Source organism: Thalassophryne amazonica, chromosome 9 (assembly GCF_902500255.1).
Source record: "Thalassophryne amazonica chromosome 9, fThaAma1.1, whole genome shotgun sequence".
In the NCBI taxonomy this organism is placed as follows: domain Eukaryota; kingdom Metazoa; phylum Chordata; class Actinopteri; order Batrachoidiformes; family Batrachoididae; genus Thalassophryne; species Thalassophryne amazonica.
In genome coordinates, this window is record NC_047111.1 from 96,187,962 (window position 1) to 96,260,050 (window position 72,089).

At 41.9% G+C, this 72,089-nt stretch overlaps 1 long non-coding RNA gene across 1 annotated transcript; it reads left to right on the forward strand.

Moving 5' to 3' along the window:
• The first annotated feature begins 10,658 nt into the window (after window positions 1–10,658).
• LOC117516609 lies at window positions 10,659–35,243 on the forward strand. Its single transcript, XR_004562484.1, has 4 exons — window positions 10,659–10,669; window positions 12,873–12,878; window positions 33,705–33,711; window positions 35,098–35,243. It is a non-coding gene; the product is annotated as an uncharacterized LOC117516609 (long non-coding RNA).
• The last annotated feature ends 36,846 nt before the right edge of the window (window positions 35,244–72,089 follow it).

Here is a 72,089-nt window from a genome sequence, read left to right on the forward strand (position 1 = left end):
CCAAAAGTTGATCTAATCCATTCTGGTATGCGGTGATGTTCGGTGATGTTCAGTGATGTTCAGTGAGGCCAGTGATTATTCTCCAGTGTTCTGCTACTCCGTGACTGGACGGCCTGAGTGGGAGTTGAAAACTCTCTCAAACGATCTTTATGGCTCCAATCCTCTCACTCCATGATTCCAATTGCTGCTCACAAGATGGTCAAGTCTTGTGATTTCCTCGTTGCAGGGGAGAAGTGGCAACAGCACCTCTCCCTGGAAGAATAACCCCATTTCCTGGTGTTTCACAGTTTATATATGTGCTTGACTCTTGTTGTCTTCAGATGATCTTGGTTACCATGGGGACGCTGTTGACTCAAAACCTCCTCCCTTCTCCTTCCCTTACTGGAAATCTTCTGCAGCTCCTTACCAGTAACTTATTGCTCAAGTTCCTCTTTTCTGTTAACACTTCAGCTTTTCTGAGAATTCATTCTTTTAAATCATTTCTTTAGAATCACATCAATCATATTCAATCATTTCATTACAACTCTCTTTTACATAAAAACAATTCATATGATCATATACAACCATTTTCATTCCTTATTATTCATTTCATATTTTACCAACATCTTAATCATTTGATCAGTTGTTTATCATCAGCTTTTCTTGCCCTGCTTGCAACACATCTTCACCTCCTCTTTCTCTCTGACTCTGCACTCTTTAGGAAAACACTCATATAATCATTCATTTCACTTATTTGTAACATACTTTTTATAATACTTTTTCTAATCAACTCTTAATTTTAACACATTAATACTTCATTTAATCATACTTGTCATGTTAGAATCATTCTTAGACATATTCCATCGTCTTCACCACTGAGTTCATTCCGTGGGCCTCCCCATTTGTAATGGAAAAGTCCGGTATGACCTCACTTACTCCAGGAAGGTACCAAACACTGTGCAGTTTAATCCAACAGCATGTATATTAATCCCATGACACGTATTATATTCCAAGATGAAAACAAGCTGAAAGCAAGCTTAAAGTCATCTTTCCAGACAGACAACCAGCTGTTGGCCAACCAATCAGACATAATGGTTGTTGACAAGGCAAAGAAGACCGCAGTTTAGATCGATCTGGCAATCCCTGCTGACGGCAACATCAGAAAGAAGGAGCATCAAAAAAATCGAGAAGTTCCAAATCTATCCCATAGATGAGCAAATGGGGCAGATTTGGAAAATAATGCCCAATGTGGTCACAGTGGTTATAGGAGCACTAGGAGCTGTAACCTTCAAATTGAAAGAATAGCTCCAGCAAATTCCAGGCACAACATTAGAGGTCTCTGTCCAGAAGAGTGCAGTCCTATGAACAGCTAAGATACTGTGACGAACCCTCAAACTCCCAGTCCTCTGGTGGAGGACCCGAGCATGAGGAACACACACACCACCCACCCCAGGGGGGTGACAGGGAGATTTATATACCGTATATCCTTAATTAAAAGCCAAGATGTTATTTTTTTCAAACTGCGGTCAGATCCGGTACCAAAATGAGACCGGCGATTATTAACAAAATGCTATTTGCTGCCTGCACTGTAATATGGTGTGAAGTTTCACACATATTCCTGGGTGTGATGAACCAAAGACAACCGCTTTAGTTCAGATCCGTCTGCGTGGCTGCAAATCCTCCCTGTAGTCTGTTGTGCATCTAAATGACAGAGACGGCAAGGGCTACGATTGGTCACTGTTTTGCTTTCACTCCTTCCCCTCCCAGTCAGACTTAAAAGTTGCAGTACGCACGCCGATTACAGTTCGATCATGGATCAAATAGAGGAATGTTTGGCAGAAACTGACCATCTATACAACACAGAAATTGCACGTACCATAACGTTGATTTGGAGGTTGGTGATTGTATAACAAAGTGGAGCTCTCATGTCACGCCCCCACTATTCTGACAGTACGACACCCACCAACGTGACGGAGAGCTTTTAAAGGGCCTTGCCCACTTCAATGTCATTGCGTGGCCCAGGAGTTACAGAGATGTAGAAGCATAAATCAGGCTTGGGATTTTACAGTACCACACCACAGCGGACTTGGAAAAAAGAGTGACTCGACTAAATGTAATCCTTTTAATGCACATAACGCCCGCCACTTATTTAAGGCAGGCGTTTACTTTTTTCAGACGAAGTTTTGACTCAGCCATTAAATGAGGCAGGCCTCTATTCAAGGTCAGACATTTAATCAAGGAAATACGGTATATGAATTAATCATGAAATGATATTCTGCACAAAAGCTGAACATTGGGATGTTTATAACTGCCTATACTCTTTTTGACTGCTTTTCCACAAGCTGATATTTATAACAGACTGGCAGAACTCACTTGGGATGGACTGCATCCATCTTTTAGGATCTGAATATGAACCTGTGTGGTGAGGGCATAAATAAATTAAACTGTGTTGTGATGCTGGCACAATTATGACAGCTGACAAAACCAATAAAATCTTTTGGGCATGACACCTACCGCAACCTTTCAACCGGAAAGTGAACTAAAGCTGACCTAAAGTTGAAACCAGTGCCAAAATCATCAGTGAAAACTTTATCTGCAAGATTCAAATTTTGTCTTCAGTTCATAATTAGCTAATGGGGCTATTCCACATTTAATCCCAAATACCAAATTGGGGCACATTTTGAAGCATCACAGAAACTTCTTGATCTATCTTTGTCAATCTTGAACAAACTTGGTATACGTTGTAGTTATGACCATCAAAAAAAAAAAATCTAAAAGTCGTCATAAATTCTTGAAATCATTGATAGTACTTGGTAACGTCTGGGTAGTCATAGTCTTAACAGCTTCACTCACATTGAAACTTCAATCAATCAATCAATTTTTTTTATATAGCGCCAAATCACAACAAACAGTTGCCCCAAGGCGCTTTATATTGTAAGGCAAGGCCATACAATAATTATGTAAAACCCCAACGGTCAAAACGACCCCCTGTGAGCAAGCACTTGGCTACAGTGGGAAGGAAAAAACTCCCTTTTAACAGGAAGAAACCTCCAGCAGAACCAGGCTCAGGGAGGGGCAGTCTTCTGCTGGGACTGGTTGGGGCTGAGGGAGAGAACCAGGAAAAAGACATGCTGTGGAGGGGAGCAGAGATCGATCACTAATGATTAAATGCAGAGTGGTGCATACAGAGCAAAAAGAGAAAGAAACAGTGCATCATGGGAACCCCCCAGCAGTCTACGTCTATAGCAGCATAACTAAGGGATGGTTCAGGGTCACCTGATCCAGCCCTAACTATAAGCTTTAGCAAAAAGGAAAGTTTTAAGCCTAATCTTAAAAGTAGAGAGGGTGTCTGTCTCCCTGATCTGAATTGGGAGCTGGTTCCACAGGAGAGGAGCCTGAAAGCTGAAGGCTCTGCCTCCCATTCTACTCTTACAAACCCTAGGAGCTACAAGTAAGCCTGCAGTCTGAGAGCGAAGCGCTCTATTGGGGTGATATGGTACTACGAGGTCCCTAAGATAAGATGGGACCTGATTATTCAAAACCTTATAAGTAAGAAGAAGAATTTTAAATTCTATTCTAGAATTAACAGGAAGCCAATGAAGAGAGGCCAATATGGGTGAGATATGCTCTCTCCTTCTAGTCCCCGTCAGTACTCTAGCTGCAGCATTTTGAATTAACTGAAGGCTTTTTAGGGAACTTTTAGGACAACCTGATAATAATGAATTACAATAGTCCAGCCTAGAGGAAATAAATGCATGAATTAGTTTTTCAGCATCACTCTGAGACAAGACCTTTCTGATTTTAGAGATATTGCGTAAATGCAAAAAAGCAGTCCTACATATTTGTTTAATATGCGCTTTGAATGACATATCCTGATAAAAAATGACTCCAAGATTTCTCACAGTATTACTAGAGGTCAGGGTAATGCCATCCAGAGTAAGGATCTGGTTAGACACCATGTTTCTAAGATTTGTGGGGCCAAGTACAATAACTTCAGTTTTATCTGAGTTTAAAAGCAGGAAATTAGAGGTCATCCATGTCTTTATGTCTGTAAGACAATCCTGCAGTTTAGCTAATTGGTGTGTGTCCTCTGGCTTCATGGATAGATAAAGCTGGGTATCATCTGCGTAACAATGAAAATTTAAGCAATACCGTCTAATAATACTGCCTAAGGGAAGCATGTATAAAGTGAATAAAATTGGTCCTAGCACAGAACCTTGTGGAACTCCATAATTAACTTTAGTCTGTGAAGAAGATTCCCCATTTACATGAACAAATTGTAATCTATTAGACAAATATGATTCAAACCACCACAGCGCAGTGCCTTTAATACCTATGGCATAACTTCTACTCACATTGAAACTTCTTTAAAAAGTGTAGCTGTAGTGACCACAGCTTGAATTTTGTTTGATTGTGGTCCATCAGGGTAAAAATTTGAAGCTGAAGCAGTATTTGTTGCAGCTTTGATTCTAAGTTGAACAGCTCGATCATGTCTGATGTAACTATAGGAACTACTGTTTGGTTCCATGTTGACACACGGACTTGTTTTTGTGTGACACCGCCAGAGTTGTCAGACCGAGTTGAGTGTACCATGGAAATAGAGACTGGAATGGACGTCACGTGACTAGCGGCGTGCCACATGGTGGCCATTACTAAGGGTGGAGAGAGACCTTGATCCTGTTAAGGCACCTGTTAAACAGAAACGAAATGAGGGAAAAAAGGCAGCCAGTGTTTCACCATCAACTGCACCTACTACAAAAACAAATTCTCGAATACTAAAATGAACTGTACAATAGCCTTAATGTAATTATGTAAAACAAATGTCTATTTTAAAGTTATGTCGCAATTTAATATTGATATACTGAGACTATAGTTCAACGCCATAAGTTATTTTCATTAAGCTGCATTCACATGCATACAAATATGGAAACAAAAATGTTTAAATATATTTATGTCTATATATATACTTGCAGTTGTTGTTTAATATATGTACATGGTGGTCACAGGCGGCATTTAAATTTTAACAGTGTGGTTGGAGAGGATGGAGGAGGTACTTTTGACCCTGACTGAGGGTCAAAAGTCATAAATTCTGAATGGCTTTATATCTACTTGGAATAAAATGTTAGTAAAAATCATATATATGTTGTTGTCATTAAAAGACTAGCAATAATATTACAGTGAAAAAGCAGCAAAGTAAATGACCACAATGGCAAGGCACACTTCAGATTTATATTTTAATATATAAGGATTTTTTATCCAGGCATGTATGGGTTCAATAGAGCTTTTAATCAGCTTGAATACAACTTACAAGGCTTCATTTATAAAAATACATCGAGAATTATGATGACAGGAGAAAAAAAACATCACAGTAAATGAACAGAATGGCATATTTTCCCCAAATTTCCACACTTTACATAAAACATTTTTTTTCTACCCAGACATGTATGGGTTCATTAGAAAGAGCAATTAAAGGGCTTTAAAACAAGCAAACTTTTATTAAAATCTGTTAACAAATAGCGACAATAGAGAGAGAAAAGCAGCACAGTTTGTCATAATTTCCCCAAATTTCTGCATTTTACATAAAAGTTTTTTTTTTCACCCACACATGCATAGGTTCATTGGAAAGAGCTTTCAAATGGCTTTAAAACAAGCCTACATTTATTAAAATCTGTTAAGAAATAGCGACGCTAGTGCAAAAAAAGCGGTCAATGACAATGACAATGATTTATTGTCTAGAAAGGCACCCCTGGTGGGGTATGAGAGAACAAATAGAAGCATGCAATCACAGACAATACAGGCAATTCAGACATACACAATAATAAAATAAAATGGAAAAGAGAGAAAAAAATAAGTAAAAGGAATGAGAGAAAAAAAAAAAAAAAAAAAAAATATATATATATATATATATATATATATATATATATATATATATATATATATATATACACACACACACACATGTATATACACACTATATCTCCTGCTGATAAATAGTCAAAATCATTCAGATAAATAGCAAACAATAATGGTGATAAGTTCTCACCCTGTCTTACTCCAATGTTACATGAAAAGAATTCAGACTTGACATGGTTATTTAGTACACATGCTTTGCATTTTCATAAAGATTATATATCACCGAGATAAGCTTCCCATTTGATGATCAGGACATCTCCACCCTTAGTAATGGTGCCTTCCTGTCCTGAGCGACACTCATAGATTGAGGCGCGCACGTCCATTCCAGGTCTATATTTCCATGGAGTGTACAACACACACCGAAGTTTAGTAAAGCCTGGAACCTGTTTGGTTTACCCAGTGTATCTGCTTCTTGTGAGTACTGACAAGAATATAACATCTGCTAGAGCGCTGAGTTCCTTTCTTTTGTTTTCAGACAGGTTGCCAGGTCTGCACTTTATAATCCAGCTAGTTGCCAGGTTTTCACTTTATAAAACAGCCTGTTAGGAGGCAAGCCAGATTAAGCTGTTCCATCCTATTTTTGCACTTTTTGGATCATGGGCAATCGTAGTAGAATGGCGTTCTGTGGAATAGCCCTGCAGTTAATCACAGATTGGTAGCTTTGTCATCATTCAGTCATCATCTTACAATGAGTACTTAAAATGCCACACAATCTAATGCCATTTTGTGAAGACATCACAAAACGTAAATTAATCTGGTAGTTTGTAATAGCATCATGAAATGTGCCACATCTTTGTGACAGTATCACAAATGCATTTCCGGACAACAACACAAAAGGTAGGGGAGGTCTTTGGGGGTTATGGTTAGGGGTAGGGTTAGAAATACAAAGTAAAAAAAAAAACACTGTGTCACAAAAATGTGACTCCTTTAGTGACGGGAGCATGAAATAGGGGTGAGACAGGGATGTTAAAATGCTGCGTCTAACTCGTGTCTCTGCTTTTCACAGAACACCAACCAAGACATCACCCCCTCCACCTCACCACCACTAGTTGGTCCCCATATTGATTTTAGGGAGTATGTTCCTCACCCTTGCCTTCTGACAGCAGGCTCTAAGATATGTGTCTCCCCACAGCCTGCTAGTGGATATGGACCAATATCAAAGACTGTTTCCTACTTTTAAGAAGGCATATTACCTTGCTCCTTATTGCGATGGTTGTCCATCCTTTTCAGGATCAAAACTCTTAATTCCAATCATGGCCTCCTGAGACTTCTTATAGAATTAAAGATTTTGAACATGGGTGGAATGAACTCATGGCTATATACATTGATATGTTTAGTCTGCAATGGAATGTTTAAATGTGGGAATTAATTTTGTTGGAAGATGGGGCACTTAGGGAAAGGGTTGGATGTAGATTATATTTGGGTAGGAGTTACCTGTAAGAGACTGCATTGACTCATTTGGCATCATTGCCTTGCTCATGCAGTTCATTGATGGCACAGTGGATAAGTGATTAGCACTGGTACCTCGTGGCAAGATGTTCATGGGATCGATTCTCACCCTTTCTGTCTGGAGCATGTTCTCCACGTGTCTGCATGGGTTTCCTCTGGGCACTTTAGTTTCCTCCCACAATCAAAACATGGTTATTTAGGGTCTGCTCCTTTCTCTGCCCCTGACCAAGGCAGCGTCTCCACAGCTGGAGTTGGTCCCCGGGTGCCGGAGTGTGGCTTCCCACTGCTCCTGGTGGTTGGATTGTGTTTAACTGTAATTAGGATGGGTTAAATACAGACAAATTTAATTATGTGTATGTATATATGTGCATGACAAAACAAAAAAATGCTCTTTAACTGGGACTCTCATATACAGTGCCCTCCAAAAGTATTGGAACACTTGGTATTTCACAAATTTTAATTTGTTCATGTCATTTCAAATGCAAAAAAAATATACAAAACGTATTTAGAAAAAACAACTCCATGAAGCAGGAAGCAAGTCTCTCAGGTGCTTCCTGCTTCTTACATTGTCACCCAACTACTCCAGACAGATTGACCATACTGTGCCATCCTGTTTGTTTCTTGATGACTGATATAAGTGAAATCCAAAACATATTCAGTGACTTGTCTAAAGAAAATTTGCTGTGAAAGTGATGATGAAAAGGGTGTCATTACTAACACAAGCCTCTTTTTTTGGCTTTGGTATTTTTAATTGAATTTATATCATGTTGTAGATACAGTATTTGTTTTATTTGCTGAATCAGAGTCAAATACAAACCCAAAAGCATGCAGCCAGGGCTCAGAGGTGAAGGATGCAAAAACTACAGTGCTTTAGTAATCCACAGTGACAAACTACCCAACACATTGTGACAGGGCGAGCATACAAAAAAGGGTCTGAACCAGGAGACAGGGCGGAGACCAAGGGAAGTGCAGGGGACTAACAAATGCAAAAACACAGCAGGGAATAATAACACGAAATACTCACAAAAAGGGTGACCAGAGATGAGACTGACAAAACGTGTAATTGAGGTAGTCGACAGGCAACACAGAAAAAAAGTGCGGTTTGTAAATAAACTGAAATAATTAACATGAGGTGTGATGATCAAAAGGAAACGGAACTATGAAGACACATGAAAACACAAGGGGAGAAAAACATCTGAAAATATGTGGAAATAAAACCTAACAGTGAACATGACCAAAGACAAACAGCCAGAATACACATCAAGTAATAAAGTGCACAACAACCTTGGAACTAAAAGACAACACAAAAAGTAATAAACAACTCAAATATCGATCAAATAACAAACTGTGCAAAAACCAAAAACTAAATCATAGAAAAATAAACATGGACCTCAAAACAGAATGACGTGTAAACACGAAGAACTACATAAAGAGCTGATGAGCAAAAACCAAGCTGAGAATGAGAGAAACATAAGGACATGACAAGAGCATAAACACAAAGATGAGATGAACCTGGAACTGAGAGATGCACAGACAGCGGACAGATGACAAGAACCACAACTGAAGGACTACAACCACAGACAGGAGACACACATGACCTACACACACAGGGGAGTGAAGCACCACAGATTACAAACTCTCTCTCTCACACACACACACGCACACACACACACACACACACACACACACACACACACACACACACACACACACACACACACACACACACACAGCACCGACACGACAGGGATCCACACGGATGACAGACTGTGGAACTGAGTGCATAGACACGGGGGAGTGGCAAACATACACAGACATAAAGTCCAGCAACGAGCCCCAGAAACACGCACACACACACACACACACACACACATACAGCTGCTGGTCATAATTAGAATATCATGAAAAAGTTGATTTATTTCAGTAATTCCATTGAAGCAGTGAAACTTGTATAATGTGTACATTCATTCATTCATTCATTCATTCAAGTGTACATTCATGGGTATCTCAGAAAAGAAGAATATTGTGAAAAGGTTCAATATTGAAGACATCTGGTGGCACACTCTAATCAGCTAATTAACTCAAAACACCTGCAAAGTCCTTTAACTGGTCTCTCAGTCTAGTTCTGTAGGCAGCACAATCATGGGGAAGACTGCTGACTTGATGTCTTGCCTGGGCTAAAGACAAAAAGGACTGGACTGCTGCTGAGTGGTCCAAAGTTATGTTCTCTGATGAAAGGAAATTTTGCATTTCCTTTGGAAATCAAGGTCCCAGAGTCTGGAGGAAGAGAGGAGAGGCACAGAATCCACGTTGCTTGAGGTCCAGTGTAAAGTTTCCACAGTCAGTGTTGGTTTGGGGTGCCATGTCATCTGCTGGTGTTGGCCCACTGTGTTTTCTGAGGTCCAAGGTCAACACAGCTGTCTATCAGGAAGTTGTGGAGCACTTCATGCTTCCTGCTGCTGACCAGCTTTACGGAGACACAGATTTCATTTTCCAACAGGACTTGGCACCTGCACACAGTGCCGAAGCTACCAGTACCTGGTTTAAGGACCATGGTATCCCTGTTCTTAATTGACCAGCAAACTCGACTGACCTTAAGCCCATAGAAAATCTATGGGGTATTGTGAAGAGGAAGATGCGACATGCCAGACCCAACAATGCAGAAGAGCTGGACGCCACTATCAGAGCAACCTGGGCTCTCCTACCACCTGAGCAGTGCCACAGACTGATCGACTGAATGCCACGCCGCATTGCTGCAGTAATTCAGGCAAAAGGAGCCCCAGCTACATATTGAGTGCTGTACATGCTCATACTTTTCATGTTCATACTTTTCAGTTGGCCAACATTTCTAAAAATCTTTATATATATATATATATATATATATATATATATATATATATATATATATATATATATATATATATATATATGTATTGGTCTTAAGTAATATTCTAATTTTCTGAGATACTGAATTTGGGATTTTCATTAGTTGTCAGTTATAATCATCAAAATTAAAATAAATAAACATTTGAAATATATATGTCTGTGTGCAATGAATAATATACAAGTTTCACTTTTTGAATGGAATTACTGAAATAAATCAACTTTTTCATGATATTCTAATTATATGACCAGCACCTGTACATACACACACACACACACACACACACACACACAGGACACAGATGTACACACACGATGGAAGAGGAGGACACACACATAATGCACAAACATAACTAACAGGTCACACCCACAACATACCCCCCCCCCCCCCCATTCAAAATGGTACAAAGAAATTCTAATTTTTAAGAGATCAAATGTTGCATGTGTTTCTGTCTGTTTATGGTTTCCTTTATGTTTTGTTTTGTGACATGATTTTTGGTTCTCATTGCTTCCTGTGTTCGTGTGTGGCATGTCTCCCTCACCTATCGTGTGTGCCCTGTCAGGGTTGTGCATGTGGGTGTGTCCTCCCTTGTCTCGTGTGGGTGCCGTCATAGTGTCTTAAGTGTGTGTGTGTGTGTGTGTGTGTGATGGCTCCATGCCTACTTTTTGTGTGTGTATCTCCACTGCCTTGTGAGTCTCTGTGTGTGTGTGTGTGTGTGTGTGTGTGTGTGTGTGTGTGTGTGTGTGTGTGTGTGTGTGTGTGTGTGTGTGTGTGTGTGTGTGTGTGTGCATATTATATTCACCTGCCTGTGTTCTGCCCATTATGTTCTGTAACTGGTCCGTGATCCTGTATTCGTTCTTTGCCATTTTGTGCACACTAATTATTCGGTATTCCTCGTTGCCTTGTTGCTTTAATTCTTGATCATGGTTTCATTCTGATTATCTTTTGTGTTCAGATCACCTTCTGATTTTGTTCTTAGTAATTATATTTGTTTCTACCCTGTCGCTTATTGTTCACTCCCAAGTTTCACATTTTTTCGTATTATCATTTCCCCTCTTCTGCTGTTATGTTGGGTTATTGTGATTATTTATATTCCATTCACCCTTTGATGTCCATTATGTTATTTTTCTGGTGCTTGTCTCATTAGTTTTTGTCACCTTGTGTTCTGTTCATTTCCACATGCATTTTTATTTCCCATTCTCATTTCTGCACACCTGTTATGATTTATACTTTTGCATTTACGCACTCGCCTTTTTTCTGCTCGTGGCCAGTTCCTTCCCTCTCTCGTGTGGTTCCTCCATGTGTTGTGTGGGCCGCCGAAGAGGAGGTACTGCTGGCCCACCACCACCAGAGGGCACCCTGCCTGGAGTGCGGGCTCCAGGCACAAGAGGGCGCTGCCGCTTCACAGGAGCAGCCGGGGTGACAGCTGTCACTTATCACCTACGACAGCTGTCACCAATCATCTGATCTTCAGTGGTATATCAGCAAGACGACATCTCCACCTCTTTGCCGAGATATCGCTCTACCGAGGAGGTAACGTACTCAGCTGACTTTGTTGTCTTCCTGACAGGAATACCTGTTGCTTTGTGTGTTGGATAGCAGATATTTTGTTTCCTTTTTTTCTGACGAGAGGTGGAGGTGGTTTTCCACCATACGTAAAGTGTTGTTATTTGACTTCCTCCATTGTCCGTTCATTTGCGCCCCCTGTTGTGGGTCCGTGTTCCTACACTTTCACAACAGGATATCTCGGCCAACGTCATGGACCCCGAGGGGCGTCAACCGGCTGTTGAACGGCCAATGGAAGAGCAGGGCGCACAGGCGTCTGCAGGAGGCATGATCAGTGAGTTGCAGCGAATCCCCACCGCTTTTACGGCTCGGTTGGATCTAATGACCGAGCAGAACGTCCTCCTTAACCGCAGGGTGGAGGCTCTCGCCGCGCAGGTGGAAGCGCGCCCTCAGGGCGCTGCTGCAGCTCCCCCTCCTGTCGATCCTGTGCGCAACAGTGACGTTCCACAGGTCGTTCAACGACCCCTCCCACCTTCCCCTGAAGCATACATAAGCCCTCCGGAGCCGTACGGGGGTTGTGCGGAGACGTGCGCGGACTTTCTTATGCAATGTTCGCTCGTCTTCGCACAACGTCCCGTCATGTACACGACTGATGCTAGTAAGATAGCTTATGTGATTAATCTGCTTCGCGGTAAGGCACGCGCTTGGGCTACAGCGCTCTGGGAGCAAAATTCACGGCTCCTTCTGATGTATGATGGGTTTGTGAGGGGATTCAGAACAGTGTTTGATCACCCAAATAGAGGAGAAATCGCTTAAGCCGTGCTGCTGTCAATGAGACAGGGGCGCCGAAGCGCAGCTGCTTATGCAGTCGACTTCCGCATCGCGGCTGCGAGGTCCGGCTGGAATAGCACTGCCCTCTGTGCCGCCTTCGTAAACGGACTGTCGTTGGTCCTGAAGGAGCACCTGGTGGCTAAGGACGAACCGCGGGATTTGGACGGGCTTATTGATCTCGTTATACGATTAGACAATCGGTTAGAGGAACGCCGTCGGGAGCGAGGCGAAGGACGTGACCGGATACGCGCCGCCCCTCTCCCTTCCGGGTTCGAAAAGGGGACGCCCTCCCCACGCTCCACAGCCGCAGCGCTTTGTGGGGCAACAGCTCCTCCTGTTGACGTTGTTAGGGAGACGCACAGGGCCAAAATGGGGAGGCTGATCCGTGGAGAGTGTTTTCTCTGCAGCTCAACAGAGCACACACAGAGAGACTGCCCCAAACGGCCAAAACGTCAACACTCGCCCTTAGAGACTGGGCTAAGGGGGGGTCAAGACATTCAAGTGAGACACACACAAATTGCCACACGACTCCCAGTCACAATCCTGAGCGGGGATTTAACCCTTCAAGCCCGAGCACTGGTGGACACGGGGTCAGAAGGGAATCTGCTAGACAGCAGATGGGCAAAGGAGGTAGGGCTCCCTCTGGTGGCGCTTCCTTCGCCGTTGCAGGTGCGGGCACTAGATGGCACCCTCCTCCCTTTACTCACACACAAGACACAACCAGTAACTCTGGTGGTGTCTGGAAACCACCGGGAGGAGATTGAGTTTTTTGTAACTCCTTCTACCTCCCGCGTGATTTTGGGCATCCCATGGATGTTAAAGCACAATCCCCGGATCGATTGGCCGTCTGGGGTGGTGGTTCAGTGGAGCGAAACCTGCCTTCGGGGGTGTTTAGGATCCTCGGTTCCTCCCGGTTCCCAGGCTAAGGAGGAGGTCAAAGTCCCTCCCAATCTGACGGCAGTGCCGGTTGAGTACCACGATCTTGCTGACGTCTTCAGCAAGGATCTGGCACTCACCCTTCACCTGCACCGTCCGTACGATTGTGCCATTGATTTGGTTCCAGGCGCTGAGTTCCCGTCCAGCAGGCTGTACAACCTCTCATGACCTGAGCGCGAATCAATGGAGACCTACATCCGGGACTCATTAGCTGCCGGGCTGATCCGGAACTCCACCTCCCCGATGGGGGCAGGTTTCTTTTTTGTGGGCAAGAAAGATGGCGGACTTCGTCCATGTATTGATTACAGGGGGCTGAATGAGATTACGGTTCGCAACCGATACCCGTTGCCATTATTAGATTCCGTGTTCACCCCCCTGCATGGAGCCAAGATCTTTACTAAGCTGGATCTTAGAAATGCGTATCACCTGGTTCGGATCCGGAAGGGAGACGAATGGAAGACGGCATTCAACACCCCATTAGGTCACTTTGAGTACCTGGTCATGCCGTTCGGCCTTACCAACGCCCCCGCGACGTTCCAAGCCTTGGTTAACGACGTCTTGCGGGACTTCCTGCACCGATTCGTCTTCGTATATCTGGATGATATTCTCATCTTTTCTCCGGATCCTGAGACCCATGTCCAGCATGTACGTCAGGTCCTGCAGCGGTTGTTAGAGAACCGGCTGTTTGTTAAGGGCGAGAAGTGTGAGTTTCACCGCACTTCTTTGTCCTTCCTGGGGTTTATCATCTCCCCCAACTCCGTCGCTCCTGATCCGGCCAAGGTTGCGGCGGTGAGAGACTGGCCCCAACCCACCAGACGTAGGAAGCTGCAACAGTTCCTCGGCTTTGCGAATTTCTACAGGAGATTCATTAAGGGCTACAGTCAGGTAGTTAGCCCCCTGACAGCCCTGACCTCTCCAAAAGTCCCCTTCACCTGGTCGGATCGGTGCGATGCCGCGTTCAAGGAGTTGAAACGGCGCTTCTCATCTGCACCCGTTCTGGTGCAGCCCGATCCTAGTCGCCAGTTTGTGGTTGAAGTGGACGCCTCGGACTCAGGGATAGGAGCCGTGCTATCCCAGAGTGGAGAGACCAATAAGGTCCTTCACCCGTGTGCCTATTTCTCCCGCAGGTTGACCCCGGCCGAACGGAACTATGACGTCAGCAATCGAGAACTCCTTGCGGTAAAAGAGGCTCTTGAAGAGTGGAGACATCTGTTGGAGGGAACGTCCGTGCCATTCACGATTTTCACTGACCACCGGAACCTGGAGTATATCAGGACCGCCAAGCGGCTGAACCCCAGGCAAGCCCGCTGGTCACTGTTCTTCGGCCGTTTTGACTTCCGGATCACCTATCGCCCCGGGACCAAAAACCAGAGATCGGATGCCTTGTCCCGGGTGCATGAAGACGAAGTCAAAACGGAGTTGTCGGATCCACCGGAACCAATCATCCCGGAGTCCGCTATCGTGGCCACCCTCACCTGGGACGTAGAGAAAACCGTCCGGGAGGCCCTGGCACGGAGCCCGGACCCCGGAACCGGGCCGAAGAACAAACTTTACGTCCCACCAGAGGCCAGAGCTGCAGTCCTGGACTTCTGTCATGGCTCCAAGTTCTCCTGTCATCCGGGGGTGCAAAGAACCGTGGCAGTTGTCCGGCAGCGCTTCTGGTGGGCGTCCCTGGAGGCCGACGTCCGGGATTATATCCAGGCCTGCACCACCTGCGCCAGGGGCAAGGCTGACCACCGCAGGGCATCGGGACTGCTCCAGCCGCTGCCTGTGCCTCATCGCCCCTGGTCCCACATCGGCCTGGATTTTGTCATGGGCCTCCCACCATCCCAGGGCAACACTACCATCCTCACGATAGTTGACCGATTCTCCAAGGCGGCCCACTTTGTGGCCCTCCCGAAGCTCCCGACTGCCCAGGAGACAGCGGACCTCCTGGTCCACCACGTCGTCCGGCTGCATGGGATTCCAACAGACATCGTCTCCGATCGCGGTCCCCAGTTCTCCTCGCAAGTCTGGAGGAGCTTCTGCTGGGAACTGGGGGCCATGGTGAGTCTCTCGTCCGGGTATCATCCTCAGACCAACGGGCAAGCAGAACGGGCCAATCAGGAAGTAGAACAGGCCCTACGCTGCGTGACGGCCGCGCACCCGGCAGCCTGGAGTACCCATTTGGCCTGGATCGAGTATGCCCATAACAGTCTAGTGTCTTCAGCCACCGGCCTCTCCCCTTTTGAGGTGTGTCTGGGGTACCAGCCCCCGCTGTTTCCGGTGGTTGAGGGAGAGGTCGGTGTGCCCTCGGTCCAGGCCCACCTGCGGAAGTGCCGTTGGGTGTGGCGCGCCGCCCGTTCTGCTTTGCTAAAGGCCCGGACGAGGGCAAGAGTCCATGCAGACCATCGGCGGACCCCAGCCCCTGCGTATCGGCCAGGGCAGGAGGTATGGTTGTCGACGAAGGACATCCCCCTCAAAGTGGACTCCCCCAAACTGCAGGATCGTTACATCGGTCCCTTCAAGATCCTTAAGGTCATCAATCCAGCCACAGTGAGGCTTCAGCTTCCGGCCTCACTGCGGATCCATCCTGTTTTCCATGTGTCCCGGATAAAGCCGCATCACACCTCACCCCTCTGTGCTCCGGGTCCGGCACCGCCTCCTGCCCGGATCATCGATGGCGAGCCGGCTTGGATTGTGCGCCGGCTCTTGGATGTCCGTAGGATGGGCCGGGGCTTCCAGTATCTGGTGGACTGGGAGGGGTACGGACCCGAAGAACGCTCCTGGGTGAAGAGGAGCTTCATCCTGGACCCGGCCCTCCTGGCCGATTTCTACCCCCGCCACCCGGACAAGCCTGGTCGGGTGCCAGGAGGCGCCCGTTGAGGGGGGGGTCCTGTTGTGTGGGCCGCCGAAGAGGAGGTACTGCTGACCCACCACCACCAGAGGGCACCCTGCCTGGAGTGCGGGCTCCAGGCACAAGAGGGCGCTGCCGCCTCACAGGAGCAGCCGGGGTGACAGCTGTCACTTATCACCTACGACAGCTGTCACCAATCATCTGATCTTCAGTGGTATATCAGCAAGACGACATCTCCACCTCTTTGCCGAGATATCGCTCTACCGAGGAGGTAACGTACTCAGCCGACTTTGTTGTCTTCCTGACAGGAATACCTGTTGCTTTGTGTGTTGGATAGCAGATATTTTGTTTCCTTTTTTTCCGACGAGAGGTGGAGGTGGTTTTCCACCATACGTGTTGCTGGGTGCAGACGCACCCACATCTAACTGTTTTTGTTCCTCGCCAGCAGTACCAGATCCGACAAGCGGAGGCAGTGGCCACCTGGGAGTTCGGGACTTGGCGGCTCCAGTATTCCCGGGGTTCGGTGGCGGAGGAAATCGTGTGGTTCCGGTTCTGCTTTGGACAGACGTCTCTTATCTTCGAGCCTGCCCACGCGACACAGTTTTGTGAATTGACTTCATTGACTATTATTGTAATCTGCTGTGTTTGTTGTGCTATTCACAACAGTAAAGTGTTGTTATTTGACTTCCTCCATTGGCCGTTCATTTGCGCCCCCTGTTGTGGGTCCGTGTTCCTACACTTTCACAACACCATGAGTATGTTCATGAGTTCTCATGCTCCTATATCCTACTAGAAGAGTTGCAGCAGGGATAAAAACTCACCAAACCCCTCCCGGAGTTATAACAAGATGTATTTGGTATCAAAATTTCCAGTAGAACCTTTACTTTTCAGATCTGAGGTTGTACTTTGAGAAAATTTATTACAACATGGTCATTTAACCCATTTTTTTGCCAAATCACGCAAAGAATTGAGACCATCATAGGCCCACAAAATATTTTGCCCTATTGATATAAAAATGTGTTAAATGCCCATCTATGTTGGGAAAGTGTAGTGACACGGACCCACAACAGGGGGCGTAAATGAACGGACAATGGAAGGAGTCAAATTATAACACTTTACTGTTGTGAATGTCACAACCAAACACAGCAGATTGAGAATGTGCAACAGTCAATTAATAAAGGTGTCGTGTGGGCAGGCTCGACGATAGGAGACGCCCGTCTGGAAACAAACCGGAACCACACGATTTCCACCACCACCTGAACCCGAGGAATACTGGAGCCGCCAAGTCCCGGAGTCCCCAGGTGGCCACCCTCCCGGCGTGTCGGATCTGGTACTGCTGGCAGAAAGCAAAAGTCAGTCAAAGGGTGGGTGTGTGAACACCCAGTAACAATGGTGGGAATGCCACCTCCACCTCTCACTCAACACGTTGCAGCGGTCTCAGATGAAAAGGAGCGCCGTCTTGCACAGCCTCCGAAAACACGACCGGTTCTCCTGCAAACACTCACAATAACAGATTTATAAATCTCACAAAAAGGGCTGAGAGTATTACCTCCAGATGAAGATGATATCTCGGCAGTTTGGTGGAGGTGTCTTCCTGCTTTTATACCAGATGTGTTGATTAGTGACAGCTGTCACGGATGATGGGTGACAGCTGTCACCACGGCTTGTTCCTGAGGTGGCAGCGCCCTCTCGTGCCTGAAGCCCGCACTTCAGGCAGGGCGCCTTCTGGTGGTGGGCCAGCAGTACCTCCTCTTCAGCGGCCCACACAACAATCTAAACATGTTTCCACATCAGCGAGGGTCTGTAGACATCATTTTGACACATTCAGGGTATCCAAGGTTCAGGGGGTGGTCTTCAGGCCCCCTAAAATAAAGTTTTTAACCCCTTTTCTTCATTTGGGGTAGTTTGAGACCTGATTTAGCAGGAATAAAGGGTATTCCATAATCATATGAAGGTAGAGGGGTCCCTTTCAAGCAAAACTTGTTTTGTGTGTCACAGATAATAAATTCAGCCAGTTTAACCCTTTGATTCGGCACAAAAAGGGTTAATTGACCATGTTGTAATAAACTTTCTCAAAGTACAACCTCAGATCTGAAAAGTAGAGGTTCTACCGGAAATTTTGATACCAATTACATCTTGATATAACTCCGGGAGGGGTATCTTGAAAAATAGAGCCCTTTTTGGCTGTCTGCTACTCCGCTATACAGTACCTGTTGCTTCATCATTTTGTTATTTGGTGGTTGATCATTTTTGCTTTTGCACTACCTGTTAGGTTCCATTATTGATCTTTCACTGGAGTTTTGCTTTTTTTTGTCAAATTCACATTGTTGGCTGTTTTGGAACTCTGTTTTTTTATTTGTTTTTTTTTTTTTTTGGGGGGGGGGGGGGATGACAATAAATCACCTTGTTGGGAGGCAGCGCTGTGATCTCCCTTTGTACAGGACCTGTACTGGACATCAAAGAACAACCAACGTATGGATCGGACTCACACCATAATATGTCCATCCATGCGGTCATCCACTCCCATTCAATCACTCCTTCGCTTGTCCTCTTTTTCACAGCCTCACTGACCTCACGTGCATATATGTGTGTAGAACTGCCGACATGAGGAAATGATTGCTCAGTGTGTGTGTTTTCATAATAAGCCACTATGTACGCGGGCATGTGCTCAGACGTCATTTGATAGCTTTTGATGCTGCTGTACATGCACGTGCATGCACACACAGTGAACCTTTGCTGAGAGTCAAAGGATACCTTTGCTTAAATGTTTGCAGTGAGCTTATTCATCAGATGCAGCCTTTCCAGCAAACTTTACTTTCTTTTTTTTCTGACAATGCAACTCTGCATCTTGATTTCTGGTTGGATTATCACATGGGGTTTATGTATGTGTTGTTGTTTCCAGCATTCCACCACAGTGGTCCTGGTTCCTAACGCACTACGCTGCAAAATGCTCCTGGAGGTGAGATTCATGTTTCATATGTTGTCATGGCGAAACAGTTCCACGTCATTTGTCCGACAGAATTAAATGTGATCAAGCAATAATTGCGGTGAGATCCGTTCAGCTCTGAGCTCCTGACGTGAGGTGTGACAGTGTGCGCACCTGCCCGCCACCCGCCATGATGTCACAGATCTGATGGGCACAATATTTCACATTATTTATGTCGCCCATGGGGAGGAATATTATCTATACTGTAAGGTCTATTATGGATATAACAGCCTGTCCAGATCTGCAGTGCTGTGCGCTGTGCCACACATTGACCCGCAGTGGACACGGTGCTTCTGGTTTGTTCATGCTGTGTTCACATCCCCACATTATAAGTGGATAAGTGGCATGTGCAGGTCATTCCGGCAGGCTCTGCTATGCCCAATCCATCTCGAGGTTCCCCATACACGCTCACATGATTCAGATCCTGTTTATGCCCCCTTCAGAATATGTAAATTGTGCTCAGATGCCACTCAGACTGCCGTGGGATTGGTGTCCCATCTCAACAGCACCCAGAGGGTTTTGAACATGTGTATCACACTCCGGGCCGTGGCCGATTTTGACCAGCTGTGTAGAGTCTCGCAGATGGCTGTCAGAGTGTTTTTGGATCTGAAACCCGACACTTTTCGGATGTGCGCCGATTCATAATTCTGACGCCATTCTGCATGATTCTAGCTATGTGTGACGGGGGTATAACTAAGGGCCCCTTCACACACAGTGTCATCGTTCTGCACACGCACATCACACACTGCACGTAGGGCACCAAGTGGTGGGGAGGGCCACCAAAAAAAATCAAGCTCATGAAAAAGGCTTGTCTGAAAGCTTATTTCTTCAAGGCTAGGACTTCCAAGATGCGCTTGAGCGCACCATCCCGTGAACTGCGCTGCTCTGTTGTTACTGTTTGGATCTAATGAAAGCAGACACTCATTTCTAGTTTTGTGTGCATTTTATGAACACCAAGTTGCATGTTTATAGTGCTTTATCAGGATAAATTGTCAGTTGATGTGTGCTAACTTGAGCTAGTTGAGCCATGTGACTAATTAGTACGTTGCTGTACAGCACTGTTGTTGGTGTAACCTGAACTCTGTGTGAAATAATTAGCCTACTTAATGTGGAGTCAGGGCTGATTTCGGTTTCATATCTGTTCATAGATTCCTATACATCCATGTTGTGCATTTATTATGTTCATTAGGTTCTTAACTATACTGATTGTTATAACACTGTCCTGCTTAGACAGGCACATAGCAGCTATTATGTTTAGAGTTTATGTACTCTGCTGTTGGAATAGTGAAAATAGCCATAGTAGTTTATGTTTATTACCTTAGTTATTTGCTTGTTGTTTATTCACTATCATGCTAATTGCATTCTTCATTTCTATCTTTCTGTCTAGACCCCACTCACACACACAAATAACATACACACCAGTATCCCCCTGCATATTGATGACCTGCTGTTTGGAATAAAGCTGATAAAAGGATTCCCCGGCTGGAATCTGTCTGCAGTGTTCCCATCCAAAAACTAACGGCTATTCAATACTTTACAAGGCTACTTGTAATGATATATCTAAAATTTGTGTAAAGCATGTTAATAGGTGTAAACAATACAAAAGTAATATAGGCCAATTAGTTGAGAAAAAGATTAATCTCCTCTGTGGCCCTCTCTCCAGTCTGCCCCTGGTGCCCACCACCTCCCACTGGTCTCTTCGATTACGCCTCAATCTTAAGTTTGGCAAACACTTGTGTTTGGACATGGCCTTGAAAAGGCATCAAGAGTCGGGAGCGGAAAAGAGAAAGAAGAAGAGACAGTGAGATGATGCTTCAATCAATCAATCAATTTTTTTATATAGCGCCAGATCACAACAAACAGTTACCCCAAGGCGCTTTATATTGTAAGGCAAGGCCATACAATAATTATGTAAAACCCCAACGGTCAAAACGACCCCCTGTGAGCAAGCACTTGGCTACAGTGGGAAGGAAAAACTCCCTTTTAACAGGAAGAAACCTCCAGCAGAACCAGGCTCAGGGAGGGTCAGTCTTCTGCTGGGACTGGTTGGGGCTGAGGGAGAGAACCAGGAAAAAGACATGCTGTGGAGGGGAGCAGAGATCGATCACTAATGATTAAATGCAGAGTGGTGCATACAGAGCAAAAAGAGAAAGAAACAGTGCATCATGGGAACCCCCCAGCAGTCTACGTCTATAGCAGCATAACTAAGGGATGGTTCAGGGTCACCTGATCCAGCCCTAACTATAAGCTTTAGCAAAAAGGAAAGTTTTAAGCCTAATCTTAAAAGTAGAGAGGGTGTCTGTCTCCCTGATCTGAATTGGGAGCTGGTTCCACAGGAGAGGAGCCTGAAAGCTGAAGGCTCTGCCTCCCATTCTACTCTTACAAACCCTAGGAACTACAAGTAAGCCTGCAGTCTGAGAGCGAAGCGCTCTATTGGGGTGATATGGTACTACGAGGTCCCTAAGATAAGATGGGACCTGATTATTCAAACCTTATAAGTAAGAAGAAGAATTTTAAATTCTATTCTAGAATTAACAGGAAGCCAATGAAGAGAGGCCAATATGGGTGAGATATGCTCTCTCCTTCTAGTCCCCGTCAGTACTCTAGCTGCAGCTTTTGAATTAAACTGAAGGCTTTTAGGGAACTTTTAGGACAACCTGATAATAATGAATTACAATAGTCCAGCCTAGAGGAAATAAATGCATGAATTAGTTTTTTCAGCATCACTCTGAGACAAGACCTTTCTGATTTTAGAGATATTGCGTAAATGCAAAAAAGCAGTCCTACATATTTGTTTAATATGTGCTTTGAATGACATATCCTGATCAAAAATGACTCCAAAATTTCTCACAGTATTACTAGAGGTCAGGGTAATGCCATCCACAGTAAGGATCTGGTTAGACACCATGTTTCTAAGATTTGTGGGGCCAAGTACAATACTTCAGTTTTATCTGAGTTTAAAAGCAGGCAATAGAGGTCATCCATGTCTTTATGTCTGTAAGACAATCCTGCAGTTTACGGCTAATTGGTGTGTGTCCTCTGGCTTCATGGATAGATAAAGCTGGGTATATCTGCGTAACAATGAAAATTTAAGCAATACCGTCTAATAATACTGCCTAGGGAAGCATGTATAAAGTGAATAAAAGTGGTCCTAGCACAGAACCTTGTGGAACTCCATAATTAACTTTAGTCCTGTGAAGAAGATTCCCCATTTACATGAACAAATTGTATCTATTAGACAAATATGATTCAAACCACCCGCAGCGCAGTGCCTTTAATACCTATGGCATGCTCTAATCTCTTGTAATAAAATTTTATGGTCAACAGTATCAAAAGCAGCACTGAGGTCTAACAGAACAGCACAGAGATGAGTCCACTGTCCGAGGCCATAAGAAGATCATTTGTAACCTTCACTAATGCTGTTTCTGTACTATGATGAATTCTAAAAACCTGACTGAAACTCTTCAAATAGACCATTCCTCTGCAGATGATCAGTTAGCTGTTTTACAACTACCCTTTCAAGAATTTTTGAGAGAAAAGGAAGGTTGGAGATTGGCCTATATTAGCTAAGATAGCTGGGTCAAGTGATGGCTTTTAAGTAATGGTTTAATTACTGCCACCTTAAAAGCCTGTGGTACATAGCCAACTAACAAAGATAGATTGATCATATTTAAGATCGAAGCATTAAATAATGGTAGGGCTTCCTTGAGCAGCCTGGTAGAATGGGGTCTAATAAAACATGTTGATGGTTTGGATGAAGTAACTAATGAAAATAACTCAGACAGAACAATCGGAGAGAAAGAGTCTAACCAAATACCGGCATCACTGAAAGCAGCCAAAGATAACGATACGTCTTGGGATGGTTATGAGTAATTTTTTCTCTAATAGTTAAAATTTTGTTAGCAAAGAAAGTCATGAAGTCATTACTAGTTAAAGTTAATGGAATACTCAGCTCAGTAGAGCTCTGACTCTTTGTCAGCCTGGCTACAGTGCTGAAAAGAAACCTGGGGTGTTCTTATTTTCTTCAATTAGTGATGAGTTAGAAAGATGTCCTAGCTTTACGGAGGGCTTTTTTTATAGAGCAACAGACTCTTTTTCCAGGCTAAGTGAAGATCTTCTAAATTAGTGAGATGCCATTTCCTCTCCAACTTACGGGTTATCTGCCTTTAGCTACGAGTTATACCACGGAGTCAGGCACTTCTGATTTAAAGCTCTCTTTTTTAGAGGAGCTACAGCATCCAAGTTGTCTTCAATGAGGATGTAAAACTATTGACGAGATACTCCTATCTCACTTACAGAGTTTAGGTAGCTACTCTGCACTGTGTTGGTATATGGCATTAGAGAACATAAAGAAGGAATCATATCCTTAAACCTAGTTACAGCGCTTTCTGAAAGACTTCTAGTGTAATGAAACTTATTCCCCACTGCTGGTAGTCCATCAGAGTAAATGTAAATGTTATTAAGAAATGATCAGACAGAAGGGAGTTTCAGGGAATACTGTTAAGTCTTCTATTTCCATACCATAAGTCAGAACAAGATCTAAGATATGATTAAAGTGGTGGGTGGACTCATTTACTTTTGAGCAAAGCCAATAGAGTCTAATAATAGATTAAATGCAGTGTTGGGGCTGTCATTCTCAGCATCTGTGTGGATGTTAAAATCGCCCACTATAATTATCTTATCTGAGCTAAGCACTAAGTCAGACAAAGGTCTGAAAATTCACAGAGAACTCACAGTAATGACCAGGTGGACGATAGATAATAACAAATAAAACTGGTTGTTGGGACTTCCAATTTGGATGGACAAGACTAAGAGTCAAGCTTTCAAATGAATTAAAGCTCTGTCTGGGTTTTTGATTAATTAATAAGCTGGAATGGAAGATTGCTGCTAATCCTCCGCCCCGGCCCGTGCTACGAGCATTCTGACAGTTAGTGTGACTCGGGGGGTGTTGACTCATTTTAACTAACATATTCATCCTGCTGTAACCAGGTTTCTGTAAGGCAGAATAAATCAATATGTTGATCAATTATTATATCATTTACCAACAGGGACTTAGAAGAGAGAGACCTAATGTTTTAATAGACCACATTTAACTGTTTTAGTCTGTGGTGCAGTTGAAGGTGCTATATTTATTTTTTCTTTTTGAATTTTTATGCTTAAATAGATTTTTGCTGGTTATTGGTAGTCTGGGAGCAGGCACCGTCTCTACGGGGATGGGTAATGAGGGGATGGCAGGGGGAGAGAAGCTGCAGAGAGGTGTGTAAGACTACAACTCTGCTTCCTGGTCCCAACCCTGGATAGTCACGGTTTGGAGGATTTAAGAAAATTGGCCAGATTTCTAGAAATGAGAGCTGCTCCATCCAAAGTGGGATGGATGCCGTCTCTCCTAACAAGACCAGGTTTTCCCCAGAAGCTTTGGCCAATTATCTATGAAGCCCACCTCATTTTTTGGACACCACTCAGACAGCCAGCAATTCAAGGAGAACATGCGGCTAAACATGTCACTCCCGGTCTGATTGGGGAGGGGCCCCAGAGAAAACTACAGAGTCCGACATTGTTTTTGCAAAGTTACACACCGATTTAATGTTAATTTTAGTGACCTCCGATTGGCGTAACCGGGTGTCATTACTGCCGACGTGAATTACAATCTTACCAAATTTACGCTTAGCCTTAGCCAGCAGTTTCAAATTTCCTTCAATGTCGCCTGCTCTGGCCCCCGGAAGACAATTGACTATGGTTGCTGGTGTCGCTAACTTCACATTTCGCAAAACAGAGTCGCCAATAACCAGAGTTTGATCCTCGGCGGGTGTGTCGTCGAGTGGGGAAAAATGGTTAGAGATGTGAACGGGTTGGCGGTGTACACAGGGCTTCTGTTTAGGGCTACGCTTCCTCCTCACAGTCACCCAGTCAGCCTGCTTTCCCGGCTGCTCGGGATCTGCCAGGGGGTAACTAACGGCGGCTAAGCTACCTTGGTCCGCACCGACTACAGGGGCCTGGCTAGCTGTAGAATTTTCCACGGTGCGGAGCCGAGTCTCCAATTCGCCCAGCCTGGCCTCCAAAGCTACGAATAAGCTACACTTATTACAAGTACCGTTACTGCTAAAGGAGGCCGAGGAATAACTAAACATTTCACACCCAGAGCAGAAAAGTGCGGGAGAGACAGGAGAAGCCGCCATGCTAAATCGGCTAAGAGCTAGTAGCTACGCTAAGCTAGCGGATTCCTAAAAACACGCAAAGTGAATAATGTGTAAATAATTTAGAGGTGATTCAGCAGAAGGAGTGCTTTAGTTAAGGCACGTAAAGATTACACTGGGAAACAAATCGTAATCTAGATAACTAGATCAATCTAACTGCGCAGATTAAACAGCTAACAGATACAGAAAAACACCGCTGTGCTCCGGAACAGGAAGTGATACAATACCGCAGTGAGAGCCAACCACCAACCACTTGAGCGTCACTTGCAGATAAGATAATGTTTTAAATAAAACATGTTACTTTTGTATGCATGTCTATGCTCAGTCATACCAGAATCCCTGAATATTTTGTCTTGTATTACTGAATGCAGGGTCAGTGCTTAGATACGTGCAAGGAGGAACTCAAGGCCAAGAGGAAGATTTAGATGATCAACCATCTACCAGCAGGTCAAGCCCACAACCTTAATCACCAAACCAGCTGGTCTGTAGATTCTGCAACAGCACCCGGCCCTGACCAACAACCATCAACGACCATTTCAGGTGCAGATACAACTCAGCACACAACCACCGCTTCTGAAGGCAGAGGGAGTCCTGTCACTGAGAGGCCTTCAGCACATGGCACTGTCAAGACATATGTGCCCCCTCCACTTCCAGATTCTTATTTAAAGTTCCGTGGTTGAGTTCTATTGTGCACTTATTTGTACTTATATATGCTTATTTACTGAAAAAATTTCACTTTCAGATTCTTATTTAAAGTTCCTTGGTTGAGTAAATTCTATTGTGCAGTTATTTGTACTTATGTGTGGTTATTTACTGAAGAAATTTGCACTTTCAGATTCTTATTTAAAGTTAAGTAAAGTTCTTAAGTAAAGTTGAATGGATGCAGCATTATTAAAGGCTTAAACACATCCTTTGGATAAACAGAATATTCCACCGTTATCAAAACATGGATACGTCAGAAACATCACATTTAACACACATCAGTTACAAAGAACACATGTCAATAAAATGGAATACGTACAAAGCATTTAACACACATCAGTTACAAGGAATACATGTCAATAAAATGGAATACATGCAAAGCATTTACTTGAATAAGCAACACAGACAACATTAGAAGTGTGTATATATATATATATATATATATATGAATAAGCGTATACTGATGCAAAGCTCTTTTCCTTCACTTAGACCTAGAGATAATAGCTGGTTGTCAAGGCTCACAGTTTATAGCCATGTCTTATCACGGAAGAGATCCTGTGGCATGTCTGGAGAGGTTCTGGCCTTGGTGTGAGGCCATAAAGGTGTATTCTCCTGGCCTGGGGAAGTTCAGATTCTGACGTGAAGCAATTATAATGTCATGTAATTCACAGTGACCGAAATTTAACCAAAAACCAAGCAAGGGCTCCTTTGAAAAACTCTGAGTTACAGCTCTGAGTTACTTAAACACTTGTGCTGTTTACAAAGTTTAGTGCAATGTTCAGTCTACTGTGGTTGCACAAATCAGGTTTTTTTTTTTTAAATAATGGTGGTGGTATTTATTTATTTTAAATTTATATTTATTTCATGTCTTTTTTGATACCATTGTTTATGTAAAATTATTTATTTGCAGCTGTTTTCAAAACATTAATAAAGTATTATTAAAATAATAACTTAATATTAATTTAATATTGAGTACTGAGAAGTTATCTTGGAAATAAAGAGAACCATAGGGGAGGTGATGATCTAGTGGTTAAAGTGTTGGGCTTGAGACCAGAGGATCCTTGGTTCAAATCCCAGCCTGAGCAGAAAATCACTAAGGACCCTTGGGCAAGGTCCTTAATCCCCTAGTTGCTCCAGGTGTGTAGTAGGCGCCTTGTATGGCAGCACTTTCAAATCGGTGTGAATGTGAGGCATTGATGTGTAAAGCGCTTTGAGTTTTTGATGCAGATGGCAAAGCACTATATAAATGCAATCGTTTACCATTTAACTGCACTGACAACTTCAGAATCATTGTTCATCTCAGCAGCATGTGGCACCACAAAGCATTTGTGCTTAGGGCACCCAAATGGCTAGCACCGGCCCTGTTCACACATGCAAAGTTTGGTCGAATACGGCAAAACAGCACAAAACAGTTCGAATTATGCGCACCATGAAACATCGCACCGACGGGCAGGCGTGCACGATGCTGGTGCAATGGTTTGTGGATGCGGGAACACAGTGCTACCAGCTGCATAATGTGGTTACACATCGTGCAGTTTCTGTGAAGAAAACAAAAGAAAAACAAACGCTGCAATGGTTCAGTACACAACATAACAGCTTTTCCCAGCAGCTGCACAATGTGGTTACACATTATGCAAAAAAAAAAAAAAATACATGTCAACCCACGCCTTCCAAAAGGTCTGATTGCCAGTCAGAAACTTTACCAGTGAGCTGCCATCACTGTCATGTGACAGGTGCTGGAAACTGCCTCATATCAGGAAGCACATGGACGTATTTTAAAAAATAAATAAAAGCGATGCACCATATAAAAACATTGCATTGTATTAAATCCCTCTCATCAAGTGGGCATAACAAATATGATCTGTCTGTTCCTCTGTAGATGACTCATGGTCACTGACTCACAGTCATGAAATGACATGAATGAGTAGCAGAAGGCTCATTTCATTCATGTCCACATCTGCTGGCATGTGTCCAGCTGGCCTGCACACGCGTCCTGCCGACACACGTGTCTTGTGGATGGCATGCCGCACGACACCACGTCATGTGGAACAGAGCTCAAGTGGGTGATGTGACAGTCAGATCGCCTGCTGCGTGTTATGATCTGACGGTCCGTTTTGACCTGGGGGCAGCCTGTACATGTGCGTGCCGTGCAAGCTCACTCTCTACAGCCCATCACCATAGTGATATATGGGTGATTCTTAGACTACGGGCACTTATTATGTCCTTTGATCATATTGTATGAAAAACAGAAAAAAGGGGAAATTTCACACTTTTATAGTTATCTTTACAATGAAAGTGTGTTAAGAAATTTGTTCTAGTAGTCTATGATGACTTTTTCACCTTTTTTCAGCATCATTATATGCAAATATTGCTGTTTTGTGCTTGTCCCACACCCAGACTTTTGATCTTCAATGATAAAAATGAATGGTAAAGAAACATTTTTTCTAATGTTTTAAAATATCTCTGAATAAAATATCAGTAAAATAATCAAAACATAATTGGGGTATTCAATGTCATACAACTGTTGTGATTTTTTTAAACAAAATGTAGTTGTCCCACACTATTGCCGTAATTTCCACCACAACACTGTAATGTCCCTAAACAGTTTGTATGAAAGATTGTTTGGGTAGTTTCTATGGAGTGACATCAGAGCACATGTATATAGCGCCAAATCACAACAAACAGTTGCCCCAAGGCGCTTTATATTGTAAGGCAATGGTGTGGTGGAAATTACATTTACAAGGCCAATAGTGCCCGTAGTTAAAGAATCACCCATATGTTTTTATTTATGTCCACTTGATGACAGCAAACAGACACACAGGCATCACAGTGGTCAGTTGTCAGTCCAGAGCGGAACTATGACGTGGGCAATGCAATCGAGAGCTCCTTGCGGTGAAAGAGGCTCTTGAGGAGTGGAGACACCTGCTGGAGGGAGCGTCAGTGCCTTTCACGGTTTTCACTGACCACCGGAACCTGGAATATATCAGGACCGCCAGGCGACTGAACCCCAGGCAAGCCCGCTGGTCACTGTTTTTCGGCCGTTTTGACTTCCGGATCACCTACCGCCCCGGGACCAAAAACCAGAGATCGGATGCCCTGTCCCGGGTGCACGAACAGGAAGTCAAGACCGAGCTGTCGGATCCACCGGAACCCATTCTCCCGGAGTCCACTATCATGGCTACCCTAACCTAGGACATGGAGAAGACCGTCCGGGAGGCCCTGGCACGGAGCCCGGATCCCGGAACAGGGCCGAAGAACAGACTATACGTCCCACCAGAAGCCAGAGCTGCCGTTCTGGACTTCTGTCACGGGTCCAAGCTCTCCTGCCATCCAGCGGTGCGTAGGACCGTGGCAGTAGTCCGGCAGCGCTTCTGGTGGGCGTCCCTGGAGACTGATGTCCGGGCTTACATCCAGGCCTGCACCACCTGCGCCAGGGGCAAGGCTGACCACCAGAAGGCACAGGGACTTCTACAGACACTTCCTGTGCCTCACCGCCCCTGGTCCCACATCGGTCTGGATTTCGTCACGGGCCTCCCGCCGTCCCGGGGACACACCACCATACTCACGATAGTGGACCGTTTCTCCAAGGCGGCCCACTTCGTGGCCCTCCCGAAGCTCCCGTCAGCCCAGGAGATGGCGGATCTCCTCGTCCACCATGTTGTCCGGCTGCATGGGATACCAACAGACATCGTTTCGGATCGCGGTCCCCAGTTCTCCTCGCAGGTGTGGAGAAGTTTCTGCCAGGAACTGGGGGCCACTGTAAGCCTCTCGTCTGGGTATCACCCGCAGACTAACAGACAGGTCGAACGGGCCAACCAGGAGTTGGAGCAGGCCCTCAGGTGCACGACCTCCGCCCATCCGACGGCTTGGAGTGAACATCTGGCCTGGATCGAGTACGCTCATAACAGCCAGGTGTCCTCTGCCACCGGCCTCTCCCTGTTCGAGGTGTGTCTGGGGTACCAACCCCCTTTGTTTCCTTTGGTGGAGGGAGAGGTCGGTGTGCCCTCGGTCCAGGTCCACCTGCGGAGATGCCGTCGGGTGTGGCGCACCGCCCGTTCAGCCTTGTTGAGGGCCCGGACGAGGGCTAAAGCCCATGCAGATTGTCGACGGTCCCCGGCCCCCACATACCAGCCTGGGCAGGAGGTGTGGCTTTCCACCAAGGACATTCCACTCCAGGTCGAATCCCCCAAGTTGAAAGACCGATTCATTGGACCCTTCCCCATCCTCAAGGTCCTCAGTCCCCTGCACAGAGGGGCGAGGTGTGATGCGGTTTTATCCTGGAGACATGAAAGACCAGATGGATCCGCAGTGAGGCCGGGAGTTGGAGCCTCACTGCGGATCCATCTGGTCTTTCATGTCTCCAGGATAAAACCGCATCACACCTCGCCCCTCTGTGCACCCGGTCCAGCGCCGCCCTCCTGCCCGTATTATCGACGGGGAGCCGGCTTGGACAGTTCGCCGGCTCTTGGACATCTGTCGAATGGGCCGGGGTTTCCAGTATTTGGTGGACTGGGAGGGGTATGGACCCGAAGAACGCTCCTGGGTGAAGAGGAGCTTCATCCTGGACCCGGCCCTCCTGGCCGATTTCTATCGTCGCCACCCGGACAAGCCTGGTCGGGCGCCAGGAGGCGCCCGTTGAGGGGGGGGGTCCTGTTGTGTGGGCCGCTGAAGAGGAGGTACTGCTGGCCCACCACCAGAAGGCGCCCTGCCTGAAGTGCGGGCTTCAGGCACGAGAGGGCGCTGCCGCCTCAGGAACAAGCCGTGGTGACAGCTGTCACCCATCATCCGTGACAGCTGTCACTAATCATCACATCTGGTATAAAAGCAGGAAGACACCTCCACCAAACTGCCGAGATATCATCTTCATCTGGAGGTAATACTCTCAGCCTTTTGTGATTTATAATCTGTTATTGTGAGTGTTTGCAGGAGAACCGGTCGTTTTTGCGGAGGCTGTGCAAGACAGCGCTCCTTTTCATCTGAGACCGCTGCAACGTGTTGAGTGAGAGGTGGAGGTGGCATTCCCACCATTGTTACTGGGTGTTCACACACCCACCCTTTGACTGTCTTTGGCTTTCTGCCAGCAGTACCAGATCCGACACGCCGGGAAGGTGGCCACCTGGGGACTCCGGGACTTGGCGGCTCCAGTATTCCTCGGGTTCAGGTGGCGGTGGAAATCGTGTGGTTCCGGTTCGTTTCCAGACGGGCGTCTCCTATCGTCGAGCCTGCCCACACGACACCTTTATTAATTGACTGTTGCACATTCTCAATCTGCTGTGTTTGGTTGTGACATTCACAACAGTAAAGTGTTATAATTTGACTCCTTCCATTGTCCGTTCATTTACGCCCCCTGTTGTGGGTCCGTGTCACTACACTTTCCCAACATCATGCACACTTCGTGCGCACTTTGACCAAATTTGCACTATGTGTGAAGGGGCCTTTAGTGATGAAAGAAGCAGAGAGCAACTCACACAACGTCCAATCCCACAGTACCTGATTCCTGCTTTTCTGTCAATGTTCCTGGCATTCAAATTGCCAGTTTCATCCCTTTCCCTTTATTGTCTTTTCACAGATTTTGACTCATTTTGTTTGGTTGAAGTTCAGTGCCACTGCAAAGCAAGATTTTTTTTGTTGTTGTTGTTGTTTTAATTTGCGCCAGTTTACAAAAGTACTGTATAAACATACATCTAACATGTGCCCTCAAAACAGATTGATTCACATCGCAAAACACTGGCAGAAATTAAAAAATGGGTAAATACACAAAAAGGCACAATACTCACATGGCTGAATGACAAAACATAACATCAAGCATGAAAAAATGGCTACATCCATTGTACATACATTAGCGTGACACTGCATAAAAAATACAGCAAAAAAAAAAAATTGGAATAATTTGACAAAGAACCAATTTGGTGTTGGAGTCTGGGGTTATATTGTGCAGTGCTGGATGATGTAAAGTTCCCAAGAAACATCCTAGTGCATTCTAACCTGATACTTTCTAAGCCACATTTGAGAAAAAGAATGAGGCATGCATTTATTTTATGACTTTCGTCAGAGCGAAAAGGGGAGAGAGAGTTAGCTTGGTTACTCACAAATGAAGAAGGGATGATAATTGATGTGGGAAATGCTCTGTGTTGTGCTCAAGGCTAAAATGATATTAACTGCCTCCAAAGAAGGCACAGAGAACTGATGAGGCATTTGAGCAGGTTGTAACTGATATTCCAACTGCTTGTAGAAAACTGTTCAATACATCATTACTCTGACACTAAAGCAGTGAAAAGGGACTCAAGCTTACTTTGACCTGCGGTCAACGAGTGACTATTAAGTGTTACAGCTGTTGCATTTGACAAAATAATAGGTGGGTGATTCTTTAACTATGGGCACTATTGGTCTTGTACATGTAATTTCCACCACACCATTGCCTTACATTGGTGCAACTGTTTGTTGTGATTTGGCGCTATATACATGTGCTCTGATATCACTGTTTATCTCCATAGAAACTACCCAAACAATCTTTCATACAAACTGTTTAAAGGGACATTACAGTGTTGTGGTGGAAATTACAGCAATAGTGTGGGACAACTACATTTTGTTTAAAAAAAATCACAACAGTTGTATGACATTGAATACCCCAATTATGTTTTGATTATTTTACTGATATTTTATTCAGAGATATTTTAAAACATTAGAAAAAAACGTTTCTTTACCTTTCATTTTTATCGTTGAAGATCAAAAGTCTGGATGTGGGACAAGCACAAAACGGCAATATTTGCATATAGTGATGCTGAAAAAAGGTGAAAAAGTCATCATAGACTACTAGAACAAATTTCTTAACACACTTTCATTGTAAATATAACTATAAAAGTGTGAAATTTCCCCTTTTTTCTGTTTTTCATACAATATGATCAAAGGACATAATAAGTGCCCGTAGTCTAAGAATCACCCAGGTACAGTACTGCCGGACTGAACTGCACCTCACCACTGACAGCATAAGTCAGAACCCGTACAGCAGGAAAAGAACCGTTAAACATGTGCAACCCTGTGTGAATATTAATCTGTCCAAGTTTGCCCCTATCCTTTCTAATATAAACGCTCTGCTGCTTTGGCTTTTTTAAGGGAATTAGTGAGTTCATCTGCGAGGGAAATTATGACAAGAATGAATTTGCTCATTACTTAAGAGCCTGAACCACTTCTACTATATTTTGAAAAGAGCTGAAAGTTCATTTTAGATGAATCAGATAGCTTGGGTGCCCTCTTATGACATGACAGCAATTAGTTACGCAACAAAATCACCATCTCAGAGTGAATGTGAACTGAGTTAAAGTCAGCTTTGCATAAATTGAGAGGAAGGCTTATGGCATTCCGTTTTCAGTATTTCCACCTGCAGTGTTTAGGGTGAGCCTTCATAGCACAGCAACCCAAAAGTCAGTTCATCGTCTTAAAATTATGTGTCAGGTTTCAAATTTGGATATGTCCCCATCATCCACGGAGTATATAAGTAGGCTCTTCACAAGCAAATGGACATTTGTCTTTGTGGTATACTGAAAGAGGTACGAATATAATGTATTTATACAATCTAGCTTTAACTGTCATATATGGAGAGCAAATATCCAGCCCAGTCTCACTTTTTTTCATGCTCCCGTGATGAAATGAGTCAAATTTCCGTGACAGTTTTTTTTTTAACCCTACTTCTACCCCCAACCCTAACCTTAACCATAACCTAATCAAGGCTGAGGCTCTTGTTGAAGATGTGGCTGAGGACCTCACAGAGCTCATTTGCACAGGTCCTCAGCAGCCTCGAGGAGAGGCAAATGAGGGTGGGCTTATGCAAGCCCCTGGTCCACGAATACAGTACACTTATCGGTTGTGCTGTTGTTGGAAAATTTTTTATCAAACAGAATGATTAGGAAGATGCTTTGTGTTTGAGTTCACCAAAGATTAATGCAGTTTTTTTTTTGACGCGGACGATGCAGTTTTTTATGCATCCGCAAAGACACCAGAGCAAGGTGCAGATGTTTTATCTGCATGTATGGCTGAGGTTAGTCAGTGGCTTTTCAAAAATCAATTAGTCCCTAACCTCACTAAAACAGTGTCTATGTGCTTTTCAATCAAAAAACAAAAATTAGAACACAATTTTAAAATAGTTTTCCAAAACAGTGAAATACAAGTAAATGAAATGAAATATCTAGGATGGGTCCTTGACCCGCAACTAAATTTGATGAACACATAAAGAAAATATCTAAAACAATACAAAGAAATATAAATTGTTTTAGACTTATCAGGCACTTCATTCCAAACCAGGCGGCCCTGCTGTACATGCATGGGATGATATTCTCTCATATTTCCTATTGCATGACAGCATAGGCCCAGGCAGCTCCTTCAGCCACAAAGCGCATTGGTTCACTTTACAATCAAGCAATCAAAATTATGGACAGAAAACCAATCCGTCATCACCACTGTCAAATCCTCCATAAACATAACTTATTGAGTTTTGACAGTTTTAGCAATTTCTGTTTTCTAAAATTATTTTTTAAATGCTACCACAGTTTGGCTCCAGAACCACTTAGGGAATTTATAGGGAGACCAAACAGCAGCAGGACAACATGAGGTAGCTTAAATCATAACTCTACCATCCCCAAGTGCAGAACCTCGTTTGGACAGTCAGCCTTTTCTTACAAAAGCTGTAAACTCTGGAACTCACTGCCCACACATATTAAGGCCATCAGTGAGTTGAAAATGTTCACCTTTAAACTTAAATCTTGGCTTAAATCCAACCAAAACTGTACCCACCAGTAAACATATGAGAGTGAATGAATGAGATGAGTGAGATGAGAGTTTGACTTGCACTGTTGTATTTATTATACATGTTCAAATGTAAATTAAGATGTTTTTAGGTCGTGTTAGAGTAGAAAAGCCTAACCAGGGATGGGAGTTGTAAATTAGCACTTGTTGCTATACTCTGTATGCATGACATCAGCTACAAGCTTTGATTTGTAGCTATGTCTGATTGTATTGTCCCTGTCAAATAAACTAATAAATAAATAAATATCTATCTATCTAGCGTGGCCACAAAAGTAAGTGAACTCTTGAGATGGATAAGCAATACAGCAGTCTATAGTACTCGATAGTATAATACTCTATGGTAAATCTGTCGAGAGGAGGTAAACGAGTAAACGTGCAAGGAGAAATTCTGCAAAGTGCAAATTTGCATCACCAATCACAGTTTCATAGTGCAGTGGAGCAGAGATGGTGTTTTGCTAAACAAAACAGAACAAATCAAGGCTTGCATCTCCCATGTGCCTTCTGGTAATCAGTAGCTGAACTTTCAAATCAATCGTTTTAAAGAAAATCCACCTCTGTACAACTTCATCATGAAGCTGTATAACAAAAGATAGATAGATAGATAGATAGATAGATAGATAGATAGATAGATAGATAGATAGATAGATAGATAGATAGATAGATAGATAGATAGATAGATAGATAGATAGATAGATAGATAGATAGATAGATAGATAGATAGATAGATAGATAGATAGATAGATAGATAGATAGATAGATAGATAGATTACTGTACATGGTTTCATCATAACTGCCACAAGTGTAAGCATACTGTTTCTATGCACTTACTGTGAAATTAAATAAGTTCCTTTGAGTTACATTATGTTGTGTGGATCCATGAAATACATTTGTAGAACCAGCATACTCATACTGTATTTTTTCCTCAATACCTTATCAAGCGCAAAAATGTGTTTGAAAATTAATTTATTTTAACTTCCTTAAATGTTTCACTGTTTTGTAATTAGTTTTATTCTGTTACTTTCACAGAGACAAACAGGTTACTTTTCCATTTGTGGCTACAGACTTGTGGTTTTGGAAAAAAAAAAGTCATTCTACCGAATGCAGTAAACAAATAAATACATTACAACTATGTTGAAATGTGTGTTTTGCTTCAAGGTGATTTCACAACGGATTTGTGAGTTTTACTAATTTGTAGCACTGGGCGATACAAAGCAGACTGGAAAGCTATTATCATTTTGCTTAAGAGACTTTGTAGTAACTTTAGATTTGCCTTGATGGCCTGTTTGTTGATATCTGTGCTGAAAAAGCAAATTAAATTCAGAAACACAAAGTAAAAAAAAATGGAAAAGAAATTAAAGTAAAAGTTGGAAAATCTGGCCCCTCCCACAGCCATGGCTGCCTGGCAGGGCACATCTTATGCTTACATGAAGAATGACACTCAGAAACTGCCAGGGGTTGGATAGCACCAGAGGGCAGAAGGAAAAGAGGAAGGCCAAAGAACACATGCTGCAGGTCATTCCTTGAAGATCTGAGAAAAAGCCAGCATCCCCTCGAAGGAGGCTGAGAGTGCAGCAGCCGATAGAAATAGATGGAAACATGCTGCCCGATATGCCTGTGAGCATGGGGAGATCTAAGTCTAAGCAAGCAAGTAAGTAAGTGAAAGTCAGTAAATCCCCCAGCCAACCTTGAGGAACACAACATAAGCCAGAGAGGAATTCATTCTTCTATCAGCCTGTAAGTAGCCACCTTATTTTCACTGGTTCTGCATCATTACACAGACTCACACCACAGTACAAACTTGTACAAATCTAAACTTTACATATGTCTTCTTGTTGCTGGGGTCCATTTATTTATTTCCTCACCTCTACCCAGTCAAGGGTATTAACAAATAGATTATACATTTTGGAGTACTTCTACTTACAAAGAAGTAACAAAGCAAACAAACAAAAGATTGTTTCGTTGAATGAAACATTCCATCTTTCACCTCATGAAATATTCGTACCATTGAACTCATAAACATGCATTATTTGTATACTATATCCTTCCATAATAGTTGCTAAAATAGTATCCTTCCATAATCGTTGCTTGGTCACTTGATGGTTAATAGAGTTGTGCAGAAGCTTGTAATCATATTCCTTATGACAGTAAAAGCATAGTATGTGGGTTTGTTTTTTTCTCTCTTACTTTTTGCGCATCACATTATATGAAACTCTTGCTTGTGGGTTACTAAGTGCTGTGTACTGTCATTTAAGTGCTGAGGCACTTAAAAGACGGCGCGTAACCTTGACGTTGACAATATGACTGACACCAGCAGAACCTTTTATATAAAAGCCACATTAACTCCAACTCTGTATTGAAAGTTTCAGACAGTGAATGTGTTGTTGTTGATTTTTGAAGAGGCGGTATGAAGAGTAATCCCGAGAGAGATGAGTGGAAATAATGAACCTTTTCTGTTCTTTCTTTTCCTGTCAACATCTGACAACACTGGAAGTTCAACCAAAATTTTATCACAGCTGTGCATGCCACACAAGCTAATCAACATTGTTTTGTTTTTTTTATTATTATTTATTTATTCATTTATTTTTAACTGAATAACCACTGAAGAAAGGAGATGCAAATACACAGCCCGGGAGAAAGTGATATTTATGTAAGGCAGCATCGGCTACATGAATTCAATTAGTAGGATATCATGTCTGAATACATATTTTATGAGACAATCATTCTGTCATATTATTGTGACCCAATCGTGTATGCACTAAATGAATGTGCAAGTCTGCTGCATTTGCAATTTAGATTTAATGGCATGCTCCAAAGTTATTAAAGGAAATTAGTATTTTAGAGGGAATTGTATGTGTGGGTCAAAGAGATGGACAGCATTCAAGGTTTGTGTTGCACTTTACAACCTGTTGCTTCTTTTGTTCTTGATCAAGAAATGGATTCAATCCTATGTTTGTTTTGTGAGGTTATACTACTAAGGCTATGGCAACCTGATATTTGAGCCTAATTATCTTGACCTTAACCCAAAGGATTGACTGACTTTGCCAGTCAGTTCTGTGTGCCACATTTGGTTAACATGTGGTTGGAAATCAAATTCTTTGACCTTGAACTTTGCAGAAATTAATTGTGAGAGTGATTGGTCAACAAACACATAGGAAGACATGACCTTAATGCCACTGATTTACCTTTAACAAAATTGACATTGCTGAGCAAGTCAAGAACCCACCTCTATATGCACAGCAGACTAAAAAAAAAAATATCAATAAACCTTAAATTTTAACCTTTGACCAATGACCTTGGGCATTTTCGAAGTCACCTGAGCAATTCCTCAACCCACCTTCATATAAGTGCTTGGTTTGGATCAAATCATAGTGAAAAAATATTATTTTGCCCTTTGACCCCAATGACATCAACCTTTGCAAAAACAAACCCCTCAGGAGCATTTTTGTGGTCAACCTACATGCAGATAGCAAGTGTGGTGGAAACTGGCACTAGCAGTTTGGATAAATAGTTGAACAAACACACAAACAAATGTTTCTCAGAATTATATTATGATAAACTGAACATAAAATGACGTTACTGGTAAAAGTATTGCTAAAAGGAAAAGAGACACAGCTGAATAACATCTTCATACCCAAATCCATCTTAAATCCTGTGAACAGACATGCCTGATTTAACGTCAGAATGTAATATATGATATTGACAAACTGGCAGAAAGGGAAGGGAAAAAGCTAGCCTCGGGACAGACGGAGATTATATAGTAATTGCAAAATAATGATAAGCTTACAAGCAACATGTGTGACAGGTAATATGCTGCTATCTGGGATAACAGAAAATATATTGATGATACTCAGTGAAAACACTGATCCAGAAGTCAATGTGTGTGTTTTCCCCCAATCTCTTAGTCTAAACAGATCTCAACAAAATGAAATGGACCATGGAGATTTCTTTTTTTTCTGGGGGGGCGTCAGGAAGCCCAACACTGGATAATTTTTATCTACATCCTGAGATCTCAACAATTCTTGAGACAAATACAGTTTATGAGTACTGACGGATAAATAAGGAACAAACATCAGCTTGATAACAATTTTCAAAGGTGTCCTTCTATCCCCCACCACTGAGACACAAATGATGACATAAAAATAAACTGAGGTTCTGTTAATGTATTGCACAACATGTTAAAAAATTCAAATACAAGGAAGAAGTGTGTGTGTGTGTGTGTGTGTGTGTGTGTGTGTGTGTGTGTGTGTGTGTGTGTGTGTGTGTGTGTGTGTGTGTGTGTGTGTGTGTGTGTGTGTGTGTGTGTGTGTGTGTGTGTGTGTGTGTGCCTGTCCACACACAAGAGAGATCAAGTGTGTGATTTGGTTTAAATTGCAATAGATATTTTTTAGGACTTAAAAAAGACAGAGTGAAGTAAAACTGTTCTGCTGTGATTTGTACTTAGTAGTGCTATGTGTGTAGGGGCCCTTAGCAGGGTTCTGTCACTTCAGCAGAAATTTGTGTTGGTTATTGGTTTCATAACTAGATTTTCAGATCCCTGTGGCCATTCATAAAAACAAATTTTATCCAAATGTGACTTCAGAATTCAAGTGCGATATCAAATTTAAAAGGAAAATATTAAAGAAAAAAACCTGTTTATCACAGGAATGTGACACCAAATGAATATAAAAACATGAAACGTGTGTCAGTATTTTGCTTTCACCTCTCTAAGATTTTTACCGACATTGTCAGAAAAAAGCTCTGCAATAATAGACATAAAGGCAAGAAGCTATCTCCATTTCTCCAGAGCTACTCCTTTCCTAAATCCAATTTCAGAATCCACTCATGCAACCATTGACAGCAGTGGTAGCGACTCAAATGTTTTAATGTCTTCATTGAAAACATTAATCTGTGCACCTGGAATAGTGGCAACATCACTTCTGGTGTATAGCAGTGATTTTATTATGGTTCCTTTCACAGTATGCTGGTCACATAAAATGTGCTGAAAGACATGGACAGAACATAACTATGCAAAGAAAATTCAAAACCACAAATGTACGGACCCGGCGCCAGGAGGGGGCATTTGGGGGCGACGCCACCTCACGTCATCAACCTCGCCCCCTCGGATGTGAGAGTTATCAAAAATAAAAATAAAAAAGAAAGAAAAAGAAATACTGGAAAATATAGCGCCTCGCAGTTTCGCGGATTTTTTAATCCAATTTTGCATGTTTTTTTTTTTTTTTTTTTGCAGCGCATTGTGGGCAGGCCGGTGTTCTGTCGAGATGACGAGACACCTGTTGCGGCACCGCGAAGGGAGAGTACGCGCATTGTGTTCTGCGTGTCTGTTTATAAGAATCTTCTCACCCAGAAGAAAAACGAGCGCCAACAACTACCCATAACTGTGTTCTTCACTTGGAAAAAGACACCTGCAGCGAGGTGTGAGTGGAAAAAGGCGCGACAGCGGAGCGGCGCCAGGCCAATAGGCGCGATCAGAGGAACTGTGAAATACTGGTCAGTCACTATTAATAATTTCTTATGTGTCCAACCTCGTAGGTTGATCATTAAAATTAAATTTGTTCGTTCTAAAAGCCATCATAATTATTTATAGGAAAACGTTCTATTTTTATTTCTCAAACAAATGTTTGGGCCTGAAAACAGGTTGGTCTTATTTTTCTACTAAGGTTTGAACTTTGAGAGTGTTTACACACGAGAGAAAAGTGACAAAATGTTAATGCCTGCTTGAGAAAAGTGTATAAAGTGTGTAGTGAGGGGTTTTACAGCCTTAAAATGTCTATAATAATTGTAAAAAATAACGCTGACTACTTCGCAGATTTTGCCTATTGTGGGCTATTTTTAGAACGTAACTCCCGCGATAAACGAGGGGCCACTGTATATCTACATGAAAGGTTTATCTTTGACCCGTTGTGTGACTGTTTGCGCTTGTAATGGAGGGCTGTATGTGGGTTAATCTACTGTCTCGTGTCGTTTCTCAGATCAGTTATTGGTTTGGTTTTGTGGTATGCAGGAGATCACTTGACCGAGGGTCTATACGTTCAAATAATAATTAAAAATACTGTCATCACTCTTTACTCTTACTCAGTCAGTCTCTTACAACGGTGTAGCCTAAATACACCAGCTTTCTAGGAGTGCACCCAATTCATTACGGACGCTCAGAGGCAGGTACCCTCCCGTGCGCACTTTTTTTTGGGTGGGGGGCAACCCCGCCCCCGTGATAAACTCATCGCCGCCTTAATATTTTTTTCTGGTGCCGGGCCTGCAAATGTATGGTATACCACTTCGAACATGCAGGTCATGAGGAGTTAAATTGAGGTGGCAGACTCTAAAATCACCTTCACCAAGACACATACTTAAAGACTCACCATGTCTCCTGCATGCCCGAATGATGATGCTGAATCAGTTTTCTGTTTAATGCGATATTATTTTCTGACTTAGTTTTCCAGCAGGTTACATTTTTTTGTATTTCCAGTGGCTGCTCCAGAGATATTTTCTTAGTGTTGTTGGAAGGGGGATGCACATTGGTGGAAAGCAAAATTTGCAGCAAAATTATCCTAGCAGTCATAGGGCAAGAGGTGGGTCAACTTTGGACAGGATACCAGTCTATTGCAGAACCACATAGGCCAAAAATAAATTAATTCACACTCGCACACACAGCTACAGTCAATTTAAAATTTAGAGTTCATCTGACCCGTCAAGCTAAGGATGAAACCCACTGAAGTGGAAACAGGCTTCTGTACAAGAAGGCCAGAAACAGGCTGACTGAGGAGATCAAAATAGCTAAGAGGAGCTACTCTGATAGGCTGAAAAAGCAATTCTCAGGCAGTGACCCTGCAGTAGTGTGGAGAGGTCTCCAGCATGCCACCAACTACAGTTGACCACCGCCCCCCCCCCCCAACCTCAATCAATCAATCAATTTTTTTATATAGCGCCAAATCACAACAAACAGTTGCCCCAAGGCGCTTTATATTGTAAGGCAAGGCCATACAATAATTATGTAAAACCCCAACGGTCAAAACGACCCCCTGTGAGCAAGCACTTGGCTACAGTGGGAAGGAAAAACTCCCTTTTAACAGGAAGAAACCTCCAGCAGAACCAGGCTCAGGGAGGGGCAGTCTTCTGCTGGGACTGGTTGGGGCTGAGGGAGAGAACCAGGAAAAAGACATGCTGTGGAGGGGAGCAGAGATCGATCACTAATGATTAAATGCAGAGTGGTGCATACAGAGCAAAAGAGAAAGAAACAGTGCATCATGGGAACCCCCCAGCAGTCTACGTCTATAGCAGCATAACTAAGGGATGGTTCAGGGTCACCTGATCCAGCCCTAACTATAAGCTTTAGCAAAAAGGAAAGTTTTAAGGCTAATCTTAAAAGTAGAGAGGGTGTCTGTCTCCCTGATCTGAATTGGGAGCTGGTTCCACAGGAGAGGAGCCTGAAAGCTGAAGGCTCTGCCTCCCATTCTACTCTTACAAACCCTAGGAACTACAAGTAAGCCTGCAGTCTGAGAGCGAAGCGCTCTATTGGGGTGATATGGTACTACGAGGTCCCTAAGATAAGATGGGACCTGATTATTCAAAACCTTATAAGTAAGAAGAAGAATTTTAAATTCTATTCTAGAATTAACAGGAAGCCAATGAAGAGAGGCCAATATGGGTGAGATATGCTCTCTCCTTCTAGTCCCCGTCAGTACTCTAGCTGCAGCATTTGAATTAACTGAAGGCTTTTTAGGGAACTTTTAGGACAACCTGATAATAATGAATTACAATAGTCCAGCCTAGAGGAAATAAATGCATGAATTAGTTTTTCAGCATCACTCTGAGACAAGACCTTTCTGATTTTAGAGATATTGCGTAAATGCAAAAAGCAGTCCTACATATTTGTTTAATATGCGCTTTGAATGACATATCCTGATCAAAAATGACTCCAAGATTCTCACAGTATTACTAGAGGTCAGGGTAATGCCATCCAGAGTAAGGATCTGGCCAGACACCATGTTTCTAAGACTTGTGGGGCCAAGTACAATAACTTCAGTTTTATCTGAGTTTAAAAGCAGGAAATTAGAGGTCATCCATGTCTTTATGTCTGTAAGACAATCCTGCAGTTTAGCTAATTGGTGTGTGTCCTCTGGCTTCATGGATAGATAAAGCTGGGTATCATCTGCGTAACAATGAAAATTTAAGCAATACCGTCTAATAATACTGCCTAAGGGAAGCATGTATAAAGTGAATAAAATTGGTCCTAGCACAGAACCTTGTGGAACTCCATAATTAACTTTAGTCTGTGAAGAAGATTCCCCATTTACATGAACAAACTGTAATCTATTAGACAAATATGATTCAAACCACCGCAGCGCAGTGCCTTTAATACCTATGGCATGCTCTAATCTCTGTAATAAAATTTTATGGTCAACAGTATCAAAAGTAGCACTGAGGTCTAACAGAACAAGCACAGAGATGAGTCCACTGTCCGAGGCCATAAGAAGATCATTTGTAACCTTCACTAATGCTGTTTCTGTACTATGATGAATTCTAAAACCTGACTGAAACTCTTCAAATAGACCATTCCTCTGCAGATGATCAGTTAGCTGTTTTACAACTACCCTTTCAAGAATTTTTGAGAGAAAAGGAAGGTTGGAGATTGGCCTATAATTAGCTAAGATAGCTGGGTCAAGTGATGGCTTTTTAAGTAATGGTTTAATTACTGCCACCTTAAAAGCCTGTGGTACATAGCCAACTACAAAGATAGATTGATCATACTTAAGATCGAAGCATTAAATAATGGTAGGGCTTCCTTGAGCAGCCTGGTAGGAATGGGGTCTAATAAACATGTTGATGGTTTGGATGAAGTAACTAATGAAAATAACTCAGACAGAACAATCGGAGAGAAAGAGTCTAACCAAATACCGGCATCACTGAAAGCAGCCAAAGATAACGATACGTCTTTGGGATGGTTATGAGTAATTTTTTCTCTAATAGTTAAAATTTGTTAGCAAAGAAAGTCATGAAGTCATTACTAGTTAAAGTTAATGGAATACTCAGCTCAATAGAGCTCTGACTCTTTGTCAGCCTGGCTACAGTGCTGAAAAGAAACCTGGGGTTGTTCTTATTTTCTTCAATTAGTGATGAGTAGAAAGATGTCCTAGCTTTACGGAGGGCTTTTTTATAGAGCAACAGACTCTTTTTCCAGGCTAAGTGAAGATCTTCTAAATTAGTGAGACGCCATTTCCTCTCCAACTTATGGGTTATCTGCTTTAAGCTACGAGTTTGTGAGTTATACCACGGAGTCAGACACTTCTGATTTAAAGCTCTCTTTTTCAGAGGAGCTACAGCATCCAAAGTTGTCTTCAATGAGGATGTAAAACTATTGACGAGATACTCTATCTCCCTTACAGAGTTTAGGTAGCTACTCTGCACTGTGTTGTTATATGGCATTAGAGAACATAAAGAAGGAATCATATCCTTAAACCTAGTTACAGCGCTTTCTGAAAGACTTCTAGTGTAATGAAACTTATTCCCTACTGCTGGGTAGTCCATCAGAGTAAATGTAAATGTTATTAAGAAATGATCAGACAGAAGGGAGTTTTCAGGGAATACTGTTAAGTCTTCTATTTCCATACCATAAGTCAGAACAAGATCTAAGATATGATTAAAGTGGTGGGTGGACTCATTTACTTTTTGAGCAAAGCCAATAGAGTCTAATAATAGATTAAATGCAGTGTTGAGGCTGTCATTCTCAGCATCTGTGTGGATGTTAAAATCGCCCACTATAATTATCTTATCTGAGCTAAGCACTAAGTCAGACAAAAGGTCTGAAAATTCACAGAGAAACTCACAGTAACGACCAGGTGGACGATAGATAATAACAAATAAAACTGGTTTTTGGGACTTCCAATTTGGATGGACAAGACTAAGAGACAAGCTTTCAAATGAATTAAAGCTCTGTCTGGGTTTTTGATTAATTAATAAGCTGGAATGGAAGATTGCTGCTAATCCTCCGCCCCGGCCCGTGCTACGAGCATTCTGACAGTTAGTGTGACTCGGGGGTGTTGACTCATTTAAACTAACATATTCATCCTGCTGTAACCAGGTTTCTGTTAGGCAGAATAAATCAATATGTTGATCAATTATTATATCATTTACCAACAGGGACTTAGAAGAGAGAGACCTAATGTTAATAGACCACATTTAACTGTTTTAGTCTGTGGTGCAGTTGAAGGTGCTATATTATTTTTTCTTTTTGAATTTTTATGCTTAAATAGATTTTTGCTGGTTATTGGTAGTCTGGGAGCAGGCACCGTCTCTACGGGGATGGGGTAATGAGGGGATGGCAGGGGGAGAGAAGCTGCAGAGAGGTGTGTAAGACTACAACTCTGCTTCCTGGTCCCAACCCTGGATAGTCACGGTTTGGAGGATTTAAGAAAATTGGCCAGATTTCTAGAAATGAGAGCTGCTCCATCCAAAGTGGGATGGATGCCGTCTCTCCTAACAAGACCAGGTTTTCCCCAGAAGCTTTGCCAATTATCTATGAAGCCCACCTCATTTTTTGGACACCACTCAGACAGCCAGCAATTCAAGGAGAACATGCGGCTAAACATGTCACTCCCGGTCCGATTGGGGAGGGGCCCAGAGAAAACTACAGAGTCCGACATTGTTTTTGCAAAGTTACACACCGATTTAACCTGTGGAGAACCCCTGACTGGCTGAGGAGTTGAACCTGTTTTACGGTAGTTTTGAAAGAAACCCTCACACACACCTCACACACTCCAACAACAATAAATTTCCTGCTCTTTGAGATAGCTATTTCCCCCTCTCCTCTGCAACACCACCCACACTAACGATCTGTGAAGAGGACATATATCTGCACTTTCACAAATAAAAGATCAAAAGGCTCCAGGGCCTGATGGTTTCTCCCCCTCATGTCTGAGAACATGTGCTGACCAGCTGGCGCCCATCTTCACCCAGATCTTCAACAGCTCTCTAGAGCTGTGCGAGGTGCCTTCATGCATCAAACACTCTATTATTTTCCCAGTCCAAAGAAACCCTCCATAACAGGACTAAATGACTACGGGCCCATTACCCTGACATCTGTAGTCATGAAGTCTTTGGAAGGGCTGGTGTTGAGCCACCTGAAGGACATCACAGGACCCCTGCTGGACCCCCTACAGTTCAACTACCGGCAAACAGGTCAGTTGAGGATGCAGTCAACATGGATCTACATTACATCTTGCAGCACCTGGACTCGGCAGAGACATACGTGACGATCTTGTTCGTGGACTTCAGCTCAGCATTCAACACCATCATCCCCGACATTCTCCACAAATCTCTCCAATCCCTCTGTGCCAGCTCCCAACTGTCAGTGGATCTCTAACTTCCTGATGGACAGGACACAGTAGGTGAGGCTGGGGAGCATCACATCTAGCACACAGATAATCAACACTGGTGCCCCTCAAGGGTGTGTGCTCTCCCCACTGGTCTTGTCCATCTACACAAATGACTGCACCTCAGGTAACACTTTTGTTAATCTCCTGAAGTTTGCGGATGACACCACCATCACTGGACTCATCCAGGATGGTGATGAGACTGCATACAGACAAGAGATGGAACAGTTGGTCCTCTGGTGTGGTCAGAACAAGCTGGAGCTGAAACCACTCAACATTGTGGAGATAGTGGACTTCCTCAACAACACTGTGCCTACTGTGGACACTTTCTGGTTCCTGGCATCCACCATCTCCCAAGATCTGAAGTGAACCTCCCACATAGACTCCATCAGGAAAAAGGCACAGGAGAGTATGTACTTCCTGAGCAACTCAGGAAATTCAACCTGTCCCAGGAATTGCTCATCATCTTCTACACAGCCATCATCTCGTCTGTCCTGTGCATCTCCATCTATGTCTGCTTTCCCGTCACTTCCAAACATGACAGGCACAGACTTCAACGAACTGTCAGGTCTGCAGAAAAAAATCTTTGGAGTCAGCCTGCCTTCCATTCAGGACATATACGAGGTCTATTAGAAAAGTATCCGACCTTATTATTTTTTTCAAAATCCATATGGATTTGAATCACGTGTGATTACATCAGACATGCTTGAACCCTCGTGGGCATGTGAGAGGTTTTCACGCCTGTCGGTTACGTCATTCACCTGTGGGCAGTCTTTGAGTGAGGAGTGGCCCACCCTCTCGTTGTTTTTTCATTGTTTAGGAATGGCTCAGAGACTGCTGCTTTGTTTGATAAAATTTTTTTCAAAAACTGTAAGGCACAACTGAGTGGACACCATTCGATAAATTCAGCTGGTTTTCGGTAAAAATTTTAACGGCTGATGAGAGATTTTGGTCTGGTAGTGTCGCCGTAAGGACAGCCCACGGCGCCTGATGGCGATCTGCGCTTCGAGGCGGCGGTGTCTCGCTGTTTCAAGTTGAAAACGTCCACATTTCAGGCTCTGTTGACCCAGGAAGTTGTCAGAGAACAGAGAACTTTCAGAAGAACTCGGCATGAGGAGTTTATTCGGACATTTCATTGTTAATGGACATTTTGTAATGAAAGAACGTGCGGGCAGAGTCGCATGTCGGGCTGGACCCGACCGCGGGGGGTCGCAACAGGAAAAACACCTCCGTTGGAAACCTTAACGGGCAAGTTGGAACATGCCCAAGCTGTTAAACAATTTCTCAGTTACTCACTTGTTGAAAGCCATCAAAAGCCACCTGAATTTTACAAATGGTTTTCAACACGGAGGTGTTTTTCCTGTCACGGTGCACACAGGTTTGCCGAGTCGTCACGGAAACAACTTGGCGAATTTGCGCGCACGTCTTTCATTAAAAAACGTCCTTAAACAGTGGAATGTCCGCATAAAGTCCTCATGCCAGCCTCTTCTGAATCTTCTCTGTTCTCTCACGACGTCCTGGGTGAAGTAAGCCTTAAATTAGGATGTTTTCAGGTCGAAACAGGCCGACGACAGCGCCTGGAAACGCCGCACGACGTCCCGCTCCATGGGAAGTCCTTACACCGACAGAAACACCCCATAATCTCTCATCAGCCATTAAACTTTTCACCGAAAACCAGCTTAATTTCTTGAATAGTGTCCACTCGGATATTCCTCACAGGTCCAGAAAAAATGTTGATAAAGCAAAGCGCGCCGTCTCGAGCAGCATGTGAAACAAAGGAATTCAGCCGAGAGGGCGGGACCACATCTCACTCAAGGCCTGCCCACAGGGAAATGATGTCACCGACACGCGTGAAAAACTCACGCATGCGCACGAGGGTTCAAGCATGATTGGTGTAATCGCACGTCATTCAAATCCATATATACTCAACAAAAATATAAACGCAACACTTTTGGTTTTGCTCCCATTTTGTATGAGATGAACTCAAAGATCTAAAACTTTTTCCACATACACAATATCACCATTTCCCTCAAATATTGTTCACAACCAGTCGAAATCTGTGATAGTGAGCACTTCTCCTTTGCTGAGATAATCCATCCCACCTCACAGGTGTGCCATATCAAGATGCTGATTAGACACCATGATTAGTGCACAGGTGTGCCTTAGACTGCCCACAATAAAAGGCCACTCTGAAAGGTGCAGTTTTGTTTTATTGGGGGGGGATACCAGTCAGTATCTGGTGTGACCACCATTTGCCTCATGCAGTGCATCACATCTCCTTCACATCATCCGTGAAGAGAACACCTCTCCAACGTGCCAATGCCAGCAAATGTGAGCATTTGCCCACTCAAGTCGGTTACGACGACGAACTGGAGCCAGGTCGAGACCCCGATGAGACGACGAGCATGCAGATGAGCTTCCCTGAGATGGTTTCTGACAGTTTTGTGCAGAAATTCTTTGGTTATGCAAACCGATTGTTTCAGCAGCTGTCCGAGTGGCTGGTCTCAGTCGATCTTGGAGATGAACATGCTGGATGTGGAGGTCCTGGGCTGGTGTGGTTACACGTGGTCTGCGGTTGTGAGGCTGGTTGGATGTACTGCCAAATTCTCTGAAACGCCTTTGGAGACGGCTTATGGTAGAGAAATGAACATTCAATACACGAGCAACAGCTCTGGTTGACATTCCTGCTGTCAGCATGCCAATTGCACGTTCCCTCAAATCTTGCGACATCTGTGGCATTGTGCTGTGTGATAAAACTGCACCTTTCAGAGTGGCCTTTTATTGTGGGCAGTCTAAGGCACACCTGTGCACTAATCATGGTGTCTAATCAGCATCTTGATATGGCACACCTGTGAGGTGGGATGGATTGTCTGAGCAAGGAGAAGTGCTCACTATCAACAGATTTAGACTGGTTTGTGAACAATATTTGAGGGAAATGGTGATATTGTGTATGTGGAAAAAGTTTTAGATCTTTGAGTTCATCTCATACAAAATGGGAGCAAAACCAAAAGTGTTGCGTTTATATTTTTGTTGAGTAGTTAAAAAAAAATAAAAGGGTCGGTTTATTGTCTAATAGACCTCGTACAGGTCCAGGACCAGGAAGCGAGCTGCTAAACATCCCTGCAGATCACTCATACCCTGGACACACACTATTTAAACTCCCCCATCTGGTTGACGTTACAGAGCTATGTATGTTAAAACAACAAAACACAGGAACAGTTTTTTACAGGCTGTCACACTGATGAACAATGTAACCTGCCAACAAACTCAATAATTCATATACTTCATGTACAACTTAACTTCAAACTGTGCGTCTGTTTCACACATTTTTATTCTCTTATTGCACATTTTATTTTATTTTACTTGCACGCTTTCTTACTATGAATTATTCAGTGTTTAGTGTTTATTTATACATGCCATACAGAGAGAGTGCAGCTTAAACCAAAGTCAAATTTCTTGTATTTTGTGAATACTTGGTGAATAAAGGCTATTCTGATTCTGATTCTGTATGTCTTTGGAAATGGTAGTGCCATATCAACATGCAGATTCATCTCAGATTTGTTGTTGCAACCCCAAGTGAAAACAAGGAAGCAGCTGAAGGGAGTTACTTTAACTGTTTTTATGACTAGTAAGAGTGGCTCTATCACTGTTTCTTCATCCATGGCGAGTGGTGGGCACATCTAACCTAAAAGATAGTTTTGATAACCACTCATCCATAAACCGAAAAGTTAACTGTGAGAATGTTACTCAAACTGCTCAAGAGAAGCCAGAGATAACCCAACATGAATTGAATTTAGGTTTGTTTTTTTGTTTGTATGTTATTTGTTGTTTTGTTTGTTTTTTTGGCTCTAAAACCCTGAAAAACAGACCTAAAGAACTGAACATTTTAATATTTTGAAAAGTAAAATTGGAGGTTCATAAAAAGGTTTAGCATGCCAAGAGTAGATGATGATGATCAAGATATACACGTGTAATTAAATAAACAAATGAAGTTAAATAGTAGTTACATTCAACACAATGTAGTGTTTTCACAAATAGTAGTAAAGAAATAAGACAAGAAATCCTGGATCTCAATAAACATAGTGCCTTCTTCATTCAGATGGCCAAAGATCAGAGGTCATACAGTGACCAACATAGGGATGAAACCACAGTGTCCCCTTTGTGAAGTACATGCACCCCTCAGTATGTTAATATATTTCTAAGAAAGAAAAGAAGACAAATTATAATTTCCTTTCCTGTGATACTATACTTAACCAAACATTAAAGTTGTATTCTAATTTATTCTTTCATATGTTTCTTTCATGTTAAATTTTGAGTCTTCCTTTTAGATAATCTGTTGGTGCATGTTTAAATACTATTTGTTGATTATTAATTAATCATCATGGTATAAAAAGTGTTTTTGTTAATCACTTCCTTCTTCTAGGATGGGTTTAGAAGATGAGTTGCAGTCATCTTATATGTGTTAGTCAAATAAAGATGTTATCATACCATGTCATTCTATTTAGTACTGTGCTTGGTTTCTGTGCAGAAAGTTCCTGGTTCAAACCACACCCCTTGCTCATTTCTCAATGTAGTGTGGAGTTGCATTAGGAAGGGCATCTGGCATAAAACGTGTGCCAAACAAACATGCAAATCCACCTAGAATATGCTGTGGTGACCCCAAGTGGAAAAAAAAAACTAAGGGAACAGCCGATGGGACTTACTTTCCCAAATAACTCTCTGTCAAAGCAATCTGATGCCAAGTGGGCAGAGCTTATGTCCATGTGTGAAGGACTCTTTAAAAAGAACCCTGAAACCCTCTTACTTCTTGCACCATCTCTTGGATCGTGACTTTTTGTTCCATCGTTCTTTGTTTTAGTTTTTCTGTTAGCCGTAGCTTAGAACGTCCCTAACGTTTGCAACTAACTTTAAGTCATGAGTCAAGTCGTCTGCATTTTTGAAGACAACTTCCTAGGTGAGGTTTTCAATTAAGAGTGAAACTGTGTCTCCAAATTATCATTTCTGCTCAATGCCAAATGTTTTTTTTTTTTGTTAACTTTTATTTTTCTCCACAACCTTTCTTTTCCAAGTCTTGAACCTTTTTCTAAAATTTTACAATAACTTGATTTTCCACAGATTTTGGAAGCTGCCAGAGTGTTTTTGACAGCAAACATGAAACATTCATCTTGGGTCGGTCTGTGAACCAAACGTCTATGGAACCGCCAAACTATCAAGTTCGGTCCTGCTGAAACTAAACAAGCAGTCCCACACCTGTAAGTCACCTGAAAATCCGGTGGATTAACTTGACACAGGTCATGAAAGGAGGCCAGCAAATGATCAACCAGACCGCTATAATGCAGCACTGACCCACAGTGAGCATTTCACTCTTTCAGCACCTTGGACAGCGGCACAACCTTAAGGCTTGTGTCCAATGGATGTGTCATGATTCTGCATCCAAAAATTAACAAATCAGACAGTTAAGTACAATGAAATATCAGTGTGGCATGGGCAAGTTCCATGGGTGTAGAAAAGGAGCTGTTTTTTGTGCAGCTGATGTGGTATGATGGTCTGTCTGATGGTGAAGCAAACAGCTATGGTTTGATCTGTAGTACATTTTAAGTTATACCACCCGAATAATCTAAGGTACTGGTTTTCTTTAAAGAGAGTAGATAGGATGGCACAGGATGACTGTTACTCATGAAAGACAGGTGTGTAGCCTGTACGTGTCAAATACTATGCCCATACGCTTCACAAACTCAGATAACTGCGGCACTGCTGCAACCTACCACTGCCTGTTTGTCCAACACACATGTGGTGGGTTGTAAGTGAGGCTTAACAAAGCCAAGGTGCATATCTGCAAGTGTATGATTTAATTTAATTTTCTCATTTATATACCACTGTCTATGTCACAATACTGCCCACTAATTAATTGGGCATTTACTCTTAGTAAATCCCTTGCAAAACTGTCCTCCACCCCAGCATGCAAAAGATAGGATTGCTCATGTAATTTAGCACCTGTTGTCCTCAGATTTACATTTTGCAAATTGTTTTTTACGTCTACTTTTGATGCTCTGTATGCTTCTTACCCTGTGTGCTGCTATACAATGCTGCTGGAACCTCAGTTTCCTCAATGGAGTCTTCCCAAGGGATTAATAAATTCTATGTAATCTAGTCTAATTTATCTTCTTGCTTTAACACTCATCAGCACATGTTGTGAAATTGACATTTCAGAATATTGCATTAAAATGTGACTGAACTAACTTTGATTTGCTTTATGCTGAAGAAGACTTTCTTACATGCACTCAGGCACTTTTAAATTAAATATAGCTATTGGAGAATATGCTTTAAGAAAACAACAATTGAACCCAAATCAGGAAAATTAAGGCTTATATCAACGTTTTCTGATAACCATCATCTTAACCTAAACCTTAACCTATAGAAGATCAATATATGGCAATTACATCAAGAAAATGTAATTAAAATGCCCTCGCTGCACACATGCAACCTTATTATAAAACTGTGAACCTTACTTTCAGCTTCATCAATAGAAGCTCATGTAATAAAGTAATTACTTCTGGGTAATGTCAGGGTTGAATTTTGGCTTGCTTGTCTGTTTAGTTTTGTCTGGTCTGTTTTATTGTTTTCATTGTTTCATTGGTTTTCTGTGTGTTATTCTCTTGCTGGGTTTTTCTGCTTGGGTCTGTCTGTCTCTGTCTCTCTTGTCTCTCCCTGGATTCTTCTTGGTGGTGGGTGTTTCTCTCTCTCTGACCACGCCTTGTTCTGTGCTTTCCATGCACACTGTTCATAATTTGCAGTCATCACCTGGGTTATATAAGCTCACTGGGTGTGTTTGCTCCTTGCCAAATTGATGTGCCTTGTGCCTTCTCTCCAGCTCTGTATCTCATTTTACATAGTCCTGCTTGCCTCACTGTGTTTATGGCCTCCTGCCTGTTTGAATGACCACGCCTTAGCCTGATGATTTTTGTACTGCTGTTTTTTGGACTGCCTTGTGTACCAACCTCTGCAATCCACACCACTAAGTCTTTTGTTAACCAGAGCTGTTTGTGTGTGCCTTGCATTTGTGTTCAACTGTCTTTGACCAACCTGCGTGTAGGTAACGCTAATTAAAAATGTCCTTATAGCAACCACGTTCCACATGTGCAAGAAATGTTCTGTTATCTACTGTACAAATGATTCACCTTCTCTCTCTCACTCTATTTATATGCAGTCATCACACATGATGCATGGTGCTGAGTGAGTTTTCCACACATGACTTCCCCATGGTAAATGGACTGCATTTCTATAGCACTTTCATCTGCATCAGATGCTCAAAGCGCTCTTACAAATAATGCCTCATATTCACCCCAATGTGTGAGTGCAGCCATCCTAGACCATCACCTCCCCATGCACTGCATGTTTGGCGTATTTTCTTGTCAGCTGATTCATTACCAAACAGAGAGTCGCTTTCACTAAGTCCATCATCAGTGACAACACTTGAGGATTCATTTTAAGACTTTTGCAGCTGTGTACCTTGCCATTTTTATTTACTCTTACATTTTTTTTCCACTCTAACATGTTAATATAGGCAAGGAATAGCAATGTTTGAATGTTAACATGGAACATAATACACAGCTTCAAAACACATTTGCCTATGATCAAGTATGAAATAATCCTGGGGTCAGTGTAGATCCCAAAAGGAAAATTTAATTTTCAAAAATATTCCTTGATATTTTTCCAAAAACATAATTGATTTATTAAGTTGACAGATAGTGTGAGGAATACATAGGCAGGAAACCAACTTACAATGCATTTTTATAGCATTTTACCAGTAGGGGTCAACACGGACCCCGGGTGTGCTGATTAGCGTTAATGTTGCTTTATGCCAAAAATTCTTCTAGGTTTCAGTTCCAGAAAATATTGACTAAATCCTGACCTACTCCTAAATTGAATCAGGAATATTATCTATCTGCTCATCAAATTAATTGAAATACGTTCATTAGGTTTTGCGAAAAGATAAATGCCAGTAAAAACATTACCCTCCTTGGCAAAGGTAAATATAATATAATGCTTAAACACATCGTTGTTTTTGTACACTGGTTGCATACATACGCAAATGCTTTTCCTTTGCCATGGTGCACCACGTCACGTTTTAGCACTTTAAAAATGACATTGCAACTTTCCAAGCTTGTCACATGCAGCAGAAAGATAGGCAGACAAGACCCTACATTTTGGCCTTTTCTCTTGTTTTGAGTGAATAGATGAATTCTGCAGCACTTTTTTCAAGAAAGTCATAGAAGTAGATTTACAGCTGAGATACACAATTGTCCAATGATTGCTTGATGGGATGTTAACATGAGGCGGACAAGCCATTTATTGTTCCACAGAGAATTTATTGTGGACCTCAGAAAATGGGAAATATACTTCGTTATTGCTTTCACGCACAAAGTGCACACAAAGCAAAGTTGCTAGTGCTGTTTTTGTTTTTTCCTCACTTGTATTTGGGAAATATGAGTCAGGCAGAGTTGTCCCTTAGCTCACACCAACTGTCACAGTCTATGAAAGAGTAAATGAGTTGTGGGAACATAGGTATTATGAAAGCAGTCATCTCTGGTGGAACAATCATGTCCTGAAAGGGCTGAAGAAGGCTGTGAGAGAAATTATATAAATCCAGCCAAGCTCCCAAGCTACTGTGTCGTTACGGGTACAGTAATCACTACACTGGATTAGCATTGCTTTGGATATGTTTGTATAAAGTGAGTCAGATATCAACTACACAGAACTCATTCATGAAAACTCCATTTTAGACATATACGAGTGCTTAAAATAGAAAATTTGCCACATAAACGCACTCAGACATTTGTGATATGTACTGTTGCATTGTTTGCTGTGTCGCTATGCTTGCCACCCATGTTTGCATAGTATCACATCAGTGGAATCTAAATATTCCATCCCTCTGTTTTCTGAAACTGCTTATTCACGTTCAAGGTCACAAGGGGTATGGAGCACATCCCTGAGGACATTGGGGAAGAGGGTGGTTACACCCTGGACAGGCCACAATAGCCTATCACAGCAAGTGGGGAAAACACACACACAAAAGCATTCACATCCATGCAAACTCCACACAAAAAAGGACCAGGCCTAAAGCAAACCTGGGATCTTCTCATTGTGAGACAATGGAGCTAACCACTAAGCCGCCATGCTTCCCCAATCCAAGTACACCCATCCATCCATCTATTTCTTATTCCAATTAAGGGTCACAGTGGTGGTGGTGGTGGGGGGGTGTTACACCCTAATATTTGTTCTACCACGCTTCATCTATACTGCTATACTGTATGTTATAGCCAGGTGTTAACAACAGATTGTCTTTTGTTCAGGTTGCTTTAGCTTTGTGTGCATCCCTGCTTTTTGAGCTTGTGTGCAATTCTTGTGCAAACTTTGGCAACCACAATCTGTCTGAGACTGCATGTTTACTTGAAGAGATGCCTTTTATAGACATACGGTAACACCGCATTATTAGGAAACTGTCAAGGAAACAATCTAAAATTGAAGTAAAAAAAAATACAAATAAAAAATTAAATAATATGAAGTAAAAGGAGGTTCATCCATGTGTCACCCAGTCTGGTGATAATAGAAATCATGGTTAAAGGAAAGAATGAGAAATGGGCCCAATGAATAAATAAATAAATAAACAAATACATAAAATAAAATAAAATCCTCACCCTCTAGCAGTGCACCATGGAAACACTCCAAAGGCAGTGTAGATCCAAACATATCAGGGATTATTAAGAGACCTGAGAACAAGGTCAAAGATTTGCAGAAGAACACAGAGCAAGTTAAACTTAACTTCCACTTCATCCCTGAGGCTCTAAAAATACTTAGGAGATAGTTGAGGCAGTCTCTGTTGAAAGCTCCCCCACTGGCATGCAAAGCTTTACTTTTGATGTTAATTCCTTGAAAGCTGTTTCTTTAGCTGGGGATTAGTGCATGAAGAGCCAGGCTTACCATGCTCTGGCTAATAAAGATGAAGCATCTAACACAGGTACTTGTACATATGCTCGCTTGGGAACAGTGCCTATAAAGTTGCTTTAATTATAGGGAACTCAATTTGCTTCAGTAACTATAAGAATAGAACCACAGCTGTACTTTGAAAATTCTGTGGTAATAAATGCTGAAAATCCTCTGTATTCACCAGACACCAGGATTGTCACAAAATAATAAGGAAGAAGGAACATCACATTCTTTGCTCATACAACCAAACCTGCCTGCATTTCCAACCCAGTCTCACTGCATGTCGTGATTCAGCAGCACGAAATATACATTCATTCATTGGTTTGTGATATTGTCACGAAAAGCGCCTCATTTTCGTCACGGCAGCACAAATTAATTCTAATACATTCCGTGATGGCTGAAAGAAATTAAAAGTGAGGTGGGGGGGTTGGAAGTGGTTATGGTTATGGTTGGGGGAAGGAGTAGGGTTAGTAATAGGGAGTTCAAAAAAAAAAAAAAAAATCCCAGTCACGAAAATTTGAATCATTTCGTGACAGGAGCATGAACAAAAAAAAAGTGAGACTGGGCTGTGTATTTCATAGTATAGTCTGAGTCTCTGCTGTTTAGGTCCTTAACCCACCACAAAGGACTGACAATTATGAAGTGTGTCATTACAGCCGCTGATTAGGCTCCATGGTTTGAGCCACTGTTGGAACTAATGATTCTGTGGCAGCGTGAATAGAAAAAAAAAAACACACCACAGTTCATCTGCACAGCCAAAATCTCAATGATTAATAGGTGCTTCACAAGAACTTTCACTCCACTGCATATTTGAAATAGTTACCCCATCTCCCAGCCCTCAGCTTTTACAGGTCAAAGTCAGTTAATCAGTCAAATGACTGACTCCATCCTGGTCCAAATGCCTTTGGCTTCATCACTTACATCCCCATTTTCAATAATTAAAAGCAAGATAACGTGTTTTCTAAAAATTGATAACTCTCTTTATAGCATTGATAAGATGTTAAAGTAACAGTTAATGACTTCCAGGATGCATTTTATTTATACAGCAAGTTTAAAAAAGTGTTAAACATGTCACCATTTTTCTCAGTAAATATATTTCTAAAAGGTCCTACCAACATAAATTTTTTTAACACATGTAATCCATACATTTTAAGAGAACTCCTCTGGGAATTCCTGGACAGACATGGTTGTCCAGAAAAGTTAATTCAAATTCTGAAACTCCTCTATGACAGCGTGCTCGCCACAGTCAAGATCAATGGAGGCAACACAAAGCCGCTCAAAGTGACGTCAGGAGTGAAGCAAGGCTGCGTCATTGCATCCACAATCTTTACCATCTTCACTGCATCATCAAGGATGACATACCATCAGGCATTGAAATTGTCTACAAAATTGTCAAAATTGTCTCAAAGGTAAGCACAAAATATCGACGCAGCCTCAGTGAGTTCCAATATGTACTGTAGGTGACAGCAGCATCACAGCCCTAAACGAAGACAATCTCCAGTAAGTCCTGACTGCCGTCCATTACACATACACAATGCTGGGACTGAACAATGTCAAGAAAACTCAAGTCATCTGCCAGGTATCTTTAATCAAAGGAGCACACAATTCACCCTTCATGCAACTTGATGAAATACCCCTGGAAAATGTGAACCACTTCTGCTACTTAAGAAGTCATCTTTCTGCCAGCATTGATCTTGACATCCAATTCAACATTGCCTGAAATGTGCCAGCAGTGCCTTCGGTTGTCTGTGAATAAGAGTTTTCCAAAACTGAGACATCAGAATCGACAACAAGGCAATGGTCTACAAGACAATCATAGTTCCAACCATCTTGCATCACAGACATGAACTCCACACTGTCACCATCTCAAGACCCTCAAAAAAATTCCACCAATGTTGTCTTTGAAGTATCCTCAAAATCACTTAGGTACATTGAAAAACCTACATCACGTTCCTACAAGAAACCAATGTAGAAGCCTGCATCATCAAGAAACAACTCAGATGGTGTGGCCATGTTGTCAGGATGAGTGACGATCACATCTCAAAGTAAGTGATGATCATCTCCTGAAGCTTTTACCTCCCAATTCAAAGAAGTCAAACAGAGCAGAGGCAGAGAGAAGAAGCGCTATAAAGACATCCTGAAAGCCAACTTGAAGAAATGCAACATGGATCTTAACAATTTCCTAACACATCATGAGAGACAGGCCACTCTGGAGAACATCAGTCAAACAAGGAGCAGAGGCCTTCAAAGCTAAATGATGTGAGGAGCTGGAAGAGAAGCAGAGAAGAAGAAAGGAGAAAGAACTACAACCAAGGCTGTCCATACCACCAGGAACGACTGGAAATGCACATCAAAAAACTGACTCATCAGCCACCTGAGAACTCACAACTAACTAAAAAATTAAATCTGGACTACAGTGCATCCAGAAAGTATTCACAGCACTTCAATTTTTACATGATTTGTTATGTTACAGCCTTATTCCAAAACGGGGTAAATTAATTTGTTCCCTCAATTCTGCTCACAGCACCCCAGATGACAACATGAAAGAAGTTTTTTTTTTTTTTTACAAATGTCTTAAAAATATAAGAAACTAAGATATCACAGGCACGTAAGTAGTCACACCCTTTGCTCAATTCTTTGTTGATGCACCTTTGGCAGCAATGACAGCCTCAAGTCTTCTTGAATATGATGCCACAAGCTTGGTGCACCTATCTTTGGGCAGTTTTGCCCATTCCTCTTTGCAGCACCTCTCAAGCTAGATGGGGAGCATTGGTGCACAGCTATTTTCAGATCTCTCAAGAGATGTTCAATTGGATTCAGGTCTGGGCTTTGGCTGGGCCACTCAAGGACATTCACAGAGTTGTCCTGAAGCCACTCCATTGTTCTGCTGAAAGATGAACCATCACTCCAGTCTGAGGTCCAGAGTGCTTGGTAGCAGGTTTTCATCCAGGATGTGTACATGCATTTCTGCATTCATATTTTCCTCAATCCCAATTAGTCTCCCAGTTCCTGCTGCTGAAAAACATCCCCACAGCATGATGCTGCTACCACCATGATTCACTGTAGCAATGGTGCCTGGTTTCATCCAAACATGATGCATGGCATTCATGCAAAAGAGTTCAATTTTTGTCTCATTAGACTAGAGAATTTTGTTTCTCATGGTCTGAGAGTCTTTCAGGTGACTTTTGGCGAACTCTAGGTGGGCTGCCATGTGACTTTTACTAAGGAGTGGCTTGCGTCTGGCACTCTACCACACAGGCCTGATTGGTGGATTGCTGCAGAGATTGCTGTCCTTCTGGAAGGTTCTCCTCTTTCCACAGAGGAATGCTGGAGCTCTGAAAGAGTGACCATCGGGTTCTTGGTCACCTCCCCGATCTCTCAGTTTAAACATGCGGCCATTTCTGGGAAGAGTCCTGGTGGATATGAAGGAGGCCACTGTGCACATTGGGACCTTCAAAGCAGCAGAAATGTTTTTGTACCCTTCCCTGAATTTGTGCTTTGAGAAAACCCTGTCTCAGAGGTCTGTACAGTTCCTTTAACTTCATGCATGATTGTGCTGTAACACCATCCCTGGTTCTCATGACCAGGCACCTAGGTGGCTCTACTCTACTCTTTTAAACTGTCCTATTTTACTCTTCCTTTTTAGATATTTAGATATACCTTTATATACTGGCATAGTTCCACCTTAGAAATGGAATATAATATATAAGATATACATTACTGAATTTTCATGCACTGTCAACTGTGGGACCTTATAAGTAGACAGGTGTGTGCCTTTTTAAATCATGTCCAGTCAACTCCAGTTAAGCTGTAGAAACATCTCAAGGATGATCAGTGGAAACAGGATGCACCTGAGCTCAATTTTGACCTTCATGGCAAATGTTATGAATATTTACATACATGCAATTTGTTGGTTTGTTGGATTTTTTGTTTTGTTTTGTTTTTAGATATACATTTGCAAAAATCTAAAAAAAAAAATCGCATTGTCATTATGGGGTATTGTGTGTTGAATTTTGAGAAAAAAATGTGGAGACAGTGCAGCGCCATGAATACTTACTGGATGCACTGTCTGAAAACCTCCATCCTCAACATCTAGGGAATGCCACAATGAATCCATACATGCAAAGAAACCACAACAAATAACTACAGAAAGTAAGTTATGCATAAGAAAATGGAATGGCAAGGGAAGACATGATTACTGAAATTTATTTAATACTTCAGACAAAAGCCTTTGTTGGTAATGATGGCTTCAAGGTGCCTCCTGTATCAAAAAAATAGTTGCATGCATTGCTCAGATGTTATTTTGACCCATACAGTATTTACACACAGTCTCTCAAGGGTTCCTTGGACCTCTAATATTAACTCTGATCTTCTTATCATGCATTTATATATATATATATATCATCATCATCATCATCAATTTTATTTATATAGCGCCAAATCACAACAAACAGTTGCCCCAAGGCGCTTTATATTGTAAGGCAAGGCCATACAATAATTACGTAAAAACCCCAACGGTCAAAACGACCCCCTGTGAGCAAGCACTTGGCGACAGTGGGAAGGAAAAACTCCCTTTCCCTTTTAACAGGAAGAAACCTCCAGCAGAACCAGGCTCAGGGAGGGGCAGTCTTCTGCTGGGACTGGTTGGGGCTGAGGGAGAGAACCAAGAAAAAGACATGCTGTGGAGGGGAGCAGAGATCAATCACTAATGATTAAATGCAGAGTGGTGCATACAGAGCAAAAAGAGAAAGAAACACTCAGTGCATCATGGGAACCCCCAGCAGTCTAAGTCTATAGCAGCATAACTAAGGGATGGTTCAGGGTCACCTGATCCAGCCCTAACTATAAGCTTTAGCAAAAAGGAAAGTTTTAAGCCTAATCTTAAAAGTAGAGAGGGTGTCTGTCTCCCTGATCCGAATTGGGAGCTGGTTCCACAGGAGAGGAGCCTGAAAGCTGAAGGCTCTGCCTCCCATTCTACTCTTACAAACCCTAGGAACTACAAGTAAGCCTAAAAGAGAGCGAAGCACTCTATTGGGGTGATATGGTACTATGAGGTCCCTAAGATAAGATGGGACCTGATTATTCAAAACCTTATAAGTAAGAAGAAGAATTTTAAATTCTATTCTAGAATTAACAGGAAGCCAATGAAGAGAGGCCAATATGTTCCATATATATATATATATATATATATATATATATATATATGGAACCAGTTGAGAGTTTCCTTGGCTGTATGTTTGGGATCATTGTCTTGCTGAAATGTCCACCCTCATTTCATCTTCATCATCCTGGTAGATGGGAGCTGATATTGATCAAGAATGCCTCTGTACATTTTTCCATTCATCCATTCTTCAATTATATGAAGTTTACCAGTGTTGTCTGCTGAAACAAAGCCCCACACCATGATGTTCCCACCTCCAAACTTCACTGTTGGTATGGTGGTTTTGGGGTGATGTGCAGTACCATTTGACTGCCAAACATGGTGTGTTATGGCATTCAGAGAGTTCAATTCTGGTCTCATTTGTCCAGACCAGACTCTCTCGGTATTTCAAAGGCTTGTCTAAATGTTGTGCAGCAAGATTTAAATGACCTCTAGCATGCTTTTTTTTGTCGGCAGTCTTGCATGGTGAGTGTGTATACAGGCCATGGTAGTTGAGTGCATTACTTATTGTTTTCTTTGAAACAATTGTTCAGTTGCTCTCCCCAAGTGGCCATTGGCACTTGGACAACTCTTTTGGTAATTCTTTTCACTCCTCTACCTGTAATCTGTCAAGGACCACCTGGCTGTGGCTGGTTTACAGTGAAATTATGATCTTTCCACTTCTGGATTTGGCCCCAACAGTGCTCACTGGAACATTCAGAAGTTTTGAAATCCATCTGTTACCAGTGCCATCTGTATGTTTTGCAACAATAAGATTATGAAGATCTTAAGCGAGCTGTTTGCTTTTACTCATCATGAGATGTTTCATGTGTCACACCTTGGTAATGAGGCACCTTTTTTATAGGCCATCAATTGGGACTGGACCAGCTGATCTTAATTTGCACTGACAAAGGACAGGACTGCTTTCTAATTACTGATAGATTTCAGATAGCGTGTTGGCTTTCCATTTCTTTTTTGCAGTCCAGTTTCGTCAGGTGTTCAATACTTTTTCCCTGTATAATTTCACATTATTACACATAACTTAATTTCTGTACTAATTTGTTTTGGTTTCTTTATATGTGTGTATTACTTGCATTGTTACCGACATCTGCTGAAAATGTCAATACTAGATTAACTCTTAAATGGTCAAGCACATATACATTTATTTTGAAAATTAATGCATTGCCATTTTCAATTTTACACTGTCCATTTAGGGTATGAATTTAAAATTGTCCAACTTCTAAAGTATTTCATTTTTAACTTTGAAAACATATTATAGACTATTAATTAGCTACTCTCTTACAAATCTTACCCACAACTTTTCTTTTTTTTAAGTTGGAAAATCTTGAACAATTGATGATGATTCACATTCACATGTATTGAGCACCGGAAACAAGTCTAGAAAACAAGCTAACTAACATGTATACACAAACAAACAAACGTATGTACAGAAAAGATCTTACTCCTGTTCTAACTGTAACATCTTCTCTCTGGAGCTTTACACTAACAACATCTTATTGGCAGTGGAAGCTGAGGAAACAGTTGCGAGCATTTTGATGAGTGACAATGCAAAACCTCACATTGCACTTCTGACATATGATAGAGTTCCGTCCATCCTGGCACATCCTGCATCGACCTTTCACTGACAGAATAGGGAAGTGGTCAATCCTGTCATATCTCTTATCACCCACAGGCCTGGGGACTTATGGCTGTTTGATTACTTTTGGTGGTGTATTTTCATTTTCTTTGGAGGGACGCCCCCTTTTCTGCTATTCAGGGTAGATGAGTCCTTTGGCAACATCCAACCCAAAGTCCTTCAGACACTGGTGTTTCTGACTACGTGGGGCTGCATCATGATGGTGGAGAAGCCAGGCATTATTGACAGATTGGCTATCTGCAGAGTATAGTCCTCCAAACACAAGTATATCTGAGAGTGAGTGTTCCTATTTTATACCCTATCTGGACAATGGGTCCCCCAGAAGACAGACATACAATGCCTGATTATCAAACCTGTATACATGCAATTCATTATTTTTAACAACAATACATAAAATCATCCTAAAAGAACAATATTTTACTTAACCAAGTCCTACCAAAATATAATAAACATAAAAAATTCCAGAACCTATCTCATGACCAGTGTGTAAGTCCACGTAGGCTGCCATTTTGGAATTTGATAGACATGTATCATATAGTTTGGATGCTGGCATGAAGTCACATGATCTGTTACTTGACCCATCCCCCCTTATGGTTTTCCCACAGTATGAAGTGTAGATACTTGATGCCCCTTCCCCCCACAGCCTTCCAGATGTCTGCATCTCCCAGAATACAGAAAACATTTAAGCGTTAAGAATATATTTATGGAGAAAAAAGTTGATGTGTAAAATATTTTTTTTACCTGCTGTATGGAGGTATATATATATCACTGAATCAAATAGCATCAAATTGAACTGATCCTGAATCGTATAGCAGCCCATATATCTAATATATATTACATTGTATAATATCTGTTAGACTATACTTAGTGAAGTTCTTTTTTTTATAGAGAGTATACGAGGTCTGTCCATAAAGTATCGTACCTTTTTATTTTTTTTAAACTATATGGATTTGAGTCATATGTTTTCACGTCAGACAAGCTTGAACCCTCGTGCGCATGCCTGAGTTTTTCCACGCCTGTCGGTGATGTCATTCGCCTGTGAGCACGCCTTGTGGAAGGAGTGGTCCCGCCCCGTTGTCGGATTTTCATTGTCTGGAAGTGGCGGAATGATTTGGGTTTTTTTTCCATCAGAATTTTTTCAGAAGCTGTTAGAGACTGGCACCTGGAAACTATTCGAAAAATTTATCTGGCTTTCTGTGAAAATTTTACGGGCTTCACAGAGAATAAGGTCTGTTAGTACAGCTTTTAGGACCCCTTTAAGGACGCTCGGCGCACCGCGCTCCAAGCTGCGACGACGCGGGCACAAGCTATCTCGGCTTCAATGCTTACCAGTCAGTAAGTATCAGTGAAATTGTGGAGAGCTGGACATGTCCAAACTTGTCCTCTGACACGCCAAAACGGAGGTGTTCCTTGTCTCGCTTCCAAAGCGAATCGGTCTTACGCGCGAAGCCTCTGCGCGGCTTTCCATGACAAAATCTCTTGTTAAAAGTGAAATCTGCCGGAAAATGGCTGTTGTCCAGCTCTTGTGATAACCAGAGAAAGAGCACACGACGGTCTCGTATCCACAGAGCCATCAGCTCAGAAATGGTCCAGTGGCTTGTGCCGTGTCGTCGCAGCTCGGAGCGCGGCGCACTGAGTGTCCTTAAAGGGGTCCTTAAAGCTGTACTAACAGACCTTATTCTCTGTGAAGCCCGTAAATTTTCACCGAAAGCCAGATAAATTTTTCGAATGGTTTCCAGGTGCCAGTCTCTAACAGCTTCTGAAAAAATTCTGATGGGAAAAAAACCCCAAATCATTCCGCCATTTCCTGACAATGAAAATCCGATGAGGGGGCGGGACCACTCCTTCCACAAGGCGTGCTCACAGGCAAATGACGTCACCGACAGGCGTGGAAAAACTCACGCATGCGAACCAAGGATTCAAGCTTGTCTGACGTGAAAACATATGAATCAAATCCATATAGTTAAAAAAAAATAAAAGGTACGATACTTTATGGACAGACCTCGTATGCCTTGTTGGTAATCCTGTGTTGTAGAATCTGTTTTGGGAGGCAGGTTTTGATTATGGCTCAACTGGCGACCCAGTTTTTCTCTCATGGGAAACACATTATTAATATAGTGTGGTCACGGCTGTCAACTTGAATACAGTTACATCACAAGGCAGGAAAGCACAATCATGTTAAAGGCAATCAGGTCTGTGAGTGGATGCTAAATCTTATCTATCTAATGTGCAGTGATGTGGCCGGAAACATGTTAGTTCCTCTTGTCATCCTGGATATTTAGACAATCACATTTTCAAATATGTCCATCCCCCTGCCCTAACACAAACACACACACACACACACACACACAAACACACAACAAAACTGCAAGGGATAATATTATCTTAAATTGAAAAACAAGTTAACAAATTGCTTTTTAAAATACAGTACAGCATACACAGTAATTACAAACTGTCAAAGATATTGCTCTTGCCTAAATGTTGCAACTCGGTTATTCAGGAAAGCATTTTTCTTATCACATTGCATTTTACAGTCCAGGGAACTACTTCAGAATGCCTGAACACAGTGAAGAAAAGTAATCCACTTGTGTATAGATGGCATTAGACTCCATTAACTGGAGGCTACAAAGAAACATTCATCAGAACTCTCATGCCACTATAAATGGGGTGGTGTTGTGCTGTTATTCACCAGAAGAAGGTAAAATATTGCCTGGTTCACTTGGCACCCAAAACCCAATGTGAAACTAAACAGCACCACCTCAAAATCCTGAGCTGTACTCAAGTTAGAATTAGAAAGCAAGGACCACAATAAAATAAGAGCAAGCATAACTCAAAGTTCTTGTTCGACACGGTGGCAACACTTATTCATGGACAACCACCTGTAATTCACTCTCTTTTTACAGCACAGGATTTCTTGGATTACTTTTAGAAGAAAATAGATAACATTAGGTTAAACATATCCCAGCATGCCTTAACCCAGCCACGACACACATTGAGGTGGGTGCCATACTGAGGTATTACCTAGATTTACAGAATTTGATAGTATCTCTCTAGGCATGCTGACGAAACCCGTAACGTCTACAAAAAGCACAACCTGTTTATTTGATCCTATACCAACAAAACTGTTTAAGGACCTGTGGCCCACTCTTGGGCAGACTGTGTTGGAAATTATTATTCTCTCATTAACTTCTGGATCTTTTCCTAAATGTTTCAAATCTGCAGTGATTAAACCATTACTTAAGAAATCTAATCTTGACCCTATTATATTGAAAAACTATCGGCCAACATCAAATCTATCATTTGCTCGAAAATTCTGGAAAAGGTGGTTGCACAGCAGCTCGTGGACCACCTTACTGAGAATAATATTTTTCAGCCACTGCAGTCTGCTTTTAGAAAATATCATTTCACAGAGATGGCTCTCACTAAAGTGGTGAATGAGCTTCTGCTTACAATGGATTCAGACACCATTGCGGTTCTAGTACTATTAGATGTTAGTGCTGCATTTGATACTGTGTATCATCATATTCTACTTGATAGGCTGGAAAATAATTTTAGAATTACTGGGAATTCCCTTGTGTGCATGGTTGACATAATACCCGACGAGTCATCTCACTGCATTTTGTACAAAAAGACTACCTCTAACCTTAGTAATATGGAATTTGAGCTTCCACAGGGGTCCATCTTAGGCCCCCTACTTTTCTCCCTTTATACAGCACCTCTTGGGCACATATTGCAGCGTTTTGGGATTACCTTTCATTGCTATGCTGATGACACTCAGTTATACATGCCGATAACTGCTGGTAATCTCATCCTCATAAAATCCTCAGAAGATTGCTTTGCACCAGTGAAAAGATGGATGTCTAGCAATTTCCTGCTTTTAAACTCTGACAAGACTGAAATGATGCTTTTTGGTCCAGTGAGGCATTGACATCAATTTGACCAGCTAACGCTTAGCCTAGGCTCATATGTCATCCATCACACTGGCAAAGTGAGGAACCTTAGGGTAATTTTTGATCCTACATTGTCCTTTGACCTCCACATTAGAGATATTATGAGCAATGCTTTCTTCCACCTGCGAAATATAGTGAAGATTCATCCATTCCTGTCTATGGCTGATGCTGAGACCCTGATTCATGCCTTTGTGTCTTCTAGATTGCACTACTGCAATATTCTGGTTTACCGCAGTCCAGCATTAGGGGTCTCCTGTTGGTTCAAAATACTGATGCCAGACTTTTTACCATGAAGCAGAAAGGCTAACACTTTATTTGAAGGTATTGTCATAATCATGACATGACACTGTCATAACTCTTACATGACACAGTTATGAATGTGTCATAAACATTATGTCAATGTCATAAATGTTTATGACTGCTGGCATAAAGTGTCATTCGGTTTTTGTCATGACACGTTGACATTTTTGGGTTGTCTTGATTTTGACAACTTGACATTAATCAAAGTAACATTACCAGAAGTTGCCTTTGTCATGACAACTTGATTTTAAATTTGTTTGGGATGTCCTTATTATGACAACTTGACATTAATCAAAGTGACATTACCAGATAATGTCTTTGACATGACAACCTGACATTAAATTTGTTTGGGATGTCCTTATTATGACAACTTGACATTGACAAAATATACATGTATTTGTGTCATTATGGCAAGCTGACATAATGACTATTAGGTCACCCTTTATAATAACTACACCTAATTTAGCCTTAATTAAGCATGAGCAAATACATAATGAATTAATAAAAAATAATTAATTAAGAATGACTCATACTTAATAAGTAATTAACTAATACATTTAATTTAATGCTTTACTCCTAAAAAATAGTCTCCTGCATTAAATGTTCACCAAATTGTTTCTATACTTAATAACATGAACAAACTATTTGTAAGTGCACGTATGTATGTATTATTATGCCATGAGTTAGACATGTATTAATGATTAGGACGTGTCTTACTATCTAATGGATAAACTTTTTAAAAGTGTTCAGTGGTAATTAGTCATTTATAATCAAATTTGTGAATTAGACATAAATAATATATTGTTGTGACATTAATTACAGATCTTGAAGAAATAATCAAATTTCTATGATATATATAGAAATAGTATGAACTGTTAGTAATTTGTTTCTTATTCATAATGGCAGGTACTATAATGAACATTTTACATTTAGAATTACTGTGAACTGTTACTAATTTGTTGCTTATTTATAATTAGAGGTCCTGTAATGAATATTTCTACATTGTACATCCATAAGTATCTCATTTCATTGAATTAAAATGTTGTTTTTATATGTCATTAAATATCTCTCAGTATATTTATAATTGCTATTTAATACATGTTATACATACATGTTGTCAGTGTCACATAAGTCAGGAGAACAATTATCTGTTGTTGTGTAAACATCACTTTTTTAATGAAATCATCAACCCCTGAAGAACATTACACCCTTAGGCATAAAATGTTGAATTTAATTGATAAAGTTAAGGTAACTTTTTCCACATAACATTGTTAATTAAGTGCAAAACAACATTGTCATTGACATTAACTAAATCAAATGAAACATTATTACTTAAATCCCAATATTGTGTTGCACTTAATTGACAAAGTTATGTGGAAAAAGTTACCTTAACTTTATCAATTAAATTCAACATTCTATTTCTTAGAGTGTATTAAAATAATATTGCCCAATTGAATCTTCACTTTTTACAGTATTTCAATCAATCAACTTCAATATTTTTCTATAGAGAAAAACGCTGCTCGGTCAAGGGCTTTGCCTTCATTATATTACGTAGTGAAGTCTTTTTGTGAACTTTTCTGAAGTGAAGACTATATTTCCCAGGGACCACCACTGACACCACTCGGATGCTCTCCCACACTCTCAGGAGCGGCACTAGCTTAGCTTATGGCAAGCTAAAAGTGGACACTCTCGTTTTGGCTGGATTTCGAGCCAGTTTTTTGGGTATTCTGTGTTAGTACGTGCCCGACGTGCTTGATGAATTCCTGCACAAAAGTAGTTCCTGTAAGACGAGTATATCTCATCTAAATTAATTCTAAAATTTACGTGTAATAAAATGATAAAGATAACTGAAGTTTTAAGAGTGGCCGTAATAAATATTTAAGAAACTTAAAGTTTATGAGCAACTTTACCTGCTCAAGCACATTGTAAACAATGCAGTTTGTTGCAGAAGAGTTCAGAAACATACGATTGGAATGTTCTGATTACCATTTACAGTTGGCGATGAAAGACTTGGGTGTTAACTTTGTGTTAAAGTCAGAACAAGAAGCTGCACTGAACGAGATCTATTTGGGAAGAGACATTCTGTGTGTTGTTGCTCCAACAAGAGTGGCACGCTGAGCAGGGTGGCGAAAGTAGTCCGGCGAGCTCAATCTGTTTGCGTGAGCTATCTCACAGTTCCATAATAGCAGAGATGTCGGTCCAATGAGAGCAACACTCTGAGCAGGGTGATGCTCTCCCTCTCGCTTTTATAATGTCATCAACAGAAGACGGAGGAATTTAAAAGCAAGTAGAAATACAGTCAAAATGCAAATTTCATTGCATTTATCATGGACATGTTGTCATTGCAGTTTAAATGACAAAAAGAGTCTGAATAAATATTCATAAAACTGTAACCATTGCATCCTATGTGACAGTGACATTAGAAGTATAAGAAACAAATTATTACATTTCTGAATTCAACATCGGTGTATGCGATACATGACACTGGCAGTACTGAGGAGAACTGAGTATTTGTCCCAGTGAGATATGAGTAACTGAGAAGAGAAGGAGAAGAAAGTGTCAAAGTACTAAAAGAAAGAAAGGAAATAAAAAATTAAATAGCTAATCATGGCATACATAGGTTAGGAGGGATGAAGGTTACATTAAATGAAAAACAAAAGGAAGGAAATGACAGCTTGGTTCTTCCTCAAAACTGTTGACATTCTAACAAGCCGTCTACATGCGGTCCACATAGCTTGTCAATGTTAACGTTTGCTTCAACGGTTTGTAAGGCGTTTATGGGCCAATGAGATATCCAGATATTTTTACATACAGATCAGTGACTGCAATCCCGGTGTCACTTGCAAGGCTCAACACAGAGCGCATTATTATACAAATTTATTTTTCACACAATTATGAAAAATATATGTACATGTATGATTTGCTCAGATTTTTTTTATCCTGTCTGTTATACCTTTTGATTCAAGACTACTTGTCACTTTACGTATTTCTGCATTGTTTAAAATAAAATAATAAATAATTAATAATAAATGGATTAGATTTATATTGCTCAAAGCACTTACATTTTTGTTTCTAACGGTGTTTACACAATGGGGGATTTTCAAGTTGCAATAGACCAGTGCCTACACACATGCGTGATGACATCACAACTACAACCCCTGGCAAAAATTATGGAATCACCGTCCTCGGAGGATGTTCATTCACCTGTTTAATTTTGTAGAAAAAAAAGCAGATCACAGACATGACACAAAACTAAAGTAATTTCAAATGGCAACTTTCTGGCTTTAAGAAACACTATAAGAAATCAAGAAAAAAAGATTGTGGCAGTCAGTAACGGTTACTTTTTTAGACCAAGCAGAGGAAAAAAATCTGGAATCACTCAATTCTGAGGAAAAAATTATGGAATCACCATGTAAATTTTCATCCCCCAAACTAACACCTGCATCAAATCAGATCTGCTCGTTGACATTGACCCTGTGCCATGACATTGACCCTATGTGTCTTTTTGCAAGGAATGTTTTCGCAGGTTTTGCTCTATGGCAAGATGCATTATCATCTTGAAAAATGATTTCATCATCCCCAAACATCCTTTCAATTGTCCAAAATATCACCGTAAACTTGTGCATTTATTGATGATGTAATGACAGCCATCTCCCCAGTGTCTTTACCTGACATGCAGCCCATATCATCAATGACTGTGGAAATTTACATGTTCTCTTCAGGCAGTCATCTTTATAAATCTCATTGGAACGGCACCAAACAAAAGTTCCAGCATCATCACCTTGCCCAATGCAGATTCGAGATTCATCACTGAATATGACTTTCATCCAGTCATCCACTCCACGATTGCTTTTCCTTAGCCCATTGTAACCTTGTTTTTTCTGTTTAGTTGTTAATGATGGCTTTCGTTTAGCTTTTCTGTATGTAAATCCCATTGCCTTTAGGCGGTTTCTTACAGTTCGGTCACAGACGTTGACTCCAGTTTCCTCCCATTCCTTCCTCATTTGTTTTGTTGTGCATTTTCGATTTTTGAGACATATTGCTTTAAGTTTTCTGTCTTGACGCTTTGATGTCTTCCTTGGTCTACCAGTATGTTTGCCTTTAACAACCTTCCCATGTTGTTTGTATTTGGTCCAGAGTTTAGACACAGCTGACTGTGAACAACCAACATCTTTTGCAACATTGCGTGATGATTTACCCTCTTTTAAGAGTTTGATAATCCTCTCCTTCGTTTGAACTGACATCTCTCATGTTGGAGCCATGATTCATGTCAGTCTACTTGGTGCAACAGCTCCAAGTGGACTGACATGACAGGTGTGATCACTCCTTTTTAGATGCAGACTAACGAGCAGATCTGATTTGATGCAGGTGTTAGTTTTGGGGATGAAAATTTACAGGGTGATTCCATAATTTATTCCTCAGAATTGAGTGAGTCCATATTTTTTTCCCTCTGCTTGGTCTAAAAAATAACCATTACTGACTGCCACAATTATTTTTCCTGATTTCTTATAGTGTTTCTATAGCCAGAAAGTTGCCATTTGAAATGACTTTAGTTTTGTGTCATGTCTGTCATCTGCTTTTTTTCTACGAAATTAAACAACTGAATGCCTCCGAGGCTGGTGATTCCATAATTTTTGCCAGGGGTTGTATGTCCGGTTAGGGAGACGCAGTTTC